This window comes from Cylas formicarius, unplaced genomic scaffold (genome assembly GCF_029955315.1).
Source record: "Cylas formicarius isolate icCylForm1 unplaced genomic scaffold, icCylForm1.1 PGA_scaffold_4__25_contigs__length_36172078, whole genome shotgun sequence".
NCBI lineage: Eukaryota > Metazoa > Arthropoda > Insecta > Coleoptera > Brentidae > Cylas > Cylas formicarius.
This window is the reverse complement of record NW_026844334.1, coordinates 35900606-35972694: the sequence shown is the minus strand read 5'-3', so window position 1 is coordinate 35972694 and position 72089 is coordinate 35900606. Positions and strand designations below refer to the sequence as shown.

Sequence of the window (72089 nt, the reverse complement as noted above, 5' to 3'; positions counted from 1 at the left end):
TCAGCAGTTGCCGAATACAATCACGAAACCGGACATCAAATTTTATTCGATAAAACTAAAATTCTAGCATAAATTCAATTCTTGGACTAACAAAAAATTTGAGAACCTATAGAAATCTATAATGAACCTTAACTATATACTGAATCCTAACCGCGACTACTACTTTACGTTTCACCAATATGGGAATCAGTCAACCAAAGCAATGGTTATGTGCCTCCCTAAGCTCCATCCCCCTGAAACAATATATAAGCGGGTATAGAGTAGAATGCGAGCCAGTTTCAGTTAAGCTCTGAAAAAGCCAGCAGGATATTTGGCGAAATGTCAGCAAGTCCAATTCATCAGCAACCGATGCAGGAGGAATCCAGAAGTTTGTGAAATAATAAGTTTTTCCTACGTTAAAAATGAAACAAAGCAATAGGAAACGATCATAAAAACCAAAGGTTTAAAGTAGAGGTGCAGCCTGTCACCCCTCCTTTTAATAATTATATCGAACAAGCCTTCAAAGCTTAGAAGTAAAACTGTAGTGTAATGAGAATCACAATTACTAATGAACGTCTTTTCCACTTTAGAAAGAGTATACAATGAATTGCAAAATGGTAATTGCAAGTAAGTTATCAGTTAACACTGATGCGAACTTTGAGATTCTAGGAAATAAAAAATGATTCTGAGGTGGTAGTTAAACAGGTGACCAACTTCAAATATCTTGGAGTTACGTTTGCAAGGGATGGTCTGGGAAGAGAGGAAGGCAGAAACATAATACAGAATGACAAGAAAATAATATGGTTTCGAGACCATCCCAGAAATAATTTTTCTAACCAAATAGCTCGAAATAGTCAATTAAAAAAAAATCTCGACTTATCGGAGTTACCAAAACACAATACTCATATACTCATACGCAACCACTAAATTTGTCGCTTTTCAATGGGGTCCTTGCAGATATTTTTTAAAATTCAATGAAAATGCTTAATTAGACTTGAAAAGTGTTTCTGCTAAATATCTATTAAAATAAATAAACAAAATTAAAAAAAATAAAATAAAATTTCAAATGGATAATTTTCCGTTAAGAACGCAATGTGCACATTTCACTTTTTGGTGACATCACGAGGTACGTTTTTATGTTAAGATATTAATGTAACATTTTTTCGTGCATGCATATTACATCGTGCCAGGTTGTAAAACTACAATCATTTCTGATCCAGGAAAAAACCTTTATTAAATTACAAAATACATAGAAAAATATTTTTAAAAGCCATTAAACGCGAACCTGGAGACATTTCATTAATAACCCACATTTAAATCTGTTGAAGACCATTTTAACGTCAGTATTTTATTTATTATTTACAAATTATTACAAATAACTATCACACAAAGGTACGAATTAAATTATAATTAAAATTAAACACAAGCCATAGATCAATACAATAGAAAATAAATGGCGACAATGCGTGAGTGTGTCTACTTACCTTATAACATAACCAATGGAGTAGCGTTTCTGTATGACGCGGACAAACTTTCTTAGATTAATTACAGAGCAAATATATTTCTGTTTTTAAAAAAAAAATTCTTAAAAAGTTTTCACGTAAATCTAAAAATATGTGCACGAGCCCTATTAAACACGGTATGTCTCTACGAATCTGATGAAATGAGTCACCGCGATGCCAAGCCCTATTTTCACGAGGCAAAGTTCTTAACAAATTTCATTCAACTCCAAGTTATTAGAAAATTATAAGTACAAAATTGAAAAGATTGTTGAGATGCACAACAAAATGATTTGTAGCTCAAAAAAATCTGAAAAATAGAACATACATTTCTTTTTAATTCTTTAACTTTGTTATTAATAATAAGACATACCGACACCTAATTGGTTTTCCAATATTTTATTTTTTCAAAAAAATAACTACCATTCATGATTGCAAAAAATTACGATAGAGCCATATTTGGCATTAACCCTATTTGAAGGTGACTTGAAGGATATATGCAACAGAATTTGAATTAGATGCTACAGAGAGTTCAAAATAAACGAACATATTATTATTTTTTCTGAATTATTTTACAGAAACCTACAACTTTTTGTCATATACCTTTTTTATACATTGTGGCTTATTTTAGATTTTTCAATATTTCCCTTTCTTCCTGTCTAAGACCACAAGGCTCTGTTAAGAATAAATAATTAACAGTGGAAAAATCTTTGTTACAGCTGTAGGTAACGCAACCGACAGTTATTAGCAATTTTGGTTAGTTTTGGATAATCGTTGAAACCACTTTTGGTGAGTGGTCCGCAAAAAAAAGGTCCAATAAGTTTAAAGTGCTTCTTCATTCCGCAGCAGACACACCCGAAATGATTTATATACTGGGTGAGGAGGAAAAAAATTCTTTGTTTGCAGTAATACTTTACAAGAAGTTCCCTAGTACCCGTAGGAGAAGTTGAAGGGAGGTCTAGGTCAAACATTTAGGGTCCTTTTTTATTTCAAGGCCCTCCCCGCCCTACCAGACATAAACAGAAAGGTTATTTTTGTTTTGTGGCCATCTTAATATCAGTACACTTGTTGTTTGATATAAAAAAAGCGTTTGTTTGTGTTAAACCAGTTCTGAATTAATCTTGTCTTCATGAGTATGATTGATGATGAGAGATGATGAAATAAATTTGAACAGTTTTCAGCGAACTATGATATACCCAAACTAGGTAGGTGAGCAGAAATTTTATTAAAACCTTAAATAAAACAGGGCCAAAGACTGTACCTTGCGGTATGCCTCTATCGACCGATTGGACTTGAGATTCTTTAATTTGACAAAAGTTGCCCTTTTCCGCCTTATTTCAGCATACTATCTACGATCTAAACCAGTTCAGAGCTGTACCACGAATTTCGTATTGTTCCATCTTATTCAAAAGAATTTCGTGGTTCATACAGTCAAACGCCCTGCTAAGATCAGAAATATCCCGGCAGGGTGCTCTCCAGACTCAATATACTTGATAGCGTGCTCCAAAAATGAATGAATCGCTGTATCGCTGTTTGGGATTCTGAGAACAGAAAAAGTACAGTTGAGTGTCATGTTGATAAAAATGATAATAACGAAACTGCAATGTAGTAGATCTAAATTACTATACCAGCCAATGGCTTCCAGTAATACTTTTTATATTCTTTCATCTAAAATGGGTGATACGAATTTACAAAACGCTTCACTGACTCCTATATGATGAAAAATATGACATATGTTATATGATTTACCATGCTAAATTGATTGAAACGAAGGCAGTAATTTTTATATTGTCATAAGCCTTGAAAATGTCATCTACTTATTATATCTGCAAGAGCGCTTTCACAAATATAAACATATCAGAAACCCGATTGTTTCGAGGTAAAACACTATAAATATTAATTAATGCTCTTACTGGCTTGTACATTATTTTCGCCAGAAATTTAGAGAGTAATCGTATATATTTTTAGAACAGTAAGGTTTAGTGGACTGGTCAAATATTATTTGTCTAAGTAGATTCCAGCAAAGTAGGCAGTTATGCAAATAGCCCGAAGCAATTAGAAACAAGTTCGAGTATGGTTGAATCCCGAACTCATTCTGTCGAGGACCAAAACTCTGACTCCAAATTGTTTTCGAGAAGTTGTTCGAACCATCCCGTCCGAACGATTAGCAAATAAATGTCGCAAATTGACTTTATGAATTTATCTTAATACCGTTGTATACTTGTGTCTCGACAATATGTATACCGGCTGGAGCACAGTATTAGAAGTATCTGACGATCGAATGAACGGATTTTCTTTAGATCATACAGGATGATGCTCTATCGCTCTAAAATATTTTCAAATATGAAATGTCGCTGCTTTTAATATAAACGCAACAACATCTTGCTTCTTTTAAATGGTATCAACTTGTATATCATTTAAAATAAAAAATAATTTCCTTCATTTCTAAGCAATCTGGATCCTTGAAGAAATCTTGATAGTTTCGTGTTTTAATAAAACAGAAAGAATTTTTCAAGATAAAGTCCAGTCAGAGCAACTGTGCAGTTATAGTACATCGTTATCTAGTTCATTACTGGGTGTCCTAAATTGACACAGGAATTTTGTTTGCGTTTTGAAATCCGTGTCAAAAGCCGCGTCAATATTAAAATTTTTATGTTTGGCGGATAATTAAACATTTCCAAATGGCCCAACGATTTGGTGAAAAAGATCAAGCCCTTATTTTAAAACCTGTGGATTATTTCATCCAAGAACAAAATACGGGGAAACTTTTCCTTCTTTATGGGAGAATATGTCACAGTAGAATCGCTACCCAAAAATTTACACGAAATCGATGGTATTGATATTTCACATGCTTCATTAATTAATGGATTAAAAAGGTTGTAATTTTGTTGGAAAAAACCATGTATTGCCCATAAATGACTGGCATTTTTGAGAGAATACATGAAAAACCAGCATGATTCCTTTCCATTCAATCCAGTATTTTTGGACGATACTTGGATATTTAGTAAAGGAGCGTCTTGAAATAGCTGGCAGACGAATCTCTACAAACAGTTCGGAAAAAGTATGGTGAAGGAGTTAGCTATATAATTTTATATGCTGGCTCTAAAAATGAGGTTGTGATATGCCAGTGTTATTTTTAAATTGCACTGCAAATCGGCGGGCTAAAACGATTCGATGTACACTGAAAATTTAGAAAGGCTTTTTGTGGGAAAATTAGACTTTTTCTAACGTATGAACAGAGATAAATGTCTTATTTTTGTTTATTTTAATGCAATAGTTTAGTCAGATTTTAAAGGGTTTTATGAGGCCAATAGGGGTTCCATCAATCCTGTAACGTCTGATGATGTACTGTGTTTATGTGACTTCTCCCAGTTGTGATCGATATGAATGAATCAAACTCGGAGGAAGATATTTTTTCCGATGATGACTAGTTTTTGTACCCCTTTTTTGCTCTTTGGGTTATGGGGTTTCGTTGTTTTAGTTGTTGAAGCATTGGGGATTTTTGAAAAATAAACCTATCTAATTGATATTTGTTTTCTCCCCTTTAATTTGACGTGTTTTATTTAGTCCGCTCTTATAAATACTGAACCAAGTTGTTATAATCTCATTATAACAAAATAACAACAATGTCTGTTTTATGACCGTGTTTCTAGTAGGTTCTGCCATTAATAATAAGATGACCAACGTCCGTCTTGCAAAAACCTTTAGAAAATTGAATTTTAATTTAGTTTTTATGATTGCGTATCCGAACATATCGGCTTTAAACTAATGAATTAATTAAAATCGACAAGCATCTGGCTAAGACATAGTGATCATTTTTGATTACGTCACTATACTATGAAACACACAAGGTGTTTGAGTTTTTTAATAATTATAATAATAATAATAATAATAATAATAATAATAATAATAATAATAAACATGCAACAAATTTGTTACATAATATACCAAAGCGAAACGACGTCACAAAAGAAACCAAAGTATCATAGCCTAGAACATTTTTTTTATTTGCGCTTAATTGGGTTCATCACAAAAAAAAATTACCGATACCCATTTTTCAACATACGCAACACCCAAGGAATCGAACACACAACCTCCAGCAAGTTTGAGTTGGCAGGTCAACTGCTTACCAACCGAGCCAAGCCTAAAACATATGAAAATATTCATGAAATTAATAAGGTTCTAACCTAATTAACAGTTTAATATTTACGAGTAATCTACCGTACAATGTGGCACACATATTACCATGGCGCTATAAATTACAATTTTGACATAAAATAAACATTTGCAAAAGTGGGAGATATATTTTACTTGGACTTCCCAGCTTCTTTTCCAAAAGCAAATAACAAATACAAATGTAACTATAATATTGCTTGGTGCGCACAGAAACTAAAAAATGAATATAAAATTTTGGAATATTTAAATCCTAAGTGTAAACAAAATCTCAACGACTTGGATTCAAATTTAACAAACAAGAATCTTAAATTGGTTAAGACTGTCAGTCTACGTCCAACATCGGAGATGGAAGGACCTCTGAAGAAGCTCGCCACTCGTGCTAGCGAAACGTTAGGAGGTAATTCCAATCGACGACGGCCTTTAAACCCGAATCAAGATAATAGCTTAAGAATCTTAAAATTAAACATGACAAAAATGATGAAACTAAAAAGATAATTTGCGAATTGACAAACAAAAAATCAACGGGTTTTGGACGAAGTTTCCATTAGCCCATTTTGTCCCAGTGGTGCGTTAATGCACTACCAATTCTATGATTTTTTTTTGTCAAACTTTAACAAAAGCGGTACATTTCTATCACATTTTCAAGTAAATCCAAAATAGCAAAAATAAAATGTTTTGGATTTGTATTGCCATTTTAGTTAAGTCTATGTAGATTACATCGCACAAAACATACATTGGAAATGCTATACTCATTATGCTTTATTTTTTGAAAATATTTACTGGTGATTGAATGCACTAATTTTATCTGTGGAACAAAACTTTGTTATTGCAAATCAAGACAAGTCAGCGCATGTAGATTAAACATCCAAAAACTAGCTTGTTCTTTAGTATTAGTTTGTGCCTTGTGCAGTGAACGATACAGTTTGTATAATATGGCATTTGCAAGGTATTTGACTCAAAAGAAATTTCTGGCGGCTATGGAGGAGATCGTGATGGATGAGGACAACAACAATGAAAGTCGTAAGCATTATAGGGATTTACGTATTCTTAAATATAAATTTATGCTAAAAATAACGTGAAAAAATATTTACAGAACATATTGACGCGGTCTATATTCCACCCGACGTGGATACCTTGACTGACGAAGAAGATATGAACGATAACATAAATCTACAAAACTTTTGGGAACGAACTGATATAGTTAGAACTTCCGAGTTACATACACTGAATGATACAGCTGTTTTTCAACAGTCCTGTAATCAGATGACGAAACCCTGGAATTCAAAAGAAGACGTAAACGACAGGCTTGATTCTACTGTCAAATGGAAGAAAGGTCAGATTGAGTACACTCACACATGAATTTAGATCATGTGAGGAACTAAAACATAGGCTTCCGGGAAAAACTCCACTTGAAATATTTTTTATGTTTTTTGATGACGAAGTAATTGATTTGCTTGCACACAAAAAAATGTAAGACTGCTAAATAATCGCTAAATTTCTTCACATATCTGTGAAGCCGGGAGTTTCCTACTATTTTAAAACATATTTAGTTATATATATATTTATAAGAAAGATGACCCAAAGCCAATCGAAAACTATAGGTCCAGTTTTCGAAAAAGTTATTTTAAATTCTTATATAGATTAATTAACTTTAATAGGCATGCACGCTGGCAAAGTAAATTAATAATCTTGGAAGTAAACTTACCCGAAGAGAAATCTATATGAAAAGGAGAGTAAACAGTTTCCGAAAATTGATTTTCTATTATATTCTTGGGAAAGAAAATTGACGTTTATGCAGAAGATTCACAGCAAACAAATTTTCAGATCGTTGCCTGCATAGTTGTTTACTTTTAGATAGAGAGAAAATCATCAATTTCAGACCCATAAATTTTTAAATGCATCGATATTCGAAATTACTTCAAACAGAATTATTATCCACCGAACGTGCAAAAAACAGTCATGAAATTTATATCGAAATAATTTTAACCGTAAAGCAATTTTTGTTTGTCCATTTTCGAATTTTGTGTCATTGCGCGAGACGTTTATTAACTAGAACAAAATTGTCGGTTCAACTTTCGGTGAACTGCGTTGAATAAATATATGCAGATTTTTATTTAAAATCAAATTATTCAAAATCGTGTTACAGCAGGCTAAAAATAAAAGAGACGCCGGGTCTGCATTTTGTACGTATTTTAGTTCGTAGCCCGGAATTAACTTTTAATTACATGAAAGGAGGGACGCGTGACGCGTGATGCAGCAAAAAAATTAACCTTCAGCAAAATTGCCCCTATAGTAAAAATCTCCTAAAATTATGTACTAATTATACACTATCACAAAGCGTTATTTCAAAGAATTCAGAATTCCAGGGGACTAGAGAACTATCCGTATAGTATTTCTTCGTAAATCTAGATTTGCTTTACTTCGAGAAAGAATTCATCATACTTTGATAAAATTTTCGTTTATCCCTATTCTTGACATTCTCAACATTATTTCATATATATTAAAATCCGAGAATTTCCAATCAAATGTTCTCATCTTAAATGTTTTTTGTTATAACGGTCAATTTTTTTAACAAACATCGGGAACAACTATTTGCTCTCCATTATCACCAGTCATCGCGAACATATTGGTATTATTGGTATTGGTATTAAAGGGGGGCGCCCTCGCGGGCGTCCAAGCACTTAGGCCACCAGATGGGCCCGTTGTGCCCCCAGGCCGCTCTAGAGGGCGTCCAGAATGCCGCCCCTCCTGTAGAAGGTCAGCAACTCCTTTAGCCCAATACCGTGCACTGAGTCCGGATCGATCAGGGCCGTTCCGAAGACTCCCAATCTTGCCCATGTCAAGGCAGGGCACTCGGTGAGCAGATGATACGGGGTCTCCTCCCCTTCCATGCACCACCTACACTCCGGGTCGTCTCCAATGCCTAGCAAGCAGAGATGCCTCCTAAGCCTGCAATGTCCTGTGTAGGCCCCTGTTAGTGCTCTACACTCCCTCCTGGTCAGTCTAAGCAGCTCCCTGGTGCGAGGAAGGGCGGGCCCATCCATCATAAGCCTCGCCTGCCTCATTCCCGGAGCAACTCTCCAGCCCCCCGCGGCCCGGTCTCTCGCCCAGGCTTCGAGAGCTCCCCGCCTCACACACGGGGCGATCCCCAAGCGGGGCTCTGGCCCTATATGCCTATGCGAGGAGCCCTCCCTGGCTAAGGCGTCCGCTGCCTCATTGCCCCGGACACCGGTGTGACCCGGGACCCAGACCAACGTGACCTTTCTCTCCTCAGCCACCCTCCTCAGTACCCCTTTGCACTCCTTTATCAACAAGGAGCGCGTACGCACTGACTTCAGCGCCATGAGTGCAGCCCTGCTATCCGAGCAGAAGAAGACTCTCCTGCTTCCGTAGTTGAGCCGAAGCACCTCTCTGGCCGCCATCAATAAAGCGAAAATTTCCGCCTGAAACACAGTGCAGTACTGACCCAGAGGGACCGACAAGCTTGATCCCGTTGTCTCGCAGTACGCTCCAGCTCCGGCCAGATCTCCCATTCTGGACCCGTCCGTGTACCAGACAAGTCCATCCCAGGAGCCGACTCTGCCCTCTCTCCAATCTTCCCTTGATGGAAAGAGAAAGGTCAATTTATCAAAGAAGGTCATCTCGGGGATCATGACGTCACTCGGCATGCCCATGACCCCGCGATCCCCGCGACAGCCCTCTAAAATGTCGTACGGACCCCGATTGAGGGTTCCCTCCCTCCAGAGCCCGCAGCTCGCCAGCCTCACAGCTGTCCTGGCCGCCTCCATCTGCACCCGATCCGCCAGAGAGGGCAGCCCCACCAGAGCGTCCAGGGCCCTCGTGGGCGCCGTTCTCATGGCGCCCGTTATGCAGAGGCAAGCCAATCTCTGCAGTCTGTCAAGAACTAGCCTTGCTCCCGCTCTTCTGGTCCCCGGCCACCATGCCACTGCCCCATGCGTGAGCATAGGCACCACCATGGTACCGTAGATCCACTGCATGATCTTCGGCCCCAGGCCCCAAGTGCCCCCTACCGCTCTCCGGCACGCCCACAGAGCTCCAAAGGCCGACCTGGTCCTTGATCTTATATGTTCCTGGAAGGTCAACTTAGAGTCCAACCATACACCCAAGTACTTGACACTTCCGCTTGCAGAAAGAGGCACCCCATCCATCGAAATGTTGAGGTTGCACTCCATCTTCCTTTTCCTAGTGAAGATGACCATCTCCACCTTGCTAGGATTGACAGCCAACTTGCTGTCCAGGCACCATTGTGAGAATCTTGCCAATGCCCCGTTCAGGAGCCCCTGCATCCTTCTCACGTCCGTCCCCTGCGTCATTATCACAAGGTCGTCTGCATATGCCTGAGCATAGACCCCGTGTTCTTCCCTCAGAATATGCAATATCTCGTTTACCACCAGGCACCACAGGAACGGGGACAAAACCCCGCCCTGTGGACAACCCCGTGATGAACCGATGGAGACCTGCTCCCCACCCAGTCTTGCCTCGACCCTCCTGTCGGTTAGCATGGAGCGGATCCACCTTACAATGGCCGTCCCCACTCCAGTACTCTCCACCGCCCTGCAGATCGAGTACAGGGCCGTGTTATTGAAAGCCCCTTCGATGTCAGCGAACACGCACACCGACAGCCGTCCCGAGCCCATACCCTCCTCCAACCTGGAAGTCAGATGGTGAAGAGCTGAGCCCACAGACCCGCCACTTCGGTACGCATGCTGAGCTGGCTCTAAAGGGGCCTCCAGCTCCACCCAGTCCCTCAGATACCGGTCCACCAGCCTCTCCAGAGTCTTCATAATGAAGCTGGTGAGGCAAACAGGCCGGTACGACTTCGGGTCTGTGTAGTCACTCTTCCCTACCTTGGGAATGAACACTACCCTGCTGTGTCTCCACAGCTCGGGCACGTACCCCCTCGCAATGGAGGCCCTGAACAGGTCCATCAGCGGGCTGGTCAGGAGACCTCCGTCCCTTTGCAACAGAGCCGGAAATACTCCATCCCCGCCCGCCGACTTGAAGGGGCCAAAGCTGTCAATAGCCCACCTCAGCCTACTATGGGTAACCACCCTCCTTGCCGTGGCGTAGTCGCCTCCAAGACGACCCCCGGCTTCAATATTCCCCCCTGTGTCCGGATCAGCGGACCCTGGGAAGTGCGTGTTCAGCAGCTGTTGTAGTGTGTCCGCTGGTCCCGCTGTGTAGCCACCGCCGGTCCTGCGGACCACCCCCAGTCTTCCCGCAGGGTCACTTCTGAGTACCCTAAGGAGCCTAGCCGCGTCCGGGGTATTCATTACTCCGTCGCAGTAGCCCCTCCAGGCCCTCCTCCGTGATGCCCGTAGTTCTTTTTTGTACTGTCTGCGGACCTCCCTATAGAGATCCCAGTCCGCACCTTGGCTGCTGCTCCTCGCTGTATTGAACAGCCTCCGCACTTTCCTCCTGAGACGCTCCAGGGAAGAGCTCCACCAAGGAGTCCTTCCCACCCTATGCTCCTCTGTCTCAGGGCAACTATTCTCGAACGCCCGCATCATAGCGGAGCTGACTCGGTCGGCGGCCTCGTCAATCTCCTCCATTGTGCGGTGTTTCCTTGGTAAGCCCCCTAGGCGCCAAGCAAGTTCCTCTCTATAGAGTTCCCAGTTTGTTGCCCGGGGGTTCCTAAATCTAACGGGTTCCCGAACACCCATCTCCAACCCAAAGGTGATGTATCTATGGTCCGACATAGAGTCTTCCCCACAGACACACCACCCAGTTATTTCCGGGAGCAGAGCCCTGGTACAAAGTGTTAAATCTATGACCGAGCTCCGACCCGTCGTGAAAAACGTGGGTTCTACCCCTCTGTTGGCCACCTGCAGCCCTGCAGAGGCCATGAACTCCACGAGGTCTCCCCCCCTTCTATTCGTTGCCGCGCTGCCCCACAAAACGTGGTGAGCATTGCTGTCGCAGCCAATCAAAAGAGGAAGATTGGCCTCCTCGCAGTAGGAGACCAAGTCACTGATCTCCTGCGGAGGACAGCTGCGGTCGCCTGGAAAGTACGCAGAGGCGACCACTACCTCCCTCACGCCGTCCCGAGTGGGGGATCTGACCAGAATTGGAACCAGGTCCCTGGACGCCTTATCCCTTAGGAAAAAGGCCTCCAGCCCCATGGTTAGAATACAGGCCCTGGGACCGCCCTCTAAGGAGTCGACACTATGCAGCACCGATCCTCCCAGAGATAAGCCCCTAACCCTTGATTTTACAATCCAGGGCTCTTGGATCAGTACAATAGATGTACCGCCCTCCGAAATTTTCCTGCATAAGTGGGCCGTTGCAGCCCTGCTGTGTTGCAGGTTAATCTGTAATATCCCCGTGAAGATGTTATTGCGGGAATACCACCTGCGGGTCACGATGCTAGCCTCAGCCCGAATCCGAGCCCGAGGTAGCACCTCCCTCCGCTTCCACTTCCTGACTGGTGGACCCTGATGGGATTCCCCGGTCAACTTCCATCTGAGATACCTCCTCGGTTCTCGCTTTCTCGGAGGGCCCTCCGGAGGTCTCCTCCACAGAAGCCGTGGGCGCCGCCTCTCCGACAGGCCCGCCAACCTCCATGGACGAGCCCTCCTCGCGTGAGCCCCCCGCGGCCACCTCATCCCCCTGCGGCCTCGGCGCCGCCAGGTTCACTTTTACCTGTGTCGCCAGGCAGAAGAGAAGTGAGCCCTTAGCCGTGATGGCGCTTGCCGATTTCTCGTCCACGCCCACCACCAACCTTGTGCCCCTTACATCCTCCGTCCTCTGCCAGACCCTCCAGGCACGGCAATCTATTCCATTCTGAGCTGCCAGGCAGCGGACTAGTGCCTCATTCGAGACACCCGCCCCCAGGCCCGGAATCCATATCGCCGCCCTTCTCAGTCTCAATCCTTCCGGATCGACCTCCACCAGGTTTGCGAGCCCCCAGGGCCTGACATTAATCAGCTCCCTGCGAACCCACTCCCTGGTTTCTTCATCCATCATCTCGATCAGGATGTGGCTCCTCCACAGCCTAACCGAGCGTATCCGGGGAGGGGTGTATTGCCCCCCCTGCATGATATACATGCTTATGCGGAGGTTAAGAGACCCTATGAACCGCAGCAGGTCCTCGGAAGACAGGTCAGTTTCCTGTCCTCTGAGGCCCACCACCAGTTAATTCCCCCCCGCCGCCGCTTGTGCATAGGACCGAGCCCCCCTCTCAGAGCCCCCCCGGGACGGCTCGCCTTTCCCGGGCCTAGCTTTCGCCAGGCCACGCGTCGGCCGCCGACCCCCGGCAGGTGCCCCAACCTGGGTGGTCTCTCCCATTTTTCTTTTCCGCTTCCCGCCTGCCGTTTCCGGTGTGCCCCCTATGGAGCCCTCCGTTGACGGCGTGGCAGGATTCCTGGGCGCCGGAAGAGAGCCCGTCTGCGGTTCCGAAACCGTCACCGCGAGTCTCTTCTTCTTCGCCCTCCTTTTTTCCGCCCCACTCCTATGTCTGGGGCGGTGTGTCATCGAGGTGGTGTTCCCGGTTTGTACCGAGCCCTCCACCCCGCTGGCGACCTGGGGATCCTGTTCGAATCGCCCTTGGAGGGGGCCTTCCTGAGGACGCCCCTGCTTGCTGGAGCCCCCCTGGGTCCCCTCCTCCTTCTTCATTACTTCGCATTTCATTTTTGGTTCCATAAAGGTCCCACGAGTAGCTAGGGAAACATAACGGTCCACCTCTGCAGAGCCCCGCATGCAGAGGTAAGGCTTCCTTCCCCGAGGTGCGCCCGGTGCCTCGGGGTTGGGATCGGTAGAGACTGATCTTCTATTCAGCCATGCATCCCCTAGGCCCGACCCCACACCGTAGGATTTAGGATTTTTATTGAGGTTTACTCCTCTTGGTCCCAGTGGTGAAGCTCAGACCCCCCGCGTCGCGTGCCCACTCGTCGAGCAGGCCCCGACGCCTGGTTTATCAACCGACTACAAGCCAGTTGGCACCGTTATACCCTGTGCAGGCCCTTAGCCACGACACGACAGCTGGGCAGGGTGAGCTGGTCCACGACTGGTTATTTGTCAGCCCCATTGGATTTTTACCTCCTCAAGCCTCCTTATTCCCAGCCACTCAGGCCCGTGAGGGCCTGGGCTCCCCCATCCGCCACCCGGGGGACGCGCCTCATGGATTGCTCAACCACAGAGGCATCGCGAACATATTTATGGAAGTCTGTGAGAAGAAAGTTCTCGACAGTTTCGATCTAAATCCAAAATTATAGAAACGCTACGTTGATGATGCTTTTGTTATTTGGTCATTCAAACTATGCCACTTAACTCACGTTTTACCATTGAACTAGAAACTAATAATAATCTCCCATTCTTAAATATTCTCATCAATAGAAAATCAGACCTAACATTGGGTCATTCTGTTTACAGAAAACCGACGCACACAAACTGACCCCTTCGTGCATTGTCACATCACCATCCGACCCAAAAATCATAGGTTATCGACTCTCTTGTTCACAGAACCGTAAAACTATCTCGACCCGAGTTACTAAACATAAAATTAAAACACCTTACAACTGCTCTTCTCTCTAATAACTTCCACATTAGAGATATTAAGCGTTCCATCACAAAATATAGTTCATCACAGCTCTTCAAAGGCAATGAGTCCGAAAACTTCCCCACACTTGTCACTGTCCGAGAATCCGAGAATCTATAGAAATCTATAAGCAATCAAACATTCTTATCCGACACCTTTCACTAATATGGGAATCAATCATCCGACACAATGTTTATGTCTCTCCGTCGGCTTCGCCTCCGCAGCCAGTGTACAAGGTGCAGGTTAGAATACGAGCCAGTTTCTGTTAAGCTTTGAAGAAGTCAACAGGATGATTTTCGAAAAGTCAGCAAGTTCTAGTCTATTATTTAGATCGATATCCGCCTTTGTTTTTGTACGACAAATGGAAAGAGCAACTAATCGACTTTTGTGCCAGAAATGAGTTGAGAATTAATAACACCTACTTCCCACACAAGGCACAACACAAGTACACATTGAACAACACTAGAGACCAAAAATCAATGATTGACTGACTACATTATCACCAACAGAATCATCAAACCGACTCAAGTACTTGAAGTAAGAGCACTAACTTCAGCTAATATAGGAACGGATCACGATCTCGTATTATGTAAACTTTTAATTGAACTACCCAGTAGAATCAAAAAGCGCCCGTATACATCGAAAAATACATATAGAATCACTAGAATCGGACCGCAAGTGTAAACTGTATGAAAGCAGACTAACAGATAGACTAAACGAGCTGGACCTCAACGAATGCGATGTGGAAATCTGCAGGAATAAAATTAAGAAAGCCATCCTTCAGTCCGCTGACGAATCCATAGGAAAAAGGAAAGTAAATACAAACGCGACAAACTGTACTAAACCTTGGTTTTGCCAAGAAGTGAAAGAACTCGCAGAACTAAAAAGAAGAAGCTACTTAGCATACAAAGGATCCCGAACCTAACAACGACGTGCGGAATACATACACGAGCGACATGGATTACAACATATATGGCGCCCAAAGAAAGGTGTGGCAGATGTTGAAAAACAGATAGAAACCGGTAAACGAATTCGTCCAAAGTAAAGGAGTCTCAATAGAAATATGTTAAGAATACTTCGAAAGACTGTACAGTGCCAATGAAACACATGAAATTGAATATCAAACAGCAGCCAGCGCAACGGTTTCAAAGGCGGATGTAAAAGAAAAACTAAGGAAAGCTAAAAACAGAAAAGCGCCAGGTACGGATAACATACCAAACGAACTAATGAATCACGTTGGCCGTAAGCTTATAACAACACTCACATCACTGCTTAATAAAATCCTGAGCACAGGAGAAATACCAAACGAATGGAACATGAGCATAACAATTCCCATCTTCAAGAAAGGACAAAAAACATCCCCTGATACTGTGTACGACAATGAAACTGTTCACAGCCCGGATAAAAGACAAACTGGAGATCACATAACCAATAGGGAAGAATAACAGAGATTTAGAAAGGGAAGATCAACAACCGACGCAATATTTACTACCAAACAAATAAAGGAAAAGGCAATAGAATATAATACACCAGCATTCATTTGTTTCATCGACCTAACTAAAGCATTTGACAAGGTCAAGCTAGGTGAGTCATCAATATACTACAGGAAAAGAAACATCAGCCAACATAGTAAAGGTAATCTGCAAACTCAACACCAACAAATCCACTCAAATTAAATCAGGACAACATATCACGAAAAGCATCCTAACACCAGGCGGAATTAGACAGGGAGACAGCCTCAGCCCACTCTTATTTAATTTTCTTATGGACAAAATCATAGAAGAAGTAGCAACCTTAAATATGGGATACAGAATGAGCAACAAACGTATCAACATGGTATGCTACGCCGACGATGCAGCAATTTTCGCAGAAAACGACAACAACCTACAAAGTTATATCAAGTGTGCCGAGAGCTTAATATGACCACCTCGGTCGAGAAAACAAAAAGCATGACACGGAAGATAGTCTGGGCCAACGGATACATGCAGAAGGACAGTAAAATTAAAATATACAAAACATGCGTTAGACCAATAATGACGTACGCAATAGAAACAAGAGAAGACACGAACAAAACAAAGAGAATGCTGCTCGTAGCCGAGATGAGGGTGCTGAGATCAATAGCTGGCAAAACCAGAAGAGACCACGTAAGAAAGACCGACATAAGAGAACAATGCGACGTACAGGATATTGTAAGATGGGGAAGGCAGAGAAGAAGGCAATGGTATAACCACGTCAAGAGGCTGGGCGAAGATAGATTGCCCCGCGTAGCTCTCGAGGGAATGCCAGTAGCCGCCTGGTAGACCACCGAAGAGGTGGAAAGACATCTGGCAGTCCACATCTCAAGAATTAATACAACGGCATGCCTGTAATTAACAGATCATTTGATCTCAACTAAGTAGAAGAAGAAGAAGAAATGGAAAGAGTTCTGAAAATACTTTTAGCACACTATTATATTAGTTAGTTAACCAAATAATGGTAAGTTACAGTTGCATTTCCTAGACCTAAACCAGACCGTTTCTGAAAAATTTTAAGATATTAAGAAGCAGGTACCTTAATTTAAAAATTATTTACACCCCTTAACGTGCATAATTAAATATACAGCTTAGCTAAAACACTCTAAAATTACTGCAGGAAAGTACACGGCACGCTACGAGACATTTCAAGCATTTCTTACCAAATTGGCATCGTTATTCTCAGATTTTAAGTTTTTAATGTTCAATTTTTGTATTTATAATGCAAACAGCTCTTATAAATACTGCTTCGTCCCTTTTTGTACATGTTCAATTGTGAAAAATCCTGGTAAAATTTTCATTCCGGTATCGGAAGACAAAAAGCGACAAATAATGGCTAAACGCATGCAGAAGTGGTGTAGGGGATTATTCTACGCACAAAAATTCGCGCTTGTGAACATTATTTCAATGTAAGTGTGGTGCACGTGTGCGCATGCGCTTCCTGAGCCCAGGCAACGGACCGATGGTGCGGGGAAGTTGGAGATTGACCGGACTAGAGTTGGGTCGACAAGCATTTTTCCGAGAGATATTCGGTTTATGAAAAAAGTTTGTAAAGGCAGGTTTGGCCACATTTTGTTTTAGTATAAATAAACGTATATAAACTTGCTGACGGTTATTGTGCATGGAAAAGGGAGTTTTTGTTTTTATATTATAAATTGGCAGGCACGAGAGACAACGGCCTAGGAGGTTGAATCGGGATCGATTGGATCGATTGAATCGACCGCAGCTGCAAGCCGGTGCATCTACGTAATTGGAGAGCCACCGATAGACAATTTGGGAACACTCTGCACTACTGTCACGGTGGAGAAAACAAGCAGGGGTAATGGCGTGAGAGTCATGAGGGTGGTCACGTTTTATTAACTTTGCTTGCATCTGTGCCGGAGAGATTAAGAAATTGTTATTCGGTCCCAGTATGTATTTTATGCCAGTTCCTTTAGTCGTTTTAATAAAAACATGGACGACGAATTAGCGGAGAGCGATATTGTTTTTCGGGAAACTAGAGTTTTTCTAAAAAACGTTATGGTTTGGAACAAATTGCATGATTTTTATATGCCAGATAAAACTCCTTTTTCAAGGCCAGCTATCCCATTGCTTTTGCGTACCGTGCGGAAGCCCAACAACAAATTAACGACATGATTAAGGTGGGGGTCATTTCGGTAGCTCAAACGGAATGTTTCGCCTTTGACAACTGTTAGGAAAAAAGATAAAACACTTCTCGTGTATCTGGACGCTAGGTTTTTGAACGGTCGGATGAAAAAGGATCATATTTCACCACCACAACCTGATGAATTGATGCTAAATTTACGGTCTGCGAAATTTATGTCGACTTTGGATATGATGTCATCTTATTGGCAGATCCCGATTAGTGCTGAAGTTAAAAAATAGACGTTTTTTTTTTAATAACATTACCTATGTTTTTAATGTTTTTCCGTTCGCGCTTTCAACGTCTGTCGCTAGTTTTATAGAGGGTCTCTCGAATATTTTAAGCCCTAAACTAAAATTTTCTACCTTAGTTTATGATGATGATGTATTTATCTTTTCTGAATAGGAGCACTTAAAACATTTAAAAAAATATTTTTTAGAAAATTAAGAGATGCTAATTTAATTATAAACTTCGAAATCGCTTTCGCTAGAAAGGAAATTCTTGTTTTGGGCCACATTGTTCCTACTAGAGGCATAATGATGAACCCTGCAAGAACTAGACCCATTGAGAATTTTGCTAGGCCTAGAAATATTCGCGAATTAAGAGGTTTCTTGGGTCTCGTCAATTATGATAGACGTTTTTGTGCAAATGTTGCGGATTTAACTTTGCCGCTCTCGTGGAATTTATAAAAAAGAATTTTAAGTGGGTGTGGGACGAATATAAAGAAAACGCCTTTACAAAAGTGAAGAAGGAATTCTTACGCACAACTATGGTAGAACATCACAATTTTTCAGAAAATTGTGACTTACTGTTCAGGTTTTGCTTTGAGCTGTTATTTCTATCAGTTAGATGAAAAAAGGGTTATACGGGTAGAATATTTTTGTACGATACTCAGGAATAACTATAATAAATAATGTTTGTTTCAACTTTATCATTATCTTTAAGTTTTCGTTGAGCCAAGGAGCTGGCGGTTTTGTTATCTTCGCAGTTTTTAGAGGAGCATGCAAACTTAACCCCTCCAGTAAGTTAGCATTAAAAAACTCCAATTTTAATAATGTCATTTAGTTCGAATATTTCATCCCAATTAATATTGTTTAAATCAAATAGAAAATGTTAAAAAATTAGAAAAATCTCTGTAAGTTTTAAAAAGTGATTTGGGTTTAGGTTTAGTTATCTTCAATTTACAGTGTTACAATGTTATGTTGGTCAGAGATGGCCTCCGCCTTAAATACTGTGCGCTCTATCACGATATTAGGAGAGGTACTGACAATTAGGTCAATGAGAGTGGAGGTACTATGACTGACCCTAGCGTCCCGAATATGTTGAAAAAGACCATACTTGGTCAAAAAATTAAAAAAAAATCAGCGGAACCATTGTTACAGTTGACGTCAAGAAGAACAACGTTAAAGTCACCTCCAAATATAACGTATAATCATATTCAGGAATTAATGGCACTAAGGTTATTTCAAGTGACTGCAGATAGTCATTCAGATTCAAGTGAGGGGGTCTGTAAAGGGTTCCCAAACAAACCATCCTACCACCAATAATAATAGATATCGACATTTGTTCAAGCTCTACATTGTTAAAGACGATATCATCAAGAACTTTATGTTTTAGATTCTTTCTAATGTAAAAAGCTTTACCACCTCCTCTACGATCACAATCACACTTCAACAATTTATAATTTTCAATATTGAATGGTACATTACAAATATTTGAGCTAAGCCAACATTAAAATGACAATACTCAAGCAAACGAGCTGTCCCGTGTAATGCGTTTTCTGCTCCAAAAAAACAACGTAAAATGTAAATCATTACTGGTATAGATTAATAATAATAATTAGTTGTTGTATAATAATACAATTTAAAAACAAAACAAAAACCAGTTCCCAAACCAAAAATCATATTGTTTATAGTTCATAACCCGTAAAACAAAAAGGAAATCAAAAAATCTAAAAACTTTAGCAGTGCTCTTTTAGATCGTCCTCTGTTGAAATTGCAGATCCCTCACGTGTGGTATATTTTTCCTCCAGATGTACAGACTTTAACTTTACCAAACCTGTTTTTTGCCAACATTAGCAAGTCATTTCTGATTTTGGTGACATCGTCAAAGAAGGAATAATTAGTATTTTTAAGTGACCTTTTGGCGGTGAAGATAACATTTCTTTTCACCTATGGACCCTCGTTTGCCTTGCACTATTCTAAAGGCGCAGTCCAAGTCTTCAAACACCCAACATACGAAACAAATATCATCACAAAAATATTGATGGAAACTATTCAGAAGATAGCCTTCGACTCATTCCATCCAAAACCAAAACTATGGTGATGCTTTTAATATTTGAGTTTCATGATCTAGAATCCCTCCGACATTTTCTTAACCCTTTGCACTCTTTTTAACACTCGTTCTACCACTGAATTAGAAACTAATAATAATTTTACAATCTTAGATTCTCTAATTAATTAAAAATTAAACCTAACATTGGGTAATTTAATTTACAGGACACCTACGAACACAGACAGATATTTTAATGCGTTCTCACGTCACAATCTAGCACAAAAATCGTCTGTTATCTACTTTCTTGTCTACAGAGCCGTTTATCTCAACCCAGATTGTAAGTCCGGAATTCCACCCTTGCCACTGTAGTCCTTCCTTATATTCAGAATATTACTGACATCATATTAATAAAAATTAAACTAAAAATCTTTCAGGATCTTCTATCCATTGTAAAAGAAGTAAGTTGCCAAGCACACCGAAGTTGCAAACTTTTTCATCTCAGTGGGGTGGTAAATCTACTCAAAAGTCTTAGAAATATCAGTGTACACAAGGTGTTAAAATCCCAAAGAAAAATTTATATTATGGGTAAGCGGAATTAAATTTCTTAAATGTGTTTTACTATATACGACTAGGTATGCCACACAACAATGTGGAAGTAATACAACAGAATTGCTTCGCCGAACGACGCAGAAAAATTTGTTGCAAAATCTTGCATATCACTTGGAAAATCCCATTTGGAAAAAATATACAAGTTAACTTCTCCATAATAAAAACTCTGGATATTTTTACGGGTCGGGCATATTTTCTTCATAAAATATGGCGAAAAATGTTATGAAAGTATATATGGAGGAGGTAATGAAGATATTCTCGATCCATTGTTCGGAAAACGGATGGAATATAATATTTTTCTGACGCGAAATATTTTCGCCTCATGTGTGAATAATATTCTATCAGGCGATTCATGGTAGACAGCAAGTTAAAAGTTAGTTATCCCTCGCAAAGGTAAAAAGCTACTTTCTCAATATACAGCAAACCGCTAAAATATGGAAAAAAATAATTTAAAAATCAAGTATTGGAATTCAAGACAAATGCTCACACACGTTGATCGTAATTTTTCCGTAAGCATTTTTTGCATTAAACGGAAAATATGGGTCAAAAAGTAGATGTCAATACCAAGTTTCTTTTTTAAATGGAACTCGAAAATTTATATATATTCAGCTCTTACTTTTTATGAATAAAAGACTAAAAAACAGAGATTTAATTTTCAAATGAACAGCTACGTTGTTAGTACCAGTAAAGTTGTTAAAAATAACATTTCTGTACATTTTTCAAAGAAACTTCGACAGACTACTGTAATACTATTTACATTCTTCTGGATTCACCAATCATAATGTTGGCTTCTTTAGAGCCTAACTGAAACTGGAAGCCAACAGGATGATTGACGAAATGTCGGCAAGTTCGATTAATCAACAACGCAGCATTTGTATATTAGCCATTTCAGTCACGAGTTCATTTGGCACGAGCGGAGCGAGTGATTAATAAACGTGACTTAAGAAGTTTGGCACACGTGTTGCATACTATACTTTTTCTACGACGGCTAATCTTTGGGAACATTTTTGCAAAACAGCACGAATACATTCACTGACATGGCAGTCAGGATTGACAAAAGTCAAAATTAAAGTCGTGCGGTAAAATCTCCGAAAACATCTGATTGCCTCCAAAACCCGTGCGGTAATATCCCGAAAATGTTCGAAGTGGCTCAGATTCATGGGAAACGAAACTGACGTCGTAAAATGACAGTTTTCGCATACTAGATTGGTGTATAATTGGGTATTTCACTGAGGGGAGTACAAAAATAGTATTACATTTCTGTCAGTAAAGAAAGTGGAGACAAAATCCGAACTCAAGGAGAAGTTTGTAATTTATTTAACGTAAAATTTCTGTGCTTGTATTAAAAGTAGGAAAGTGTCATCAGTAAAAAATTGCATTACTACAGGATCTGAATAAAGATTTTTGTGAAACTGCGATCGAAATACGCAACTTAAATTCACTTTTTCATGGTCAAATACTGTTTAGTGATGAGGCCACAGGTTGCTTAAATGGCACTGCAAATAAACAAAATTGTGGATATTGAAGTACAAATTATCCTCAATGAATGGGAGAAAATTATACACAACATAAATAAAAAATAAATATTTGGACAGGAATTTTGAATGTTTGTTATTTTGTCATTTTGTTCGTATTTAATCTTAACTCTTCTATGCAAATCTTACTGAAGATATTAACAGTTTGAGTGGATTGGTAGAACGGGCTCAATAGAATGGCCTGCAATATCCCCATATGTTACCCCACTGGATGTTTTCCTCTGCAGATATTTAAATCAAAAGTATATAAATAAAAACCACAAAATACCACGAAACCACAAACCTACGAAAATTAATGAAAATATCCTAAGTAATGTATTTTGGCCGTTTTTAAACCGATTAGCATATTACCAAGAAGTTATTGATGAGCACTTTCAACACCTATCAAAATAACAAGCCCTGTTTCCATTTTCTCTCAACATTTCTCGTTGTGGATTTTGCATGGGTCGTTCTGCAAACTTGTTGACTTTTCATTTTAAGTCCATATTCAATAAAAATTTAAATTTCTATTTTCTGGATTTCATTTATATGCGCCCTATTCACTTTTTCTTCCCACAGACATGTAATTGTAACAATTTCAGAACATTGCTGGTTGTTCATTTCAAAATTTAATTTCTGTTTTTTTTATTCTTTGGCTTATAAAAAGCAAGAGATTAGTGTAGGGTATGGTTGCAAAGTTTGATTTTATCGATATTAAACAGGATTACCTTTTTAAATAATCGGTTTATCAGATTTGTTATCCAAAATTTTCAAAAAGTTTCGGATAAGAAAGTTGTAATCAAATATTCCATTGAAAGGCATGTAACTACTGCTCACTGCAAGCAACCCAAAAACTAAGTTGCGCTTCAAATTTCTCACCCCCAAAACCCTAAATTTTTAGCAACCAAAACTAATGAAATTATTAAATTTTACTACTCTATATTTTTGAATAGACAAAAATTTTTTGAAGCATTTTTGGTCCAATCAGAATATATTAACGATCTACGATTACCCTGCTATTTTGTTTTTCGGTTAAAAATAAAGCTTTGATGCGATAAAATCTCGACCAGCGTTCGTCCAATAAACCCGTGGTTAAAGTGAACAGACTCGACGTACCGAAAAACAAGAGAACGTAAAGTTCTACAGTAAATAGTGCAATTTTAACATTGCTAGCTTTATGCTTTGTTCGGTGCCGGGCAAGCCATGAATGTATGTTTGTGATAAAGTTATGTAGCAATTATGTACTTTGCGTAGCCTACTGTGAATTTGGAGCTACTCACAAAACAAAACAAAACAAAATTTACATCAAAATCGTTAAAATTGCTACTAAGGTGAATAAGCAGCGCCGCAATGCAAAACATAAATGGACTAGGACCATTCGCTATTGATCTTGTTGGATCCTTCCTTTCAACGATTCAAATATATACAGGCTGACCCATACAGAAAAAAGTGATTTGGATAATATATGAGCCTAGAATTATTTACTGTAATTCTAATTGACGTCAGACAGAGTTCGGATAATGTTATGTTGTGTAGATTTGCAAGGTTATAATATCCCAGAGCTAATTGTCAAATAATTAACAACAGTGCAACGTATTGAAACATTATCTTTTCAAATACACTAAATATTTCAAAGATTTGAAAAACTGTTACAGAACAAAAATAAGATATTTAGAGAAACATCATCGTCATCTACGATATAGTGATGAAAAAAGTGAACAAGAAGAAGTCCAGCATATACTACAGAAGAATATTGTTGATGAAGAAGTGGATATTATTTATGTTAAAGGAGATATTCAAGAGACTTTCCTGCGCAATATTTTAAAAACTGATGTGTGGCAGTTCCAATAACTCACACGTAGGATTATGCAACCCACCAAATACATTTGAATGTGTCATATTAGTCTCCATGGCTTCCAATAAATTAAATTTTGTACTTTTTGTGGCTGTATGTAAAATATCAAAATTGTCGTCAAAAATGTATTTTTCTAGGTTTAAGTGTGTAGCATAATTAGAATCTAGACTATTGTTTTTAAACGCTCTTTTATGTTCGTTAATGCGTTTTTGGGAAGATCAACCGGTTTGTCCAATATAAATTTTAGGACAAGATCCGCATTTCAACCTGTAGACATTTCGTTTTATTGTTTTTTATAAATTTTCGTATTGTTTCATATGTTTTCAAACTTTTCCACTAGGTTCTCCTATGTATGTAATTGTTTTAAATTATTAGTGTTCGGTTTCGGATAAAGAGAGTTTACTATTTTCTGGATTTGTTTTTTATTTATAATTTTATCTATAATAGACGGATTGTGGCCGTTGTTCAGTGCAATTTGTTTAATGATATTAAACAACAGTGTTGCGTTAGAAGGGCTTTTGATATCTCTAATTTTGTTGATTAATTCAAAAGAATTTTTTTTATTGCAAATTTTGGTTTAAAATCTGTGTGGAATTTTAAAATATTTACTAATTTTGTTGAGAGTTTAACTGCTGGAGCTGTTACACGACTGGTCTAATGGGCATATCATATTTATGTATAAACAGCAGTAAAACTTTCAACAAAATTAGTAAATATTTTAAAGTTCCACACAGATTTCAAACCAAAATTTGCAATAAAACATTCTTTTCAATTAATCAACAAAATTAGAGATATCAAAATCTCTTCTAACGCAACACTATTATCTTTTGATGTACAAAACTTATTTCCCAGTATTCTACCTATGGATGTGATAGATTTAGTAGATTTCACCTCGGAAACAGGTTAACCCATTGGTGAAACAAGATTTATTAGATTGCTTAATATTATATTTAGACCAAAATTTACCACTTAGTCCTTTGTTAGCCGCTATTTTTATGGATAATTTGGAAAATATCATACTAGAACATCCTTTAAGTAAAAGTTTTCTATGGTGGTATAGATACGTGGATGATGTCTTTGCTTGCTTTTTTGGAACGGACAGACAATTGAATTCTTTTTTAAATTACATTAACTATTACATAATCGTATAAAATTGACTATCGAAATTGAACAGGATAACTCTATTAATTTTTTAGACTTAACTGTTACGAAAGCGCAAAACAAATTAGATTTTTCAATTTATCATAAACCTTCACACACGGACACAGTCATACATAACAGCTCAAATCACCCTTATGGCTGCATTTCACTCTTTTATACACGGCTACAATCCGTTCATTATAGATAAAATTATAAATAAAAAACAAATCCAGACAACAGTAAACTCAATTTTTCTACTCCAGTCTGTAAAATACCTAATTTCCCACCGATCTAGCTTGCGGGAAACGTCACTTTACCACGTCAGTTTCGTTTCTTATGAATCCGAGCCACTTCGGACATTTCCGGGATTTTACCGCACTGATTTGGAAGCAATCGGATGTTTTCGGAAATATTTCCCACCCTTTGAATTTTGACGTTTGTCAATTGCTACAGTCATATCAGTGAATGTATTCGTGTTATTTTGCGAAAATGTACCCAAAAACTAACGGTCATAGAAAAAGTATAGTATGCAACACGTTCGGTAAACTTTTTTAACTCACTCGTTTATTAAACACTCGCTCCGCTCGTGTTAAATAAACTCGTGACTCAAATGCCGTATACCGCACTTGTTGCATAATATACTATTATCCGAAACCTAATACAGAACACGAACAATTACAACGAAATGTCCAAAATCTCAAAAATCAGGTGTCTACAGGTTCAAATGCGGATCTTGTCCTAAAATTTTTTTTGGACAAACAGGTCCTTCAAGAAACGCATCAACCAACATAAAAGAGCGTTTAAAAACAATAGTCTAGATTCTAATTATGCTACACACTTAAACACAGAAAAACACATTTTTGATGACAATTTTGATATTGAACATACAGCCACAAAAAGTAGAAAAATAAATTTATTGGAAGCCATGCAGATTGACAAATGCATTGCTTAACGATCAATTAGATTTAAATACCTCTCCTTTATTAAACTTAAATTCTCACAACAACATTAATTAAGGTTTTGTGGTCATTTTTCGGTATATATAGTAACAGGTAGTTTGTAAATATTACATTTGATAAAGACACGGTGTTTTCAAAACAATTGTCATGTAAAAATATATAATTTCGTGAAAATTTGAGCTTTTAGTTCTTATTTATTTTCTTCAATGATTCTATGATATTATTAACAGTCCCGCATTCATCGAACCAAAGGCTACCCCCAGAAGGTGGGCACTTACGGTACGGTTGATAACCAATTTAAAGTTTAATAAATTATATAACATTAGAGAGAAAAGAAAACAACACAGAAAGCGCTTAAAATTAAACGAATGGCTTATCTGCTCTCCTTGCGTTGTAGACCTCACAGGTAGGCGAGATGCAAGTCTCTGCCGGACAATGTCTGGTGATGGCGGCGCGGGATCCGACCAGATTGTTCGGGATCGTAGACAACACGTGGTTCAGGAGAAAACGACCGCTCGCCACCAAGGCAGAACCGGAACACGAGCAGTAAGAACAAGAAGATGGCGACGAAGAAGGAACACAAAAAAACCCTGCGAACATTAAATAACCACTTAAATAAGAGCCAATAATTACCTACAATGCATTACCTCCAATCAGTAGGGTTCTTCAAAAATAATTGGTCGAAGGTAAAGTTAGCGGAAACGTGCTTCAACAAAATCCCACAAACGTGGACTAGGAAACCAAATACGGACACCACAATCTGCGCAGCCACAACCAGGCCCCTAATTTATTATTTAACAGGAACAACTGATCCTCAACAACAGTAGATTTCTTCCCTGGAAAACCAAAAGCACGAAAACTTCCGTTCGCTCATTATACACGCGCCATCTGATAAAGGAGAACATTCCATCGACTCCTTTTCTACACTCAATACGTCCCATGCACACCAGACAAAAATAAATAACAAAACGGACGTTCGGGGCGCTACATTGTGTTTACATTTGGTTAAATAAGAAAATATATATTTGAGTAACGAAGTAACTTTCCATCATATGAAAAAGTAATAAATATATTGATGATTTTATCTACTAATCCACTGCTTTGTTATAGATCTGATAACTACGACCAACTGTTTTAGGGAGCCTCTAGGGACACACATATACAAATTACAGAAAGGATAGCCCTTCACTGGTCGTAGAATGATAACAGTGACGGTACCAACCTTTGATCTAAAACGCGGAATATCGCTACACATAAGGCCTATCTGGTGATATATCACGGACGAGAAAAGGTTAGCACGTAGCTAAAGTATTTTAGACAACTAATCACACCCGAGGAAAGAAACGGCGCCTCTAAGGAAACCCTGTCCGGTTGGTTCTAAATTTGCCCGGCGGATTCATCATTTATAATAATAATAATTTTTTATTTCCATTATACGTTATAGATTTAGTTATATCAGACAAAAATTTGATCGACTTTCTGTTTGAATAAACTGATGATGTTTAGTTTTGTTCGCTATGAGTGTAGATTTAGAATCGCCTTGAACATTGGAATGATTGTTGTGATATACGAATTTTTCATTTTAATTTGTACTTTCTTCTTCTTCTTGAATCAAGCCTTCAAATCGACGTTGACATTTTCCAATATGAAGGTGTAAGCGTGACCTAAGCACCCGGTGACCTGATATGAATGGAAAGGGAACGAAATCTAAAATAGTATTAAAGTAGATGAATTAGAATTTTTCATCTTTCATTAAACAAGTCACCTTCGATTCAAACTGAAGAAGTTGCTGTATACACGCTGGCGTTTATTAAACAAACGCCTCCACAAAACTTCCCCCTCTCTTCTAGCCGAATACGATTTATACTGCGCATACGGACCCTGAAGATTTTCCGCGAAAACCCGAATGAGGACACATGTGCGAACCCGAAAGTACCCGAAGATTCAAAATTTTCGCGCGAGTTATACATCCCAACGTGACGCTAATGTATTTAATTAGCCCTGAGTTAGCACAAACCCAACGGCAAGATGCGCTTATCAGTGTCGCGTCTACAATTACATCCCATTCTTCAACGTAATATTTTCTATTGTAAAACAGTCAGTCTTGTCTATGAAATCGATGTAACCAGTCGACTAATTAAGTCATTAAAATATAATTGTTGTAATTTTGGTGTTTTTTTAAAAACGGTTTTCGGCATCCGAGGTACTTAAGTCGCGCCAACCTGAACACACCCGAACATACCCGAACACACCTGGACACACCCGATCATGCCCAAACACACCCAAACATACCCGAACACACCGAACATACACTAACACGCGCGAACATACCCGAAGATTCAAAAATTTCACGCGCCAAGCCGAACATACTCGAAAATTCAAGTTTTTCCGCCAAAAGTGGCTTAGAACCGGCACTACTATACAGCTTAAATGTTAATAAACATATTTAACAAATTTAATTCCCTTTATCCATAGTATAAATTTTTCTATGCAGCATGACTTTCAGACCTTGTGCTATGTACACTGATTTTTCTGTTTTCTCTGAGGCTTTTGAAAAGCTTTATCACTCCACTCCTATGAAAAAACTTGCAAACTTCAGTGTGCATGGCAACTTACTTCGTTTGCTAACCAACTAGTTGTAAACAGTGAAAACCCGTTTTATGTGGAATCCCGCAGAAGTCGCATTTGAAACCGCCACTTTAATTAATATTTTTATGTCTGATATCGGCATTTGTTTCCAACAATTAATACCAGCTTTATTCGGAGATCACTTAACAGTAAGAAAAGAACTCCGTTCTTAATTCTCAAGTGAAATTGTTTACAAAGAAAAAATAACCTATTAGTATTAAAATAAAATTAGACAAAACAATACCTAAAAAGCTACTCAAGTTAATAATTTAGGCATCATTCTGGACTTAGAGTTAAAATGCAATGAGGAATCTTGGCTTTGGATTTCATCACACGATAGGCTTTTTAGAAATCAGTCATTTTAATTTATTACAGCGGCATCAGATCAATCTTAGAAAACTCATCCACTCATCCACTGCATGACAGTGCATTAAGATATCGGTCTGTGTGCTTAGGTGTTGTATAAACTAAGCGATCCGATGTTAGGTTCAATTTTTTATTAATTGGAATAGCTAAGATTTGGAGATTATTATCAGTTTCTAACTCAATGGTAAAACTTATGTTAGTTTGTTTAGAGTGTAAATAGTTAATAAAATCTCGGAGAGATGAAGCAAGATATAACGGCATCATCAACGTAACCTTCCCATAGTTTTTTTTGCGATGACTGATGACAATGGAAAACCCATAGCAGTTCCTGATATTTGTTAGTATGTTGAGAGTTTCAGAAATAGGCACTTTTAATAAAGAGGGAATCGACGTTGAAAATAACCAGAACATCGTCTATTGTGTTCACCTGTTCAATAAAGCAAAGTATCAACCTTCCCAATAAGGATAATAAGAAGTTAGATATTTTGTTGACCTCCTTTAGAAATAATGGACCCGCAGTATATAATTACAACAAACAGACATAGCCTATTTTCATATTCTATCCCGCAGTATAATATGTCCCTCTAAATATCTCTAATTGCTATAAAAGTCGTTGTGAAATATAAAAAAGAAAGTTTTGGATATAAATGTTTTCTTTAAACACTGCCTTTTCTAAATTTTTTACACCTACATTAATGAGTCTGAAACTATGTAATTTTTGTTGCTGGAACTGAAAGCTTGTGTACTTTGCCTCGACTAGCTTATCCCAATCGTCCTGTAATTTGGAACTCTTATTTCAAAGATCTGCTACTCCAAGATAATTGCATACGTAAGCCGTCACATATGTGATAACTTTGGGCATCTTCTAGAAGACGTTTAAAACCTTGTCCGGTTAAATCAAGATACGATGCAACTTTATGCACAGACTAGAAAAAATGTCACTTAAAGTTGTTTTGCTCAAGAACTTGCACTCATTGTATTATTTTATAAACAAATATTTTTAACAGCTTATTGATTTTAGGCCATGTCTGCTAAAGGTGCAGTAGTCTAAAACTGTTTCGAATTTATTGATGCAACAATAAAACCTATCTGTCGCTCCTCCGAAAAACAAGAACACTATTGTTCTGTACACAAAAAACCCACTTTGTAAAATATCAAGCTGTTGTGTGTTCAGATGGCATGACGGTAAGTCTTATGTAGGTTTTACGATCAGCTAGAACCAAAGGCGAAATTTTAAATCGTTTGTTTGTTCCAATGTTGGTTTGTTATTTATCGGGACCAGGTATATGGCATTAGCGCATTACCCTTTTTTAAAATATGATATTAATATGCAGCATATGTTTAGCTCCCTACTTGTTTCTTAAATTTTCATTTTTTTTAGTCATTACTTACTTAGAAGTTTTAAATGGTTCTTTAGGGATCTCGTTTTCAAAGTCTTTCTTTTTAGGGACCTAACATATTCCTGAATTATATCCCACATATTAGGCCCGAAAAGATGATTTAGGGCTACAACCTCTCGCAGCTGCACTAGGTCGCCATCACTTTTGCTACAAAAATTTATGTTTAAACCATTGACTTATTCAAATATATAACGACCATACAAAGAACCTCTTTTGATACGAAGAAATTAGATGCTGCGGGTGAACTAGATGTTTTTCCCGAATAAACAAGAAAGAACGCAGTCAAATAAAAATGTTTTAAAGTTTTAAACACAATGAAATAAAAGCAAATCTTTGTTTTCTTAATCCAAAAAGGACAATCTTTACAATTTAGGACTTTTCAGAGTAGCAACGACATGCGTCGCGTCGCGTTCTCGGTAAAATAACCTTGTTACCCAATATAACGGTTCAGAGAGTTCCAAGAGTGGGAGCGACTATCGCGCCGTTGACGCGCGTTTTCAAGTAGCGTCAATGACGTAAATAAACAGATCTGATGGCCCGGGCCACCAAATATGAAAATCTATCTCCATGCCCACCAAATATGAATTTCTTTAAAATTCTCATTGCATATATGAAACCTATCCAGAAATTACAGGTTCGTAATAAAAATACGGCAAATTATTCTAGACGAAATGTCCCGAAATGAAACTTGGAGAACTGGAATCGGTCAGTTGCCCAATGTAATACTTTGAGACCAGAAGCACTGAAAAACTTGGAAAAACAATCTATTGCCCATAATAATACTTTAATACCACTACACCATCAACAGGGTACAACATTTCCGCTATCACCGTTTTCTAATTATTAATACTAAAATAATAAGTAATATCTTCTGTTCATTTTCAAGAATTGAATATGTTGTTTTTATAATAAACACAAATAATATAACTACATATTTTTCTTTTTCCTTATAGTAATAATAATATAGTTCCGTAGTTGTGTGTGCAGCATTGTTTACAAAATTTGTCACTGTTTTCTCCAAGCAAAGGCCAACCTTTTACAATAAGTAATCAAATGTTTTAACGGAAAATCCAAGGTAGTTCCAGAATTGATCCGGATACATTCTCAATTTATAATATAAATGGTGGAATTCAGCAAACAACCTTTTTCTTTTTATTTATTGGAAGAATTCCAATTTTTTGGTTTAATCGATTTAACGTATGAAATGAAGCGTCCACTGATAAAAACAAACGAACTGCTCTCATCGACTCTACATAGATGCAGTGTGCAACGCTCCCAGTCTGGAATACCAATCGCGATGCAGCGTATATCCCTTCTACTCTGAACATTCCTTTATTCCGCCATAGGTAGCGTTGAACTTTATCGGTTAACAACGGAAACGTTATTTCTCACCAAGCGCGCAAGCGTCAAATAAAACAACGCCAAAATAAGTGGTGCAAAAAGTCCATATTGACTTTGCGTCCCCAAAATGCAGATTCGCACCACTAATGTTATTTATCTGTTCATTGAAAATAAAAAACCCACGCCAACATTCTACGTATCTAATACATCGTTACCTAATTGTTTCAATATCTGCGTGGTTCAGCGTTCAAGTCGGCGCTCAATGTCGGACGGGTGCCCGGCTCGATCCAACGCCAAAAAATACGAGTCATTATGGTGGGTTGGCAGGTTGCGAGAGGGTTTTGGGTTGAGAGAGGGGTGAGGGTTGCGGGAGGGAGTGAGGATTGGGCGAACTGGTGGTGCTGAGAGGAGCATTGGATGATGCCACTCGCAGCTCTCTTGTATGCTGAACCGACTCTTTGACTTGTATAAAAAATTGACATATACAAAGTTTATTGATTTTTCTTCTGTTTACGGTTTATCTATTAACGCATATATAAAGTTTACAAAATTGAGTTGATTGTTTGCGTTTTCACCTTCTCCGTGTTAATCGAGTGATTGAAATTAGATAAATTTATTCACAACCACAATGTTTGATTTTGGGACACGAATTTAAACATAATTCCTTCTGACTATTCAATTTATTTTCGTTACGTTATTTTTTCCTGTTAACAACAATAGTTTGCAAAAATCAAACGATTTATTTCATTTAATATAAATGAAATTAACGTTTAAAAATATTGAAAACTCCAGCAACATTTGCGTACACGTTCTAATTTATATAAAAATATTCTTCACAATTTACCCTAAGATATGTATTAGTTTCATGTACTACATTACTTTACCTGCACCGTACGCGCATTTTGAATTCTGACAAGTAGGTTCTTTGGCGAGCGCTGTGATGTAACAAGTGCAGTAAACGGCATTTGAGTCACGAGTTTATTTGGCACGAGCGGAGCTAGTGTTTAATAAACGAGTGACTTAAAAAGTTATCCAAACGTGATGCATACTATACGTTTTTTACGACCGTCAGTTTTGGGTACATTTTTGCAAAACAACACGAATACATTCACTGACATGACTGTCAGAATTGACAAACATCCAGTTACTCTCAAACCCGAACTGTTCGAGGTGGCTTAGATTCGTGGGACGCGGAACTCAGTGGTAAAGTGAATCTTTCCGCAAGCTAGATCGATTTATAATTAGGTCTTTTACAGAATAGAGTAGAAAAACAAGTTTATACAAGTTTACTTTTTACTTTTTTTCTAGTTTACTTTTTTATGGATAAAATAGCAATTTTTGAACGCGTTTTGTACAAAGAACTAATCGGGTGTGATCGCGATATTCAGTATCATTAATATTAGTGATTCACAAACTGAAATGATGCTTGGTGAATCCTTCCGAAATTTGAAGAAAAGTATAGAGAAAGGTTAAAATGTATTTTTCATGTAAAATTATCAAACAACTTAAGGCTTCAGCCTACCACCCAGCCATCAGAGCACGAAGACCGCGCAAAAATTCTGAGAAGTGCGGTGTTCATTCAAAACAATATAAAAAGTGACTAATCTTATCATACATAAAGTGTTGGTGCCCGGTAAAGAAATCTTGAAAAGCCCCTTTTCAAAGAGAGCGGTATCGGAAGGAGTACAAGAAACAAGGGCTATAAGCACTATCCGCAGTCTTCATTCAAGAAAGTGCAGATGTTCTACAAACAAAGACGTAAAGCACATGACACTGTTGTCTTCAGATCCGTTTATTACTAATTTAAGACCTCAACCAAAAAAGAAAATTATTCCCATTAGTGACGAGGCAAAAGAACTGATATTGTGAACTAATACTACAAAGTATCTGACCAAATTGTTACATAATATAAAATCAGAGGCTGATTTAGTTACCTTGTCGTAACTTTACGAAAAATATCTTTTTCATTTCATATTTCATAATATTTTCTATACTCTGCTTTCTTCGTAAACTTGTGAGAGTAAGTTCAGTTAATTGATAGTTTATTATTGTAAAAATTACATTTACAAAAATTTCTAAAATGATTAGGTTCGGGTTTAAGGTTATTTTTTTCTTATATTTAAAAATAAATAAATAAATAAAATAATCCATTTGCTGTTTAAAAAAGTCGGAATATCTCATTTTGTTGCACGTTCTAATTTATTTTAAGATATTATTTTTTTTATAAGTTTATAAGTTCGAACTGGATCCAGGTAGTCAATGTTAACATAAAAATAAATAACATAATAAAAAAATAAATGCATTTTCGATTGCTCGTCTATTTATTCCTATAGAGTTATTCTTGCAATTAACATAGATGGTCCTTTAATTATTAAAAGGTACCAAAAGCAATAACCTCTGAAAATTTGTCAAAAAATCGTTAAATTGCATCCAGAATTAATTATTAAAATGAATAGTTTTATGTTGTTTTATTGAAATTAACATTTAAAAATATATAGTTTATTTTATATTATATACACATAATTATAATTCATAGATTTTAGTTGTAACTAGATTTTTTTCCAATATTAAATAATATACAGGCTGTTCCCTATGAAAAAATACTCCCTTTTAAAATGCATTTCCCTCACTGTACTGTCAGTGTTACTTGTTGCAATAAAATTGATTTGCCCCATTTCATTTTTCAAAGAAACTTCCGCAGGCTTACTGTAATGCTTTTTATAAAACTTCTGGATTCCTCCTGCGTCGGTTTTTGCTTAGTCGAAATGGCTGACGTTTCGCCAATCATCCTGTTGGTTTCTTCAGAGCTTCACTGAAACTCAACAGGATGATTGGCGAAACGTCAGCAATTTCGACTAAGCAAAAACCGGCGCAGGAGGAATTCAGAAGTTTTGTAAAAAGCATTGCCCCATTTCGCCGCTTTAGTTGTGGCTCTTAGTATTAACGGCTATTACTTTTCGAGGTTCATTCCGTTCCGAATACGAAGTTCTGGAGAATTGTATAATTTATCACAATATAATGGTATAAATAAAATTAATTTATCAAATCACCAAAATGCTGCGAAATTATTGAAATGGTCTAATTCAGAATCAAATGGCAAACCACAAACACTTTGTCATTAAATGGTCCACCGACGATTCGGATCATAATTTTAATAACATTTCAAAGCGCATATGAATTCAAAAGAGATTCTGGTCAGTAATCTGCATTGACAAAAATAATGTTTGGAAAGGGTCAATAAATTGTCCTTTGAATGGTGATTACAATTTGTCGTGCAATTTAGTGAATAATTTCCGAGAAAATTTAGTTGCATTAGTAAACGACATTCAATTGTAGTTATTTTGTATAACAATTGCAACATTAGTAAGTTAGTAATATCTAAACATTTATTTAGAATTTCTGTTTGTTTCTTAATGCGAAAAAGTCATAAAATGTAAATTTTTGTTTATTAACTAGGCAAGCATCCTGTACTTTTAATTAATTATTAAATAATTAATTAATATTTTAATTCTACGAACTCTATATAAGAGAGGATTAGAAAAATTTGATTTTCCCCAGTTTTAATTGATGTTAGACAATTTTCTACGGCTTGATGTAAATTAATAGAACCAAATTTTAAAAGATTCCATATGGGAAAAATTTCAAGATATGATTCGCTCTGCGAACACCATTTTTAACATAAAATGTTAAATCTCTCAGAAACAGTGAAACTTAGGTTTAAAATATAAAATTTCAAATAAGAAAGTTGGCACAGCATGTGCCACATCTTGAAACTTTTAATGGCCGGACTGCCCTGGCCAACATCATCTTAAACCCAAAATTTTAAAAGGTTTGCTACTTATATTTTTTCTATAACAATTTTCGGTGGGACAGTCTGTATTTCATTAATAAACAAAGATTTGTCGCAGTTAGGTAATTTCCTGCAATCCCCTTTTTAATCCAAATGTTGCCGAATATGAGCAAACAAACATTTGCAAATTTGTCATTATAACTGTAAAATTTGTAAATTAATTTTGCACATTTTTGGGACAAAAAAGTCTGGCTGCGAGCCGTGAAGTGTTAATCTATGCTGGCAATTATTCGAAGCTGGCACTAGGTAGGATTACAGAGTATAATTTAATATTAATCCCGGGGCTTTAGCCTGCAATTTGTATCCTACCAAAACGCAATACTCTGTTTGGGTGATTTTAAATAACGTTTTCATTGCATTAACAAGAGTTGCGTTGAACACATATGCATAGGGTTCGACTGTGTAAATGAAACTTTCTTCTTTAAGCAAGCTGAAATCTACAACAACTGATCACATTTTTCGAATTCTCATATCATCTTTCACATGTACAGGGTGATACCTATCGGTCTACTCCTGGAACAATTTTAAACAGAAATGTCTGGATTTTTTTTTTTTAATATAGTGTAATGAAGTTACCAGATTGAAGACTAACTCGCTTGATATTAGGGATACCACTACCATTCAAATTGGGTAAAAGGATAAATAAAATTAGTTGTTTCGTTTGAATGACGTGTTTTTATATCGATATAAAGGGACTTCCTAATTTGACAGTCGATGCCAGATAGCTATAATCCGAATACGAAGTAGCAAAATATTGCTTGTTTGAAAGATGCAGGAAGAACATCGAATGCTTAATCCGCAAAAGACACGTAGGAATACCCATCAATTATTGTTTTCACAAACGAATAGCTTAATTTTATTAAAGAGCACGCAAAAGAATATTTTTTATTAACCCGTGAGTATCTTATTGAATATTTTTTCATCGTTATCGGCTCCTATTTATTGCATTTACCAGCTAAGGTAAAAGTTGACGTGTATGAAATCAAATGTATTTAAATTATATGAATGACAACATTGTCAACTTTATCTTTCAAACCAGTACCTTTCCAAAGTATTTTTGGCTTTTTTTCCATCTGGAACCTGAAACTTACTTACATTATTACACTATACCGCATTAATTATGGACCGCTCTGTATAGAGTTTTTCTAAGAAACTTCCACATAAAACAAAAATTTTCTAACACTTAGTTTTTCCACAATAATCTTCTTCCAGTATTTTTTTAATAAACGTTAAATGTATTTATTTAAAACTTCAAAAATTGCCAAGAAAGGTCAAATACCTACTGTCGTTTTGAAATATCTATTCCTATTTAACATTTATTGGTGGCTTCTATTAACGTATACAAAGGTACCGAAAAAATATAAAATACTTGCTAATCCCTAAAAAAATTAAAACTTTATGCCCATATTTGATGAGCCTATTTGAATCCTTTCGAACAGGGGATTGTGGGAAAATGGCTAATAGCTAGACCACTCGCTTGTTGCCAGAACTCAAATCTTCTAGTTCCACCTCTGTATACATTCTGCATTCCTCAAATTAATCTCTAATCTCACACCGACGCCGAAGTACGGAACGGCGGACGCGAACTGCGTACCGAGCGTAGTGGTCCGAGTTTAATCGGTCGCGATAATTTCCCTGGTTCTTATTTTCCTCTCGTCGGAAAACAAGTTTTCCGGCCATTTTCCTCCGTTGAACGAGCGAGACAGGAAGGCGACGAAGCTGCGAAGGCGAATTGAGTAACCTTCCAAACGGCACCAGCCGGATCGACGGAACCGCCTGGTCTGCAGGTAGGATCCACTGCGTTTTAGTCTTTCCTGTACGTTTTTCCGAATAGCTAAATTTCGGGTTACAGTTTGCTTCGAAGGTTTATAAATATTTAATCGGGATTTAACTCTCCTCACAACATTTTTCATAGTTTCTGCATTCACATTTTAGCCCTTCGAGCCGGATGAAGGCTTTTCTTTAAATCATTGGGAATATTTATTATTGGGTCTATCGTTGTCACCAATCTGCTTCAGGGTCGCATTATAGTTAAATAAATATTAAAATATTCTGGTGATGAAATTGTCTGTACGGAACGTATGCAAATATCGAAGCGACGAGATATAAAGTTTTAAGAGTAATGAAAAGATTTAACTAAATAGAAAAAAAATCAGGTCTGTGTTTAAAAAAGTTGATTTGATGATGGCCAGAAGCCAACAGGTTAGATTCAATATTTAATCATACTGAGTTATAGAGCAGAAAAAATGGTCATAAAAATGTGTTTTTCAATTTCAACTTTTCAAAATGCAACACGGCATTTTATTTAGCATCAAATTCCTCGACTTTGCTTCCATTTGACAGACACTGTATCTCTTACGCATTCTGAAATTCCCTGTACAGCGTATTTGAATTGACTTGTGCCATAAACGTTTTTATATCACTGCTTTTGTAGTATGCAAAATTTTTTATAAGAGAAGGGCAATATAAAATGGTTTAAGAAACAAAAAAAAAATGAAAATATTAGAAACACAATGCCACATGGGTTATATTAACAAATAATCTTGGAAATAGACCTCTCTCTACGATAGTTAATTTTGCCACCCTGTATGTCCAGCCTACAAATATTTGTGTAAAAACTTATTTTGTAAAGTTGAGAATTAAAATTTTTAAGAAGAAATGGTAAGAACTTCCGATATTACCATGTATAGTTCCACCAAGTTTGTCTGCTCCTTGCATATTGATCATAAAACCGCTTAAATTGTTGTTCTATATTTGGTGTAAAATAAATTTTAAAAAATATTTCTACCGTCTATCTCTGTAGGGTGGCTCGCTATGGCATATTATCTCTGTACCTGTAAAAGAAATAAAAGAAATTAAAGAAAAGATTTGTTTCAATTTACTTATACATACTTTTAAAATATTCTATTCTTATATATACAACATGTTTTCAAATTCGCGGACAAATAATGATAATTGTAATATAAATAACAATAATATTAAATATAGTTTTTTACTCAGAAAATTAATTTAACAAACATATTTGTATAAGTTATTTAATAAAATGTAATGAAGGCAATTTAGAACTGATCAAAGTGCAGCCCCAAAAGCATGTATAATCGGAAAAAAGAACAAAAGATGTCCGCAAAATTATATATCTGGTAATAAGAACTAAGTTTTAGAATACTAATGTTAGATTTTGAAAGAACCCCAGAAGCGATAGAGGAAAATAAAAATAAAGAAACATAAGAATTTAAATGCGTATTAACAATTAAGACATAATTCATAATAATAAATGACAATGGACAAGTCAAGGTACAAAGAAAAAAATACATATAAAAAAATATATAAAATGCGGCAATTTAATAGGTATAAAATAAACATAGATACATAATTTCAAAAGTACATTAATTGTATGTGAAATGCTCGCACACTCTACGTCCCCAAAAAATAATAAATAAATTAACTTGGGTCATAAACTACCTCTCGCAACTCTGAAAGAAGACTGCATATTCAGGTGATTTTTTATGACATTATGTGTGGTAGCTTATAGCCGAATAACATAGTGCATAATACGCACCTAAAAGAGCATAATAAGTGCTGTTTCAACGTGATCAACCCAGTTGAAGTTGCCATTTTAAATAACTTCCAAAAACTTCACAGTCTTTTCGGGTGAAAAAACCTGTTGCTGATTTATTTTTAGTCCGAAATTTTTAATTCCTGGTGTAGAAGGCTTATGAAAATAGACGCAAATGGTGACTTATTCAACATCAACCTATTTCTGAGTTATCCATATGGCATAATTCCTCGGCTGCTAATGCCGATATAATGATCGATGTATCATCAGCAAACAAGAACACCTTATTTTAATTACAACACCCAGTGTACTGACAGATTTTTTTATTCTTCGTACATTTCTCCGACTGAAACCTTATGTTATGCAGGGTGTCCAATTAGAACGCACGTAAACATATTGTCCTTGAAATAAAAAAAAAGTTAGTGCTAAGCTAAGAAAAACTCAAATCTTTTTTCTTAAAGGCTGCTCCTCTATCTCTACAAAAAAAAGTGGCGGGCGTGTTTAAATATTTCTTAAATAAATGTCCATATCTGCAAAATTCGTGTAATTAAATTTGAAGAAGTTAAAAAAGGCTATCAATCACTAGGAGGAGTTTTTTTAAAATAATCGCATCAACAATTATTTTATGAAAAAAGAAAAAATATAATTAATATGAGTTTTCTTTCACATCGTTAGATAGTCAAGTAAGGGCCAACTAAATATATGAAAACAAACTATCTTTATCCTAATATAATATAAAAATTAAAGAAATTATCGCTCCAAAAAAATTTCAAATTTTAGGTTGGAATAAAAATATTAGGATACAATTTTCACTGAGTTGTTGGGCCTTTATTTGATTACCTAATGTTATAAGAAAATCATATCGTTGCATTTATTCATTTTCCAGGGAATTATTTTTTTGCGATTTTTGCGACAGCGATTTTAGCTCCGCTTCCTCAAACACTATATAAGCAGGTACAGAGTAGAATGCGATTCAGTTTCAGTTAAGCTCTGAAGACGCCAACGGGATGTTTGGCGAAACCTCAGCCAGTTCGATTCAACTGCCATATGCAACTGTTGTACTATTTTTCTACTCTCTTTTGTAAAATTTACCTAATTTACACCGATCTAGCGTGCGAATATTGTCATTTTATCACGTCAGTTTTGTTCGGACATTTCCGGGATTCTACCGCATGAGTTTTAATAATAATAATAATAATAATCAACTTTATTTCACATTGTGTCATAAATACATTAAATAAAAATGATATACCAAACACAAAGGAAATCGGCGTCAAAAAAGGAAAAAGCACTAGATATTGTTACAAATTTTAATTACATCGTACTAATTAAACAATTATTTAAATATTCCAGAAAAAATCTTTTATGGAGTAAGGTTCTAACTCTATCAATAACTTTTTTATTGTGTGTTTAAAGATTTTTAGATTTGCAATTGTTTTTACCTCATTTCGTAATTTATTATAAGTAGATATAGTACCGATATAAGAAGCAAAAACCGCACATAACCTCAATTTCCTAAAACCCTCGCAGCGGGGCCCCCCCACGCGTGGCGGTCCGGCCCGTCCTAGTGTCCCCCCTGGCTACCAGAGTGCGCTCCGCCCCCCACCCACCTTGTGTAGCGATCGTTCGCCATTCGCCGTGGTCTTCGTAGCTCCGGTTCGCGAAAACCAAACGTACCTTGTAATTTAAATACGGCTTATCTGCGGTAGCGTTATTCGACAATGTCACGCTAAAAGTTTGTAGCTTGCCGATTCCGTTGACCTGAGCGAGTTGCATACGCGTCTACGTATCGTGCCAAATGCATCGATTATTATGATTTTTGAAACAAACGAATGCTTAAATCACATCGTTAGGTTTATGTATATAGAAAACGTTTTGTACCACAGCCGACAACAAAACAAAGTGAGCACTTAAGAAAACCATGTTTCTAGCCCGAATGAAACTATCCTAGATCGCGGTAACTGCTTTTATAACACTCAAACAATAATGACGGAGGTGCCGGACCGTCGATATGCATTTTGCTATCCGGTCTGTTATAGTGAACAAAGCAGGTCAAATGAGTTTGCAATTCAAAATTGTTGCGATGTCGTACTGGTAATTTATGCCACATATTTAACAAATCGTGCGGTCTCACATGCTCCAAGAAATGTTGCACAGGAATCAATTCAAGTTGTTCGGTATCCAAGCTTCTAAAATCGTCGAAGAAAACTATCTTCTTATTCATTGTTGTGAAAGATCGATAACTTTCTTAACAAATCCCTAATTTGTTTAAAGACACTCTCGTTGGGACAATTAATTCCGACAAGACTCAAGTTTATTTCACCGACCCTCGTTAATTTATTCAAAAATTCGTTGTATTCGTAATACGTTTTCTCTTTGAAAAAATACAAATGTCCGTTGGTGTATCGAAACGCGCCCGACAAATCGTCGGGCAGACCCGGAAACAGTTCCGTAGTAAAACCGGGTTCACTCGCACTCAAAGAACACTCGTTTATTTCTGCATAGTAGCGTTTACCGTAAAATATATACGTTCCACCACCATACGTATTAAAAATGGCGTTCACTGTTTTACCCGCAGGCACACCCAGTTGCTGGACGCTTTTTCGGTCGCCCACTATCGTGAAACTCGGGAAGTGAAGTAGATAAAACGAATCACCGGTGACAACCAAAAGTTGTCCGTTGGGTCTTTGGTAGATATGCGAAATAGGAGCGTAAATAGGGACATAATCTGATATCATTTTAGGTTCCATGTAGACTTTATCACCTAATCTTATTATCCAAACACATTTGTCGTAAAACAGATACATATGATGGTTAGACGTAACCAAAAATATGGATGGATTTACGTGACACAAATCTGGTACTTTTGTTTCTTTTTTCCCTATCGGAGGTTTCGTAGTTGTAGTAGTAGTTGTTGTTGTCGGAGTTGTTACGCGGGCGGTGGTTGCGGTTTTTTTAAGACCTGCAATATCGTCGTATGACAATGTCTTAGAATTTAAGCTATACCAAGGGTACATAATGGCATTGCGATCGTTGCTGTGGACCAAACCCAACGTATGTCCAATTTCTTGGAACAACACAGTAAACAAGCTCGTATTTCCTCCGGGCGCAGGCACTTCTAAACCGTAGTACCAATCTTCGGATTTATCCAAATGAACTTCCACGCACTCTTGTTGTTGATTGGAAAAAATTGCATGTCCTAATATGTTACCCCTTCCGTTGAAAGCAAAAGGACAGGATTCGTTCCCTTTACATCTTATGCTTTGTCTGTGGGTAGTATATTTGTCAGACATCAAAATCATAATATCCGGCCCTGAGTAATTTAAGAAAAAATTTAAATTTGATTCATCACTCCATATTTTAAAAACCTCAGCTGCCAGCACTTTCAACTCTTGATAGTGACTGGGCGGTACTTGAATATACCAATTTAAATCCGTTTTCTGCCATCGCGAAACAGTCGTGAAGGCATTTTCTATTACACCACATCGGGGTTTATTTATTAGTTCGACGGTTTCGTTATTAAGGGTACCATCAACCGGTAAATTATAGAAATCCTGAAAATCCATTAGGGCATGTTGCAGACTCGACGCATTGATCTGCGTTAAAGATTCGTTGTCGTTAGGTGAAAGGAAACCGAATTTTTGTAAATATTCAATCACACCTTCCTCGGGCAGCGCGGCGACTATCGCAGACACGTCCGAACGAGTAGTAAAGACAGCGTGGGCTCTCATCTCGTTCAAGGTCAGTAAAATACTAAAATATATTCGGTTCCTAGCTAATCTTTTATAGGTAAAATAACAAAGACAAGTGATGAACCAAACGCTTTTAGTCGCTATTTTGAGTGCGATGACGCAGAATACTACTCGAGAAATGGAACGAAAAAAGAATTATACTTCAATAGATTACAGTTTCGCAGTTTGTATTCATATCATAGCATTAGCGTGCTTTATTTTTACGTGTAAATGTATTATTAATTTTTTGAATTGAAATAAAAAGTCTTATTTAAATAAAAAAAAAGTTTTATTTCATACAGGGATCCTTGAATACAATCAATCTTCTTCTCTCTCAGTCTTCCTCCGGAGTGAAACATGCAATGGGCGTGATCCGGTTGAAATTTCGGAGGATTCAACCAATTATCATCGTCGAATTTCTCCACGTTAATGACTCTGCACGCGACATCCGCCCGATCAATTTTCGACATTAAAAATTCCATTTTTGATCTTCCTCTCAAGTCAGCATTTTCTATCAGTAGTGCGATCAACGTATCAATGTCGGAATATTGAACAAAACCAGAGCTGTATTTGAGACCGTGATGATATTGTTCGAGCCAGCGTACCGTTCTTTTTTCTGCACTGGTCAACGTGCAATATTCACGAGGCGGTTTCAAAACGTAATGACTAATTTGACATTGTAAACAGTCATTTCTTTGACGACAAATCCATCTTCTAACTGGAAGCCTTGAATATCTACCGCAACGATGCGCATTTTTAATATGACTGTTAAGATTAGGTTCATCCGGCGGTATTTATGTTAGATTTCGAACAATCTCGCTGAGCGGTAGTTGTTCCACGATACAATCGTGAATGATGACGCAATAGGCACGTGTATTCGCGGGAAATCCCTTTTTTGCTTCGATGTCTAACTTTACGTCGACAGTGCTGGATTTTACACTGTCGTTTCTTCGAGAACAGTCGATGACGAAAACCGCGCAGTTTTTGAAAGCTATATAGTCAAGCAACGCAGTTTTTTCCTCACATCCATTATAACTGGGGTAGAAATCCGTATAATTGTGATGCGCTTCAACGAAGTCATTCTTTTCAAAATATAATCGTAAACGTTCGTGAAGGTAATATTCTCCGTTTAGTGTTAATCTTATAGCCGTTACGTCGACGTGATCGAAAATCGTAGCATTTTTCGCTTCATTGTCATTGTCATCGATTTGTTTGAAAAGCGACTATTACGTATCGGGGGCTTTCGATAGCCGCGCACATCTTGACAGACCAAATTTATTTTGTAGATCCCGCGGTTAGGGCAGGATATTCATGAAGTTCCCATCGTCAATAGGGTATCAATATGGGTTGATCTAATCTAATCGATTTCAGCAGAGCCAATTTGATTTCGTCGTTTGGATATATGTGCTTGACCCTAAGATCGACGCTATCAATTTTTAATTCCGCCGACATATTTGGAAAAAACAACTAAGTCCAAAATTCTCGATTCATCAATAAACGAGGATACAAAGAAGAAACTTATTCCGAGGGAAAAATCGAGTCGTTGCCCAAAATTCTACGGGCTCCCAAAGATCCATAAGGACGGGGTTCCCCTGCGTCCAATCGTAAGCGCCTTTAACTCACCATTATGCAAGCTGGAAAAACATCTGGCCAGTGCACTTCAGCCTATAGTGGAAAAGGCAGATTCCTATGTTAAAAACTCAGAACATTTCACTCAGATTTTAGGTTCTCTCAGGATGGACAAGGACGACATTATGGCAAGTTTCGATGTCAAATCCCTCTACCCCAGTATTCCAGTAGAAGAGGCACTCTTGCTTATAGAAGAAAACGAAGATCTTTCGCCATACATAATGGATCTGTCAAGACATTGCCTGAAAAACGCTTACTTTATGCACAACGGGAAAATTTACCGACAAATAGATGGAGCAGCAATGGGATCATCTCTCTCACCTGTGATTGCCAACCTCTTCATGATTTACTTCGAAAAGAAAGCAATAGAGAAGGCAAATCTGAAGCCAAAACTATGGACAAGATACGTTGATGACGTATTTGTTGTATGGTCTTTTGGCAAGGAGGAGCTTTTGAAATTCCTAGATCATCTGAATTCCATTCACCCAAGGATTCAATTTACAATAGAACTTGAAGAGGATAACAGTCTGCCCTTTTTAGATGTGCACATCACAAGGACCGAAGATGGACACTGGAACACACTGTCTATAGATATCTGAACGCTAAATCTCATCACCACCCATCACAGATACAAGCAGTGGCAAATACATTAATTGCTCGGTCCTTCAGGCTCACAAACGAGAGGAACAGAGATAAAGAACTGAAGAAAATTAGTACCTGTCTTCGACAAAACGGATACCAAAGGCGCACCATCAGCAAGGCAATCAGTAAACAACAACAGCCGCAGCAGAGAGTGCAGGACGAGACCCAACGAAGATCGATCGCTGTCCTGCCATACATCAAGGGGGTTACTGACAAAATCGGCCGAATATTACGGAAACACGACATATCAACGGCATACAAACCTGACCATACCATCGGAGCAATACTAAGAAACCCAAAACAAAAAATTAATCTGGAAAACCAAGGAGTATACAGTGTAGCATGCGGATCGTGCAGCCTGACGTATGTGGGACAGACCAACAGAAGGATTTCAGCCAGGCTCGAGGAACATCGTTTAGCCATAAGAAACAAACAAACAACATCTGCTTTGTTTCAGCACCAACATCAGACAGGCCATAAAATTGATTTCGGCACTTGCAAACAAATAGCTAATATTCCTGATTTTAGGACTAGGATTATACGAGAGTCCATCGAAATAGAAAAGTCCGGACACCTCAATACGAGAGACGACGCTCTGCATTTATCCAACACGTGGAGAACGATAATCAAACAGCAGAGCGATGCGCAGCAGCCAACGGGGACATCGCAACTAAGATCGGGCGAAATTAACAACGCGACAATTCAGGGGGCGGAGCCACCTCCCCCCACGCACAAGCAGCACCGTTACCATCTCCGGCGCAGAGTATAAATACCGCACGCACCGCCGATAACCTCCCAGTGTTCGAAGTGTTTTCGGAGCGCGAGCATTGAAGATGCCAAGTGAGATTTTGGCGAAACGTCAGCAGGATTCCAGTCGGATGCAGGATTTGCAGGATTCCAGTCGGATGCAGGATTCCAGCGATTCAACGAGCGATATCCCGGAATATAGTGTCATCATATATATATATATATATATATATATATATATATATATATATATATATATATATATATATATATATATTGTTAAGGGTTGAATAACATTTTTCGGTAACTTCATAATTTTTTTGTTTTGGGTTAACTTTTTATTTTCGCGCTGTGTATACAACACCCCCACCATACCCAACCTTGGTTAAGCCGCGCGAAAAGACAGACTTGCGTGAACGTCCGTAGTGCGAACCACGAAAAACCAAGCTCTCTTCTGTGACCGGTTCGCGAGAACCCCGCGCTGTGTTGTGGTCCTTACCACCCCAACCCTCCAGAAAATACCCCTAAGAAGACCCGGCCGGGCAGACGACGACGCGGGAAACCATTAAGGTGGGTGATTAACCGTTTCGGGTGTTGTATGTCCTACCGTTTTCTTGCCGCTCTTTCTCGTTTAAATTTTGAGGGTGATTTACAACCACCTTCCCCCAACCCTTTACATATTGGTCCTTCTCCCCAAATCAGAATCAGTCTTTTGGATTTTTATAGTCATTCACAAACTTTAGCAATTTAAATACATGTTCGCTATCGTGAACAGGTTAGCAAAAAACGTGTAAAGTTTGGAGCGCAAAAAAGCGGTTTCATAAAAAGTGTTTACCGTCGTTTCGAATTGCGGCCGTCTTTTTATTTGATTCGTTCTAAGCATATTTTCTGCGTGTTCAAATTCTTCTTCCTTTTAATTTACGTGGGTTCTTTGTTTCGAGACTTAGGTGTGCATTTGTTTACAAAACGATTTACAATGTCGGAAATGGATAAATTTATTGCTAAGCGAGATTTAACACTTAGACGCTTTAACGATATATTGTCAGCGGGTCAGAAAGCTCGCGTTGAACCCGATGATGATGAAATTTTATGCAAATTCCAGTGCATGGTGGAGGATTTGCCGAGTTTAGTTAGCACTTTTGAGTCCTTGCAATTGGAAGTAATCTCCTTAGCGAATGATTCGGAAAGAGATCGACAGTTTGCGGTTCAAGATCACTTTGATCAGTTGCATTATTTAGTTCGATCTATTGCCAAGCGATTATTTGAGAAAGTGGAACCTAAGGTAGGCTCTCCGGTACCATCTGTAGTTGGTCGAGAGTCGCAAAGAAATAGTAATCTCCGACTCCCCCGTATTATCATTCCGAAATTTGATGGCGATTTGAAAAATTGGCCTACATTTTTTGATATGTTTAACACGTTGATCCATAATAATTCTTCCCTTTCAAACATTGAAAAATTTCAATTTTTAGTGTCTTATTTGGAAAAGGATGCTCTCAGTGTCGTGAAGAACTTGCCAATTAAGGATGCCAATTATAGTATAGCTTACAATGCCCTCGTGAAGCGTTATCAAAACGATCGATTGTTGTTAACCGATTATTGGCTGTCGATCTTTCGGGCTCCGACTATGAAGAGTGACTCGGTTGTTGAACTGAGGAGATTGCTTTCAACATTTTCAGAGAATCTTGCAGCTATCGATAAATTCGATATCGACTTGTGGGATTTTACAAAATTCAATTTGCTTTTAGAGAAACTCGACTCGACTCTCAAGACGAGGTTCGAACTCAAATTTTGTGATAAAGATATCCCAACTTTTCAAGATTTATGTGATTTTTTGGAACAGAATTGTAAAGCTTTAGAAAACTCTTTAGTTACCTCAAGAGGTATTACCCCTACCAAGAGGCTTGACGTTTCGAAGCGAGTTTCAACCGATACACGTAGACCCACATCTATGATAGCGACGTCTACCCCTCCGAGTGCTGATGTGAGTTGCACCAGTAAGTGTTTATACTACCATCCTCTGACAGAGTGTGATTCCTTCCTATCTCTTGAGCCCCCTCAAAGGCATGTGTTCATCAAGCAACACCGTCTGTGCTTTAATTGCTTCGCGAGATCCCATGGTGTTGGAAGATGCCCCTCCAAGATTAATTGTCGTGTATGTGGCAAGCGCCACCATACTTTAGTGCATTTTGGAAATGCTACTACCCCCTCCCCGTCGAATGAAACTCCCCCTGCTCCCGGCAACCAGGAAGGTACTATCCCTAGTCCGGTGACCATGATGACCAATCTCTCCTCTCAAAAGGTCGTGCTCTTTGCCACTTGCTTGGTGTCCGTTTCGGATAAATCTGGCAGACTTGTTACTTATCGTGCACTGTTGGATTCAGCTAGTCAAGCCAGTTTTGTGACAGATTCCTTTGCGAAGAAATTGGAGCTTCCAAGGTCTCTCTCTCCGACACCAATTCAAGCCCTCAACCAAATGTCGACGTCTGCGTTAGGGAAGGTTGCCCTGAGCGTGACCCCCTCCCAAAGAAAATCCCCTGCTCTCCATATAGAGGCTTTAGTTATTCCATCTATTTGTGATAAGGTACCCTACCATGTGATTGATAAGCAGAATCTAAAACATCTCAGGTCCCTACCCTTGGCTGATCCCCACTTCTGTGAACCCAACGAAATAGACGTGCTTTTAGGGGCAGAGGTTTACGGAGATATTTGTTTGCCTGGATTTAGAAAAGGACAGAACGGTGGCCCAGGCGCTTTTCGGACCATCTTCGGATGGGTTGTCCTAGGAAAAGTGAATTTTTTAGAACCATCTTCTCCCTTTAGTTTTTATACCACTGTGAGTACTGCTGTTGATGTTTCTTTGAAGAGATTTTGGGAACTCGAGTCCGTCCCTTCAAAGACCTTTATGTCTCCTGAAGGCAAATTGTGTGAGGAGATCTTTCTCTCTACCCATTCCCGTGCCCCTTCAGGTAGATACGTCGTATCCTTACCCTTTAAGGATAAACACCCTTCACTTGGTGAATCTTACCCTCAAGCCCTTAGGCGATTCCAGTTGTTAGAGGCGCGTTTGGCCAAGAACCCAACTTTGCGATTAGACTACAACGAGTTCTTGAGAGATTATTGAGAACAAGGTCACATGGCACTCGTTAGCGACCTGCCCCCCTCTCCCCAAGTTTACTACATTCCTCATCACATCGTCTGCAAGCCACATAGCGAACCCCTTAAATTGCGTGTTGTGTTTGATGCTTCAGCCAAAACTTCCAACGGACGGTCTCTGAACGATCTTCTATTTACGGGTCCCAAGCTCCAACCCGACATTGGAGCCATTTTGCTCATCTGTCGACTGTACCGTGTGGTTTTCACCACCGATATTCGTCAGATGTATCGTCAAATCCTAGTGAGTGACGCCGACCACCTCTTCCAGCGGATTCTGTGGCGTTTTGATCCCCGCGAAGCAGTGCGAGAGTACGTCTTGTCAACGGTGGTCTATGGCCTAAGTTGTAGCCCATACCTGGCTATTCGCGTGTTGCGTCAGCTTGCTAGGGACGAAGGAGCGCGTTACCCGTTAGCAGCCCGTCTCCTAGATTGCCAAACCTACATCGACGACATTATCGGAGTAACAGACTCGTTGGAGGAAGCCCGTGAGTTGAGGGATCAATTAGTGTCGCTGCTAAAATTGGGTGGTTTCGAGTTGCGCAAATGGGCGAGCAACTCCCCCGAGTTATTGAGTTCACTCCCCGCTTCATATCATCAACCCGTTTCCCTATGCGGAGACGACAATCCCAGTTTAAAGGTGTTGGGATTGCAGTGGTGTTCCTTACGGGATGTGTTCTCCTACCGCATCCAAGTAGTGGATAGGACGTGCACAAAAAGGAATATTTTGTCGCAAGTAGTCCAAATATACGATCCCCTAGATTTTTTATCCCCGGTCGTGTTGACTGCCAAAATTCTCCTACAGAGGCTTTGGTCCCAGGGCGTCGATTGAGATGCACCTCCCCCCCGCGACATATTCGAAGATTGGAGTTCGTTTTCGTCTCAGCTGGACAGTCTTTCTGGGCTGACAATCCCTCGTCGGGTACTGCCTAGCAATGGCGTCCAGGTGGAGGCGCACGGATTTTGTGACGCTTCGGAGCGCGGATACGGTGCAGCCGTGTATCTGCGAAGCGTCAGAAAGGGCCATATCTCTGTCACCCTTCTGTGTGCAAAGAATCGGGTAGCGCCTTTGAAGCGAGTGTCGATCCCCCGTCTGGAGTTGTGCTCAGCGTTACTGCTCGCCCAACTCGTAGATTTCGTCCGATCCAGTATGGCCTCTGAGTTGACTATCACGAGAGTATTCGCCTGGAGTGACTCCAAAATTGCGTTGTCTTGGATAAAGTCCTCCCCCCAGAGATGGAAAACTTTTGTGGCCAATCGCGTGTCCCTCATTCAGGACATCATTTCCCCCCGTTCCTGGCATCACGTCGCCGGTTCATCCAACCCTGCTGACTGCGCATCCCGAGGGCTTTTCGCCGAGCAAATATTAATTCACTCCTCTTGGTTCTGTGGTCCCCCTTGGTTGCGTCTTCCGGTGGAAGAGTGGCCCACCTTCGACTTCACCCCCGGAGACGATGTGGAACTGGAACGTAAACCAGTGTTGACATGTGTGTCCACCCCTTTAGTTGACTCGCTCGGAGAACTGTTAACCCGTTTCTCGTCGTTACGAAAAATTGAGAGGATCCTGGCTTATTGTTGTAGGTTTCTAAATAATTGTCGTACCCCCATTCCCAAGCGAGCGCTTGATAATTTGTCTTTTGCGGACACGTACCACGCCCGCACGTTGCTCACAGAATACGTCCAACGTGAGGTGTTCGCCGGTTTGATGAAGTGTCTTCGAAACGGTAAACTGTGCCCCAAACCTTTACGCTCCCTAGCGCTCTTTATCGACGAGCACGGTCTCATTCGAGTCGGTGGCAGACTCCGAGGTTCTGCGTTGTCTTTCGACGCAAAACATCCTCTTCTACTACCTCGAAACCATCGCTTTACCGAACTCGTGATCGAAAAGTTCCATAAGGAAAATTGCCACCCGGGCCCCCAATCGTTGTTGTACCAGATTTCACAACAATTCTGGATTTTGTCCGCCCGCAGAGCAATTCGTCACACCCTATCGCAGTGTTACCGATGCTTCCGTGTCCAACCTTCTTGTGTACAGCCATTCATGGCTGATTTACCCCCCGTTCGTGTATCGCAAGTCAAGCCATTCGCGCATACCGGTGTCGACTTCGCCGGTCCAATTTCCATTACCCTTTCGCGAAGGCGCGGCGCTAAGATTCAGAAGGCTTACATTTGCCTATTGGTTTGCATGGCTACCAAAGCCATCCATTTGGAATTGGCTTCTGAACTCAGCTCAGATGCATTCTTGGCCGCTTTTCGGCGCTTTGTCGCTCGCCGCGGGCGTTGCACTGACATGTATAGTGATCAGGTTAGAAATTTTGTCGGTGCTAACCGGTTGTTGGTACAGTATTGCCAGCAGTCCGCCGAACAGTGTGAGGTGCGCTGGCACTTCAACCCACCCTCCAGTCCTCACTTTGGAGGTCTTTGGGAGGCCGACGTCAAGTCGGTAAAGACCCATTTGTTTCGTGTGATAGGCTCTCAAATCCTGACTTTCGAGGAAATGTCGACAGTGTTAACTCAGGTGGAATCCATACTGAATTCCCGCCCATTATGTAGCTGGGCATTTTCTGACCCTGGAGCCCCTATCTGCCCCTCCCGACGACACTTTAGCTAATCTGAACACTAACAGACTTACTCGTTGGCAGCTCGTGCAGTAGTTGCATCAGCACTTCTGGGACAGATGGCATCGGGAATACCTCCACCAGCTGCAGCAACGGCACAAGTGGAACACCACGACTAACCCCCCAAAAGTTGGTCAGTTGGTTTTAATTAAGGCGAGAACCTCCCCCCGTTAAAGTGGCTTCTGGGCCCCATCACGCGCTTGTAAATATGGGGATTGAGTACATAAATTTATAAAAATATAATGGACTTATATTTCAACGCATGGCACATCACCAGAAATAGTTCGACTTTCAAACAGATTTAGCCTTGGTCTGTCGGTTAACGCGTCTGACTAGAAATCAGATTCACCATGGCAGCGTAGGTTCGAAACCTACCCACTGCAAACGACCATTTGTTTTGCTTGAAATATAATTTTTGTAATTAGCAGCTCAGTCCAGAAAATTTTGTCAATTATGGGGATTGAGTGCATACATTTAAAACAATATAATGCCATTATATTTCAAATGGCACATCACCAGAAATAGTTCTACTTTCCAACAGATTTAGCCCTGGTCTGTCAGTTAAGGCGTCTGAATAGAAATCAGATTCTCTATGGCAGCGTAATTTCGAAACTGCAAACCGCCATTGTTTTGCTTGAAATATATAATTTTTAATTAACAGATCAGCCCAGAAATTTTTCTCAAATATGGGGATTTTGTACATAAATTTATAAAAATATAATGGACTTATATTTCAACGCATGGCACATTATCGACTTTCAAACAGATTTAGCCTTGGTCTGTCGGTTAAGGCGTCTGACTAGAAATCAGATTCTCCATGGCAGCGTAGGTTCGAAACCTACCTCCTGCAAACGGCCATTGTTTTGCTTGAAATATATAATTTTTAATTAACAGATCAGCCCAGAAATTTTTCTCAAATATGGGGATTTAGTACATAAATTTATAAAAATATAATTTACTTACATTTCAACGCATGGCACATCACCAGAATTAGTTCGACTTTCAAACAGATTTAGCCTTGGTCTGTCCGTTAAGGCGTCTGACTAGAAATCAGATTCAACATGGCAGCGTAGGTTCGAAACCTACCTACTGCAAACGACCATTTGTTTTGCTTGAAATATAATTTTTGTAATTAGCAGCTCAGTCCAGAAAATTTTGTCAATTATGGGGATTGAGTGCATATATTTAAAACAATACAATGCCCTTAAATTTCAAATGGCACATCACCAGAAATAGTTCGACTTTGAAACAGATTTAGCCCTGGTCTGTCGGTCACGGCTTCTGACTAGAAATCAGATTCTCCATGGCATCGTAGGTTCGAAACCTACCTACTGCAAACGGCCATTGCTTTGCTTGAAATATATATTTTTTAATTAACAGCTCAGCCCAGAAATTTTTCTTAAATATGGGGATTGAGTACATAAATTTATAAAAATATAATGGACTTATATTTCAACGCATGGCACATCACCAGAAATAGTTCGACTTTCAAACAGATTTAGCCTTGGTCTGTCGGTTAAGGCGTCTGACTAGAAATCAGATTCACCATGGCAGCGTAGGTTCGAAACCTACCTACTGCAAACGACCATTTGTTTTGCTTGAAATATAATTTTTATAATTAGCAGCTCAGTCCAGAAAATTTTGTCAATTATGGGGATTGAGTGCATACATTTAAAACAATATAATGCCCTTATATTTCAAATGGCACATCACCAGAAATAGTTCTACTTTCCAACAGATTTAGCCCTGGACTGTCAGTTAAGGCGTCTTACTAGAAATCAGATTCTCTATGGCAGCGTAATTTCGAAACCTACCTACCTAGCCAGAAATTTTTCTCAAATATGGGGATTGAGTACATAAATTTATAAATATATAATGGACTTATATTTCAACACATGGCACATCATCAGAAATAGTTCGACTTTCAAACAGATTTAGCCCTGGTCTGTCGGTTAAGGCGTCTGACTAGAAATCAAATTCTCTATGGCAGCGTAGGTTCGAAACCTACCTACTGCAAACGGCCACTGTTTTTTTTTAAATATATAATTTTTAGTTAACAGCTCAGCGCAGAATTTTTTTTCAAATATGGGGATTGAGTACATAAATTTATAAAAATATAATTTACTTATATCTCAAGGCATGGCACATCAACAGATTTAGCCCTGGTCTGTCGGTTAAGGCGTCTGACTAGAAATCAGATTCTCCATGGCAGCGTAGGTTCGAAACCTACCTACTGCAAACGGCCATTGTTTTGCTTGAAATATATAATTTTTAATTAACAGCTCAGCCCAGGAATTTTTTTCGAAATATGGGGATTGAGTACATAAATTTATAAAAATATAATTTACTTATATTTCAAGGCATGGCACATCACCAGAAATAGTTCTACTTTCAAACAGATTTAGCCCTGGTCTGTCGGTTAAGGCGTCTGACTAGAAATCAGATTCTCCGGCTTGGACACACGGAAAAATCAGCAGTGGCAGAACATGCTTTTTACAAAGGTGACCATCGTATCATGTTCAAAGACACGCAGGTACTGGACAAAACACCACATTTTTATCCACGTCTTATCAGAGAAGCTATTGAAATTCAAAAACATAAAAATAATTTCAATAGAAAAGAAGAAGGTCTCAATATCAGTAAAACATGGACTCAGGTCATCAACAAAACAACGTGTTTACCCAGACAAGCTCAACCCAAGCCCGCCACCGAAGTCACGCCCACTACAGCGCGCTTAAATACGGCAGATCTTCCAGTCAACCAACCAGTCATCGGAGAGCAGTACGGAAGAACACTTCGACCGTTACCGCATCGCCGCTCTTGAAAATGTCTTCCGCAGTTGTAGACGAAACGTCGAGTTTAATCTCGGGACCACGGCTCAAAAGCCCGGAAATATTTAGTAATGTAGTTTCTGGTCGTGAAAGCATAACATCTTTGATGACCATTATTTTGCTTGAAATATAATTTTTGTAATTAGCAGCTCAGTCCAGAAAATTTTGTCAATTATGGGGATTGAGTGCATAAATTTTTAACAATGTATTGCCCTTATATTTCAAATGGCACATCACCAGAAATAGTTCGACTTTCAAACAGATTTAGCCTGGGTCTGTCGGTTACGGCGTCTGACTATAAATCAGATTCTTAATTAGCATAAGTTCGAAACCTACCTACTGCAAACGACCATTTATTAGCTTGAAATATAATTTTCGTAAATAGCAGCTTATCCCAGAAAATTTTGTCAATTATGGGCATTGAGTTCATAAATTTAAAACAATATAATCCCTTATATTTCGAATGGCACATCACCAGAAATAGTTCTACTTTCAAACAGATTTAGCCCTGGTCTGTCGGTCAAGGCGTCTGACTAGAAATCAGATTCTCTATGGCAGCGTAGGTTCGAAACCTACCTACTGCAAACGACCATTGTTTTGCTTGAAATATATAGTTTTTACTTAACAGATCAGATCAGAAATTTTTCTCAAATATGGGGATTGAGTACATAAATTTATAAAAATATAATTTACTTATATTTCAACGCATGGCACATCACAAGAAATAGTTCGCCTTTCATACAGATTTAGCCTGGGTGTGTCGGTTAAGGCGTCTGACTAGAAATCAGATTCACCATGGCAGCATAGGTTCGAAACCTACCCACTGCAAACGGCCATTGTTTTGCTTGAAATATATATTTTTTAATTAACAGCTCAGCCCAGAAATTTTTCTTAAATATGGGGATTGAGTACATAAATTTATAAAAATATAATGGACTTATATTTCAACGCATGGCACATCACCAGAAATAGTTCGACTTTCAAACAGATTTAGCCCTGGTCTGTCGGTTAAGGCGTCTGACTAGAAATCAGATTCTCCATGGCAGCGTAGGTACGAAACCTACCTGCTGCAAACGACCATTTGTTTTGCTTGAAATATAATTTTTGTAATTAGCAGCTCAGTCCAGAAAATTTTGTCAATTATGTGGATTGAGTGCTTACATTTAAAACAATATAATGCCCTTATATTTCAAATGGCACATCACCAGAAATAGTTCTACTTTCCAACAGATTTAGCCCTGGTCTGTCAGTTAAGGCGTCTGACTAGAAATCCGATTCTCTATGGAAGCGTAATTTCGAAACCTACCTACTGCAAACGGAAATTGTTTTGCTTGAAATATAAATTTTTTAATTAACAGCTCAGCCCAGAAATTTTTCTCAAATATGGGGATTGAGTACATAAATTTATAAAAATATAATTTACTTATATTTCAACGCATGGCACATCACCAGAAATAGTTCTACTTTCAAACACATTTAGCCCTGGTCTGTCGGTTAAGGCTTCTGACTAGAAATCAGATTCTCTATGGCAGCGTAGGTTCGAAACCTACTTGCTGCAAACGACCATTGTTTTGCTTGAAATATAATTTTTGTAATTAGCAGCTCAGCCAAGAAAATTTTGTCAATTATGGGGATTGAGTGCATAAATTTTTAACAATGTATTGCCCTTATATTTCAAATGGCACATCACCAGAAATAGTTCTACTTTCAAACAGATTTAGCCCTGGTCTGTCGGTTAAGGCTTCTGACTAGAAATCAGATTCTCTATGGCAGCGTAGGTTCGAAACCTACTTGCTGCAAACGACCATTGTTTTGATTGAAATATAATTTTTGTAATTAGCAGCTCAGCCAAGAAAATTTTGTCAATTATGGGGATTGAGTGCATAAATTTTTAACAATGTATTGCCCTTATATTTCAAATGGCACATCACCAGAAATAGTTCTACTTTCAAACAGATTTAACCCTGGTCTGTCGGTTAAGGTGTCTGACTAGAAATCAGATTCTCTATGGCAGCGTAGGTTCGAAACCTTCTTGTTGCAAACGACCATTGGTTGGCTTGAAATATAATTTTTGTAGTTAGCAGCTCAGCCAAGAAAATTTTGTCAATTATAGGGATTGAGTGCATAAATTTATAACAATATAATGCCCTTATATTTCAAATGGCACATTACGAGAAATAGTTCTACTTTCAAACAGATTTAGCCTTGGTCTGTCGGTTAAGGCATCTGACTTAAAATCAGAATCTCTATGGCAGCGTAGGTTCGAAACCTACCTACTGCAAACGGCCATTGTTTTGCTTGAAATATATAATTTTTAATTAACAGAGCAGCAAAGAAATTTTTCTCAAATATGGGGATTGATTACATAAATTTATAAAAATATAATTTACTTATATTTCAACGCATGGCACATCACAAGAGATAGTTCGACTTTCAAACAGATTTAGCCTTGGTGTGTCGGTTAAGGCATCTGACTTAAAATCAGAATCTCTATGTCAGCGTAGGTTCGAAACCTACCTACTGCAAACGGCCATTGTTTTGCTTGAAATATATAATTTTTAATTAACAGATCAGCCCAGAAATTTTTCTCAAATATGGGGATTTAATACATAAATTTATAAAAATATAATTTACTTATATTTCAACGCATGGCACATCACCAGAATTAGTTCGACTTTCAAACAGATTTAGCCTTGGTCTGTCGGTTAAGGCGTCTGACTAGAAATCAGATTCACCATGGCAGCGTAGGTTCGAAACCTACCTACTGCAAACGACCATTTGTTTTGCTTGAAACATAATTTTTGTAATTAGCAGCTCAGTCCAGAAACTTTTGTCAATTATGGGGATTGAGTGCATACATTTAAAACAATATAATGCCCTTATAGTTCGACTTTCAAACAGATTTAGCCCTGGTCTGTCGGTCACGGCTTCTGACTAGAAATCAGATTCTCCATGGCATCGTAGGTTCGAAACCTACCTACTCCAAACGGCCATTGTTTTGCTTGAAATATATATTTTTTAATTAAGAGCTCAGCCCAGAAATTTTTCTTAAATATGGGGATTGAGTACATAAACTTATAAAAATATAATGGACTTATATTTCAACGCATGGCACATCACCAGAAATAGTTCGACTTTCAAACAGATTTAGCCTTGGTCTGTCGGTTAAGGCGTCTGACTAGAAATCAGATTCACCATGGCAGCGTAGGTTCGAAACCTACCCACTGCAAACGGCCATTGTTTTGCTTGAAATATATATTTTTTATTTAACAGCTCAGCCCAGAAATTTTTCTTAAATATGGGGATTGAGTACATAAATTTATAAAAATATAATGGACTAATATTTCAACGCATGGCACATCACCAGAAATAGTTCGACTTTCAAACAGATTTAGCCTTGGTCTGTCGGTTAAGGCGTCTGACTAGAAATCAGATTCACCATGGCAGCGTAGGTTCGACACCTACCCACTGCAAACGACCATTTGTTTTGCTTGAAATATAATTTTTGTAATTAGCATCTCAGTCCAGAAAATTTTGTCAATTATGGGGATTGAGTGCATACATTTAAAACAATATAATGCCCTTATATTTCAAATGGCACATCACCAGAAATAGTTCTACTTTCCAACAGATTTAGCCCTGGTCTGTCGGTTAAGGCGTCTGACTAGAAATCAGATTCTCCATGGCAGCGTAGGTACGAAACCTACCTGCTGCAAACGACCATTTGTTTTGCTTGAAATATAATTTTTGTAATTAGCAGCTCAGTCCAGAAAATTTTGTCAATTATGTGGATTGAGTGCTTACATTTAAAACAATATAATGCCCTTATATTTCAAATGGCACATCACCAGAAATAGTTCTACTTTCCAACAGATTTAGCCCTGGTCTGTCAGTTAAGGCGTCTGACTAGAAATCAGAATCTCTATGGCAGCGTAATTTCGAAACCTACCTACTGCAAACGGCCATTGTTTTGCTTGAAATATATAATTTTTAATTAACAGATCAGCCCAGAAATTTTTCTCAAATATGGGGATTTTGTACATAAATTTATAAAAATATAATGGACTTATATTTCAACGCATGGCACATTACCAGAAATAGTTCGACTTTCAAACACACTTAGCCTTGGTCTGTCGGTTAAGGAGTCTGACTAGAAATCAGATTCTCCATGGCAGCGTAGTTACGAAACCTACCTACTGCAAACGGAAATTGTTTTGCTTGAAATATACATTTTTTAATTAACAGCTCAGCCCAGAAATTTTTCTCAAATATGGGGATTAAGTACATAAATTTATAAAAATATAATTTACTTATATTTCAACGCATGGCACATCACCAGAAATAGTTCTACTTTCAAACAGATTTAGCCCCGGTCTGTCGGTTAAGGCTTCTGACTAGAAATCAGATTCTCTATGGCAGCGTAGGTTCGAAACCTACTTGCTGCAAACGACCATTGTTTTGCTTGAAATATAATTTTTGTAATTAGCAGCTCAGCCAAGAAAATTTTGTCAATTATGGGGATTGAGTGCATAAATTTTTAACAATGTATTGCCCTTATATTTCAAATGGCACATCACCAGAAATAGTTCTACTTTCAAACAGATTTAGCCCTGGTCTGTCGGTTAAGGCGTCTGACTAGAAATCAGATTCTCTATGGCAGCGTAGGTTCGAAACCTTCTTGCTGCAAACGACCATTGTTTTGCTTGAAATATAATTTTTGTAATTAGCAGCTCAGACAAGAAAATTTTGTCAATTTTGGGGATTGAGTGCATAAATTTTTAACAATGTATTGCCCTTATATTTCAAATGGCACATCACCAGAAATTGTTCTACTTTCAAACAGATTTAGCCCTGGTCTGTCGGTTAAGGCGTCTGACTAGAAATCAGATTCTCCATGGCAGCGTAGGTTTGAAACCTACCTACTGCAAACGACCATTTGTTTTGCTTGAAATATAATTTTTGTAATTAGCAGCTCAGTCCAGAAAATTTTGTCAATTATGGGGATTGAGGGTATACATTTAAAACAATATAATGCCCTTATATTTCAAATGGCACATCACCAGAAATAGTTCTAATTTCAAACAGATTTAGCCCTGGTCTGTCGGTTAAGGCGTCTGACTAGAAATCAGATTCTCCATGGCAGCGTAGGTACGAAACCTACCTACTGCAAACGACCATTTGCTTTGCTTGAAATATAATTTTTGTAATTAGCACCTCAGTCCAGAAAATTTTGTCAATTATGGGGATTGAGTGCATACATTTATAACAATATAATGCCCTTATATTTCAATTGGACATCACCAGAAATAGTTCGACTTTCAAACAGATTTAGCCCTGGTCTCTCGGTTAAAGCGTCTGACTAGAAATCAGATTCTCTATGGCAGCGTAGGTTCGAAACCTACTTGCTGCAAACGACCATTGTTTTGCTTGGAATATATTTTTTGTAATTAGCAGCTCAGCCAAGAAAATTTTGTCAATTATGTGGATTGAGTGCATAAATTTTTAACAATGTATTGCCCTTATATTTCAAATGGCACATCACCAGAAATAGTTCTACTTTCAAACAGATTTAGCCCTGGTCTGTAGGTTAAGGCGTCTGACTAGAAATCAGATTCTCCATGGCAGCGTAGGTTCGAAACCTACCTACTGCAAACGGCCATTGTTTTGCTTGAAATATATATTTTTTAATTAACAGCTCAGCCCAGAAATTTTTCTCAAATATGGGGATTGAGTACATAAATTTATAAAAATATAATGGACTTATATTTCAACGCATGGCACATCACCAGAAATAGTTCGACTTTCAAACAGATTTAGCCTTGGTCTGTCGGTTAAGGCGTCTGACTAGAAATCAGATTCTCTATGGCAGCGTAGTTTCGAAACCAACCTGCTGCAAACGACCATTGTTTTGCTTGAAATATAATTTTTGTAATTAGCAGCTCAACCAAGAAAATTTTGTCAATTATGGGGATTGAGTGCATAAATTTATAACAATATAATGCCCTTATATTTCAAATGGCACATTACGAGAAATAGTTCTACCTTCAAACAGATTTAGCCCTGGTCTGTCAGTTGAGGCGTCTGACTAGAAATCAGAATCTCTATGTCAGCGTAGGTTCGAAACCTACCCACTGCAACGGCCATTGTTTTGCTTGAAATGTATAATTTTTAATTAACAGATCAGCCCAGAAATTTTTCTCAGATATGGGGATTTAGTACATAAATTTATAAAAATATAATTTACTTTTTTTCAACGCATGGCACATCACCAGAATTAGTTCGACTTTCAAACAGATATAGCCTTGGTCTGTCGGTTAAGGCATCTGACTAGAAATCAGATTCACCATGGCAGCGTAGGTTCGAAACCTACCTACTGCAAACGACCATAGTTTTGCTTAAAATATAATTTTTGTAATTAGCAGCTCAGCCAAGAAAATTTTGTCAATTATGGGGATTGAGTGCATAAGTTTATAACAATATAATGCCCTTATATTTCAAATGGCACATTACGAGAAATAGTTCGACTTTCAAACAGATTTAGCCTTGGTCTGTCGGTTAAGGCATCTGACTTAAAATCAGAATCTCTATGGCAGCGTAGGTTCGAAACCTACCTACTGCAAACGGCCATTGTTTTGCTTGAAATATATAATTTTTAATTAACAGAGCAGCAAAGAAATTTTTCTCAAATATGGGGATTGAGTACATAAATTTATAAAAATATAATGGACTTATATTTCAACGCATGGCGCATTACCAGAAATAGTTCGACTTTCAAACAGATTTAGCCCTGGTCTGTCGGTTAAGGCGTCTGACTAGAAATCAGATTCTCTATGGCAGCGTAGGTTCGAAACCTTCTTGCTGCAAACGACCATTGTTTTGCTTGAAATATAATTTTTGTAATTAGCAGCTCAGACAAGAAAATTTTGTCAATTATGGGGATTGAGTGCATAAATTTTTAACAATGTATTGCCCTTATATTTCAAATGGCACATCACCAGAAGTAGTTCTACTTTCAAATAGATTTAGCCCTGGTCTGTCGGTTAAGGCGTCTGACTAGAAATCAGATTCTCCATGGCAGCGTAGGTACGAAACCTACCTACTGCAAACGACCATTTGCTTTGCTTGAAATACAATTTTTGTAATTAGCAGCTCAGCCAAGAAAATTTTGTCAATTATGGGGATTGAGTGCATAAATTTTTAACAATGTATTGCCCTTATATTTCAAATGGCACATCACCAGAAATAGTTCTACTTTCAAACAGATTTAGCCCTGGCCTGTAGGTTAAGGCGTCTGACTAGAAATCAGATTCTCCATGGCAGCGTAGGTTCGAAACCTACCTACTGCAAACGGCCATTGTTTTGCTTGAAATATATATTTTTTAATTAACAGCTCAGCCCAGAAATTTTTCTCAAATATGGGGATTGAGTACATAAATTTATAAAAATATAATGGACTTATATTTCAACGCATGGCACATCACCAGAAATAGTTCGACTTTCAAACAGATTTACCCTTGGTCTGTCGGTTAAGGCGTCTGACTAGAAATCAGATTCTCTATGGCAGCGTAGTTTCGAAACCAACCTGCTGCAAACGACCATTGTTTTGCTTGAAATATAATTTTTGTAATTAGCAGCTCAGCCAAGAAAATTTTGTCAATTATGGGGATTGAGTGCATAAATTTATAACAATATAATGCCCTTATATTTCAAATGGCACATTACCAGAAATAGATCTACTTTCAAACAGATTTAGCTCTGGTCTGTAGGTTAAGGCGTCTGACTAGAAATCAGATTCTCCATGGCAGCGTAGGTTCGAAACCTACCTACTGCAAACGGCCATTGTTTTGCTTGAAATATATATTTTTTAATTAACAGCTCAGCCCAGAAATTTTTCTCAAATATGGGGATTGAGTACATAAATTTACAAAAATATAATGGACTTATATTTCAACGCATGGCGCATTACCAGAAATAGTTCGACTTTTAAACAGATTTAGCCCTGGTCTGTCGGTTAAGGCGTCTGACTAGAAATCAGATTCTCTATGGCAGCGTAGGTTCGAAACCTTCTTGCTGCACACGACCATTGTTTTGCTTGAAATATAATTTTTGTATTTAGCAGCTCAGACAAGAAAATTTTGTCAATTATGGGGATTGAGTGCATAAATTTTTAACAATGTATTGCCCTTATATTTCAAATGGCACATTACCAGAAATAGTCCTACTTTCAAACAGATTTAGCCCTGGTCTGTCAGTTAAGGCGTCTGACTAGAAATCAGATTATCTATGGCAGCGTAGGTTCGAAACCTACCTACTGCATACGACCATTGTTTTGCTTGAAATATATAGTTTTTAATTAACAGATCAGATCAGAAATTTTTCTCAAATGTGGGGATTGAGTATATAAATTTATAAAAATATAATTTACTTATATTTCAACGCATTGCACATCACAAGAAATAGTTCGACTTTCAAACAGATTTAGCCTGGGTGTGTCGGTTAAGGCATCTGACTTAAAATCAGAATCTCTATGTCAGCGTAGGTTCGAAACCTACCTACTGCAAACGGCCATTGTTTTGCTTGAAATATAATTTTTGTAATTAGCAGCTCAGCCAAAAAAATTTTGTCAATTATGGGGATTGAGTGCATAAATTTATAACAATATAATGCCCTTATATTTCAAATGGCACATTACCAGAAATAGTTCTACTTTCAAACAGATTTAGCCCTGGTCTGTCAGTTAAGGCGTCTGACTAGAAATCAGATTCTCTATGGCAGCGTAGGTTCGAAACCTACCTACTGCAAACGACCATTGTTTTGCTTGAAATATATAGTTTTTAATTAACAGATCAGATCAGAAATTTTTCTCAAATATGGGGATTGAGTACATAAATTTATAAAAATATAATTTACTTATATTTCAACGCATGGCACATCACAAGAAATAGTTCGACTTTCAAACAGATTTAGCCTGGGTGTGTCGGTTAAGGCATCTGACTTAAAATCAGAATCTTTATATCAGCGTAGGTTCGAAACCTACCTACTGCAAACGGCCATTGTTTTGCTTGAAATATATAATTTTTAATTAACAGATCAGCCAAGAAAATTTTCTCAAATATGGGGATTGAGTACATAAATTTATAAAAATATAAATTACTTATATTTCAACGCATGGCACATCACCAGAATTAGTTCGACTTTCAAACAGATTTAGCCTTGGTCTGTCGTTTAAGGCATCTGACTTAAAATCAGAATCTCTATGGCAGCGTAGGTTCGAAACCTACCTACTGCACACGGCCATTGTTTTGCTTGAAATATAATTTTTATAATTAGCAGCTCAGCCAAAAAAATTTTGTCAACTATGGGGATTGAGTGCATAAATTTATAACAATATAATGCCCTTATATTTCAAATGGCACATCACCAGAAATAGTTCGACTTTCAAACAGATTTAGCCCTGCTCTGTCGGTCACGGCTTCTGACTAGAAATCAGATTCTCCATGGCATCGTAGGTTCGAAACCTACCTACTGCAAACGGCCATTGCTTTGCTTGAAATATATAGTTTTTAATTAACAGATCAGATCAGAAATTTTTCTCAAATATGGGGATTGAGTACATAAATTTATAAAAATATAATTTACTTATATTTCAACGCATGGCACATCACAAGAAATAGTTCGACTTTCAAACAGATTTAGCCTGGGTGTGTCGGTTAAGGCATCTGACTTAAAATCAGATTCTCTATGGCAGCGTAGGTTCGAAACCTTCTTGCTGCAAACGACCATTGTTTTGCTTGAAATATAATTTTTGTAGTTAGCAGCTCAGCCAAGAAAATTTTGTCAATTATGGGGATTGAGTGCATAAATTTTTAACAATGTATTGCCCTTATATTTCAAATGGCACATCACCAGAAATAGTTCTACTTTCAAACAGATTTAACACTGGTCTGTCGGTTAAGGTGTCTGACTAGAAATCAGATTCTCTATGGCAGCGTAGGTTCGAAACCTTCTTGCTGCAAACTACCATTGTTTTGCTTGAAATATAATTTTTGTAGTTAGCAGCTCAGCCAAGAAAATTTTGTCAATTATGGGGATTGAGTGCATAAATTTATAACAATGTGATGCCCTTATATTTCAAATAGTTCTACTTTCAAACAGATTTAGCCTTGGTCTGTCGGTCAAGGTGTCTGACTAGAAATTAGATTCTCCATGGCAGCGTAGGTTAGAAACGTACCTGCTGCAAACGACCATTGTTTTGCTTAAAATATAATTTTTGTAATTAGCAGCTCAGCCAAGAAAATTTTGTCAATTATGGGGATTGTGTGCATAAATTCATAACAATATAATGCCCTTATATTTCAAATGGCACATTACGAGAAATAGTTCGACTTTCAAACAGATTTAACCCTGGTCTGTCGGTTAAGGCGTCTGACAAGAAATCAGATTCTCTATGGCAGCGTAGGTTCGAAACCTTCTTGCTGCAAACGACCATTGTTTTGCTTGAAATATAATTTTTGTAGTTAGCAGCTCAGCCAAGAAAATTTTGTCAATTATGGGGATTGAGTGCATAAATTTATAACAATGTAATGCCCTTATATTTCAAATGGCACATCACCAGAAATAGTTCTACTTTCAAACAGATTTAGCCCTGGTCTGTCGGTCAAGGTGTCTGACTAGAAATTAGATTCTCCATGGCAGCGTAAGTTAGAAACGTACCTGCTGCAAACGACCATTGTTTTGCTTAATATATAATTTTTGTAATTAGCAGCTCAGCCAAGAAAATTTTGTCAATTATGGGGATTGTGTGCATAAATTTATAACAATATAATGCCCTTATATTTCAAATGGCACATTACGAGAAATAGTTCGACTTTCAAACAGATTTAGCCTTGGTCTGTCGGTTAAGGCATCTGACTTAAAATCAGAATCTCTATGGCAGCGTAGGTTCGAAACCTACCTACTGCAAACGGCCATTGTTTTGCTTGAAATATATAATTTTTAATTAACAGAGCAGCAAAGAAATTTTTCTCAAATATGGGGATTTAATACATAAATTTATAAAAATATAATTTATTTATATTTCAACGCATGGCACATCACCAGAATTAGTTCGACTTTCAAACAGATTTAGCCTTGGTCTGTCGGTTAAGGCATCTGACTTAAAATCAGAATCTCTATGGCAGCGTAGGTTCGAAACCTACCTACTGCAAACGACCATTTGTTTTGCTTGAAACATAATTTTTGTAATTAGCAGCTCAGTCCAGAAAATTTTGTCAATTATGGGGATTGAGTGCATACATTTAAAACAATATAATGCCCTTATATTTCAAATGGCACATAACCAGAAATAGTTCGACTTTCAAACAGATTTAACCCTGGTCTGTCAGTTAAGGCATCTGACTAGAAATCAGATTCTCTATGGCAGCGTAATTTCGAAACCTACCTACTGCAAACGGCCATTGTTTTGCTTGAAATATATAATTTTTAATTAACAGCTCAGACCAGAAATTTTTCTTAAATATGGGAATTTTGTACATAAATTTATAAAAACATAATTTACTTATATTTCAACGCATGGCACATCACAAGAGGTAGTTCAACTTTCAAACAGATTCAGCCTTGGTGTGTCGGTTAAGGCATCTGACTTAAAATCAGAATCTCTATGTCAGCGTAGGTTCGAAACCTACCTACTGCAAAGGGCCATTGTTTTGCTTGAATTATATAATTTTTAATTAACAGATCAGCCCAGAAATTTTTCTCAAATATGGGGATTGAGTACATAAAATGATAAAAATATAATTTACTTATATTTCAACGCATGGCACATCACCAGAAATAGTTCGACTTTCAAAGAGATTTAGCCTTGGTCTGTCGGTTAAGGCGTCTGACTAGAAATCAGATTCTCTATGGCAGCGTAGGTTCGAAACCTACTTGTTGCAAACGACCATTGAAATGCTTGGAATATAATTTTTGTAATTAGCAGCTCAGCTAAGAAAATTTTGTCAATTATGGGGATTGAGTGCATAAATTTTTAACAATGTATTGCCCTTATATTTCAAATGGCACATCACCAGCAATAGTTCTACTTTCAAACAGATTTGGCCCTGGCCTGTCGATTAAGGCGTCTGACTAGAAATCAGATTCTCCATGGCAGCGTAGTTTGGAAACCTACCTACTGCAAACGGCCATTGTTTTGCTTGAAATATATAATTTTTAATTAACAGCTCAGCCCAGAAATTTTTCTCAAATATGGGGATTGAGTACATAAATTTATAAAAATATAATTTACTTATATTTCAACGCATGGTACATCACCAGAAATAGTTCTACTTTCAAACAGATTTAGCCCTGGTCTGTCGGTTAAGGCGTCTGACTAGAAATCAGATTCTCTATGGCAGCGTAGGTTCGAAACCTTCTTGCTGCAAACGACCATTTGTTTTGCTTGAAATATAATTTTTGTAATTAGCAGCTCAGTCCAGAAAATTTTGTCAATTATGGGGATTGAGGGCATACATTTAAAACAATATAATGCCCTTATATTTCAAATGGCACATCACCAGAAGTAGTTCTACTTTCAAACAGATTTAGCCCTGGTCTGTCGGTTAAGGCGTCTGACTAGAAATCAGATTCTCCATGGCAGCGTAGGTACGAAACCTACCTACTGCAAACGACCATTTGCTTTGCTTGAAATACAATTTTTGTAATTAGCAGCTCAGCTAAGAAAATTTTGTCAATTATGGGGATTGAGTGCATAAATTTTTAACAATGTATTGCCCTTATATTTCAAATGGCACATCACCAGAAATAGTTCTACTTTCAAACAGATTTAGCCCTGGTCTGTAGGTTAAGGCGTCTGACTAGAAATCAGATTCTCCATGGCAGCGTAGGTTCGAAACCTACCTACTGCAAACGGCCATTGTTTTGCTTGAAATATATATTTTTTAATTAACAGCTCAGCCCAGAAATTTTTCTCAAATATGGGGATTGAGTACATAAAATGATAAAAATATAATTTACTTATATTTCAACGCATGGCACATCACCAGAAATAGTTCGACTTTCAAAGAGATTTAGCCTTGGTCTGTCGGTTAAGGCGTCTGACTAGAAATCAGATTCACCATGGCAGCGTAAGTTCGAAACCTACCTACTGCAAACGACCATTTGTTTTGCTTGAAATATGATTTTTGTAATTAGCAGCTCAATCCAGAAAATTTTGTCAATTATGGGGATTGAGTGCATACATTTAAAACAATAAAATGCCCTTATATTTCAAATGGCACATCACCAGAATTAGTTCTACTTTCCAACAGATTTAGCCCTGGTCTGTCAGTTAAGGCGTCTGACTAGAAATCAGATTCTCTATGGCAGCGTAATTTCGAAACCTACCTACTGCAAACGGCCATTGTTTTGCTTGAAATATATAATTTTCAATTAACAGATCAGCCCAGAAATTTTTCTCAAATATGGGGATTTTGTACATAAATTTATAAAAACATAATTTACTTATATTTCAACGCATGGCACATCACAAGATATAGTTCAACTTTCAAACAGATTTAGCCTTGGTGTGTCGGTTAAGGCATCTGACTTAAAATCAGAATCTCTATGTCAGCGTAGGTTCGAAACCTACCTACTGCAAAGGACCATTGTTTTGCTTGAAATATATAATTTTTAATTAACAGAGCAGCAAAGAAATTTTTCTCAAATATGGAGATTTAATACATAAATTTATAAAAATATAATTTACTTATATTTCAACGCATGGCACATCACCAGAATTAGTTCGACTTTCAAACAGATTTAGCCTTGGTCTGTCGGTTAAGGCATCTGACTTAAAATCAGAATCTCTATGGCAGCGTAGGTTCGAAACCTACCTACTGCAAACGACCATTTGTTTTGCTTGAAACATAATTTTTGTAATTAGCAGCTCAGTCCAGAAAATTTTGTCAATTATGGGGATTGAGTGCATACATTTAAAACAATATAATGCCCTTATATTTCAAATGGCACATAACCAGAAATAGTTCGACTTTCAAACAGATTTAACCCTGGTCTGTCAGTTAAGGCATCTGACTAGAAATCAGATTCTCTATGGCAGCGTAATTTCGAAACCTACCTACTGCAAACGGCCATTGTTTTGCTTGAAATATATAATTTTTAATTAACAGCTCAGACCAGAAATTTTTCTTAAATATGGGAATTTTGTACATAAATTTATAAAAACATAATTTACTTATATTTCAACGCATGGCACATCACAAGAGATAGTTCAACTTTCAAACAGATTCAGCCTTGGTGTGTCGGTTAAGGCATCTGACTTAAAATCAGAATCTCTATGTCAGCGTAGGTTCGAAACCTACCTACTGCAAAGGGCCATTGTTTTGCTTGAATTATATAATTTTTAATTAACAGATCAGCCCAGAAATTTTTCTCAAATATGGGGATTGAGTACATAAAATGATAAAAATATAATTTACTTATATTTCAACGCATGGCACATCACCAGAAATAGTTCGACTTTCAAAGAGATTTAGCCTTGGTCTGTCGGTTAAGGCGTCTGACTAGAAATCAGATTCTCTATGGCAGCGTAGGTTCGAAACCTACTTGTTGCAAACGACCATTGAAATGCTTGGAATATAATTTTTGTAATTAGCAGCTCAGCTAAGAAAATTTTGTCAATTATGGGGATTGAGTGCATAAATTTTTAACAATGTATTGCCCTTATATTTCAAATGGCACATCACCAGCAATAGTTCTACTTTCAAACAGATTTGGCCCTGGCCTGTCGATTAAGGCGTCTGACTAGAAATCAGATTCTCCATGGCAGCGTAGTTTGGAAACCTACCTACTGCAAACGGCCATTGTTTTGCTTGAAATATATAATTTTTAATTAACAGCTCAGCCCAGAAATTTTTCTCAAATATGGGGATTGAGTACATAAATTTATAAAAATATAATTTACTTATATTTCAACGCATGGTACATCACCAGAAATAGTTCTACTTTCAAACAGATTTAGCCCTGGTCTGTCGGTTAAGGCGTCTGACTAGAAATCAGATTCTCTATGGCAGCGTAGGTTCGAAACCTTCTTGCTGCAAACGACCATTTGTTTTGCTTGAAATATAATTTTTGTAATTAGCAGCTCAGTCCAGAAAGTTTTGTCAATTATGGGGATTGAGGGCATACATTTAAAACAATATAATGCCCTTATATTTCAAATGGCACATCACCAGAAGTAGTTCTACTTTCAAACAGATTTAGCCCTGGTCTGTCGGTTAAGGCGTCTGACTAGAAATCAGATTCTCCATGGCAGCGTAGGTACGAAACCTACCTACTGCAAACGACCATTTGCTTTGCTTGAAATACAATTTTTGTAATTAGCAGCTCAGCCAAGAAAATTTTGTCAATTATGGGGATTGAGTGCATAAATTTTTAACAATGTATTGCCCTTATATTTCAAATGGCATATCACCAGAAATAGTTCTACTTTCAAACAGATTTAGCCCTGGTCTGTAGGTTAAGGCGTCTGACTAGAAATCAGATTCTCCATGGCAGCGTAGGTTCGAAACCTACCTACTGCAAACGGCCATTGTTTTGCTTGAAATATATATTTTTTAATTAACAGCTCAGCCCAGAAATTTTTCTCAAATATGGGGATTGAGTACATAAAATGATAAAAATATAATTTACTTATATTTCAACGCATGGCACATCACCAGAAATAGTTCGACTTTCAAAGAGATTTAGCCTTGGTCTGTCGGTTAAGGCGTCTGACTAGAAATCAGATTCACCATGGCAGCGTAAGTTCGAAACCTACCTACTGCAAACGACCATTTGTTTTGCTTGAAATATGATTTTTGTAATTAGCAGCTCAATCCAGAAAATTTTGTCAATTATGGGGATTGAGTGCATACATTTAAAACAATAAAATGCCCTTATATTTCAAATGGCACATCACCAGAATTAGTTCTACTTTCCAACAGATTTAGCCCTGGTCTGTCAGTTAAGGCGTCTGACTAGAAATCAGATTCTCTATGGCAGCGTAATTTCGAAACCTACCTACTGCAAACGGCCATTGTTTTGCTTGAAATATATAATTTTCAATTAACAGATCAGCCCAGAAATTTTTCTCAAATATGGGGATTTTGTACATAAATTTATAAAAACATAATTTACTTATATTTCAACGCATGGCACATCACAAGATATAGTTCAACTTTCAAACAGATTTAGCCTTGGTGTGTCGGTTAAGGCATCTGACTTAAAATCAGAATCTCTATGTCAGCGTAGGTTCGAAACCTACCTACTGCAAAGGACCATTGTTTTGCTTAAATTATATAATTTTTAATTAACAGATCAGCCCAGAAATTTTTCTCAAATATGGGGATTGAGTACATAAAATTATAAAAATATAATTTACTTATATTTCAACGCATGGCACATTACCAGAAATAGTTCGACTTTCAAACAGATTTAGCCTTGGTCTGTCGGTTAAGGCGTCTGAATAGAAATCAGATTCCCCATGGCAGCGTAGTTACGAAACCTACCTACTGCAAACGGAAATTGTTTTGCTTGAAATATACATTTTTAAATTAACAGCTCAGCCCAGAAATTTTTCTCAAATATGGGGATTGAGTACATAAATTTATAAAAATATAATGGACTTATATTTCAACGCATGGCACATTACCAGAAATAGTTCGACTTTCAAACAGATTTAGCCCTGGTCTGTCGGTTAAGGCGTCTGACTAGAAATCAGATTCTCTATGGCAGCGTAGGTTCGAAACCTTCTTGCTGCAAACGACCATTGTTTTGCTTGAAATATAATTTTTGTAATTAGCAGCTCAGACAAGAAAATTTTGTCAATTATGGGGATTGAGTGCATAAATTTTTAACAATGTATTGCCCTTATATTTCAAATGGCACATCACCAGAAATAGTTCTACTTTCAAATAGATTTGGCCCTGGCCTGTCGGTTAAATCGTCTGACTAGAAATCAGATTTTCCATGGCAGCGTAGTTTGGAAACCTACCTACTGCAAACGGTAATTGTTTTGCTTGAAATATATAATTTTTAATTAACAGCTCAGCCCAGAAAGTTTTCTCAAATATGGGGATTGAGTACATAAATTTATAAAAATATAATGGACTTATATTTCAACGCATGGCACATTACCAGAAATAGTTCGACTTTCAAACAGATTTAGCCTTGGTCTGTCGGTTAAGGCGTCTGACTAGAAATCAGATTCTCCATGGCAGCGTAGGTACGAAACCTACCTACTGCAAACGACCATTTGCTTTGCTTGAAATTCAATTTTTGTAATTAGCAGCTCAGCCAAGAAAATTTTGTCAATTATGGGGATTGAGTGCATAAATTTTTAACAATGT

At 38.0% G+C, this 72089-nt stretch overlaps 3 protein-coding genes across 3 annotated transcripts; all 3 read left to right on the top strand.

The window, feature by feature from the left end:
* The first annotated feature begins 47730 nt into the window (after positions 1-47730).
* On the top strand, positions 47731-49227 carry LOC132701445 (uncharacterized). Its single transcript, XM_060669327.1, has one exon. It carries the CDS (start codon positions 47731-47733, stop codon positions 49225-49227), a length of 1497 nt encoding a protein of 498 aa, XP_060525310.1.
* A 12-nt stretch (positions 49228-49239) lies between these two features.
* Positions 49240-50088, top strand: LOC132701444 (uncharacterized). The gene has a single exon (XM_060669326.1). The coding sequence runs from the start codon at positions 49240-49242 to the stop codon at positions 50086-50088; it is 849 nt and encodes a 282-aa protein (XP_060525309.1).
* A 103-nt stretch (positions 50089-50191) lies between these two features.
* LOC132701443 (uncharacterized) lies at positions 50192-51867 on the top strand. Its single transcript, XM_060669325.1, has 2 exons — positions 50192-50300; positions 50366-51867. The coding sequence occupies exons 1-2, from the start codon at positions 50192-50194 to the stop codon at positions 51865-51867; spliced, it is 1611 nt and encodes a 536-aa protein (XP_060525308.1).
* Positions 51868-72089: the final 20222 nt, after the last annotated feature.

Excerpts from the sequence above, each read along its gene's own strand:
- LOC132701443 (XM_060669325.1), top strand. The coding sequence starts at position 50,192 with ATGGCGTCCAGGTGGAGGCGCACGGATTTTGTGACGCTTCGGAGCGCG. Across the intron at positions 50,301-50,365 it reads CATATCTCTGTCACCCTTCT|CGTTACTGCTCGCCCAACTC; the intron begins GTGTGCAAAGAA and ends AGTTGTGCTCAG.
- LOC132701445 (XM_060669327.1), top strand. The coding sequence starts at position 47,731 with ATGAAGAGTGACTCGGTTGTTGAACTGAGGAGATTGCTTTCAACATTT.
- LOC132701444 (XM_060669326.1), top strand. The coding sequence starts at position 49,240 with ATGGCACTCGTTAGCGACCTGCCCCCCTCTCCCCAAGTTTACTACATT.